Here is a 55,510-nt window from a genome sequence, read left to right as displayed (position 1 = left end):
TACACGTTTATTACTCCATCAAACAAGTTATTATCCACAATATTACGAACCATGTTTGAATATCTGTTAAAATATTGGGTAGCAAGTGTAAATTTGAAGATCCACATTGTTTGAAAAAGTGAAGGTTAAATAATATGTTTGTCAAATGATTCATAAATTTAATATCTTAAACATTAAGGTTTTAAATAAATATAAGATGTCCAATCTCACTTGTGTAGTTGCTCTTAACACAACTTTGCATCAGAGCTAATGATTATTAAAGAGAGCGATTCTTTGAACCTTTGATCCTCTTTTGTACAAAAAAATAAGAGAGTGGTTCCTTGACCCTTGTGTGTCCCGTTGATACAACAAACATGTAAAAAAAAATGAAATCAAGAGAAATATATTTTAAAAAAAGTATTATCTTACCATTTCATATTATTATTTTAATATTTAGTTACAAAAATGGCTTTGACATATCATAACATATGGTAATTCTTATTTAATGAATTAGTACATCTCACGAATTCATTATATATGATCATTTCCTATGAAGTCACAGATACATTATGATAATATTATCTGACTCGAAAGATTAATCTTTAGAGTTGCGGAGAACTGTTCACACATAAGAAAACAATATAAGAATATGAGAATAAATTATGTCAACAAATTTAACCGACCAATAATTAAAAAGAGAAGTCATATTAGACTACTAGTAATATACCAAACCCTTGGGCCAATATTGCCAAGAAACAAAATAGATTAACTGAAAATCTTCTTACTTAGATTCTTTTACGACAACTGTATGTTGGCGGTGCGTCATTATATGCTATTTTCAAAAGAAAGAGCAAATCCGGGTCTTGTTCTAATTGAAGTTTGATTGATTAAAATTGAATGGTCCCCAATCTTATTATAACAGACAAAAAGAAATTAAAGACCATTCATGAGTAGTCTCAAAAAAAAGTTTGCCTCTGACCATAACTTGAGTGGAACCAATGAAAAACTTCGTAAGATCATGGCTTCACCACAAGAAACCAAAGGAAATAAGAGAAAGTCAATATTACATCTGTTCTCTATGTAATCAATGTCTATTTTTCTTTCTTTCTTGATTTGCTCCACTTCTTAGAAGCTAAGTACATTCAAAGCCTCATTTATTGAGGAGAAGTAGCTTGAGGTGAATGAGAAAAAGACTAAATGGTCATACAATAAATCGATCTATGTACCAGTTGGCTACCAAACTGTGTTAGCTGCAACAAAGTTGAAAGTACTCCCTCCGTCCCTACATGTAAACCTCCTTTGTCTTTTTCACATTTCTTAAGAAAAATTGTTAGTGTAATTAATGTGTCTATTTTGTGTGTTAATATTACCATATTGTCCTTTGTTTGTATGTGTATTAAATTTGACTTTACATATTTCAAGACAAGTTAATAGTATTAATTAGGGGCATGTTTAGAAAAAAATAATAAATGCATCTAGTAATTTGAAAAGGAGTTTACATTTAAGGACAAATATAAAATCAAATGGGTGGTTACATATAAGGACGGAGGGAGTATGTTTGAAGAGATGGTGAATTTAATAACATATGAGGAAGGAAATGTGCCAAAGGTAGGAGCACCAATAAAATTATGTGGTTTTTCCATGGTAAGGGTCTCGATCATGTTTAGAGATCCGATTGAGTTTATGTTTAGTACCATTGTAAATATATCAGAATCACAATGATCTACTGTGATATTCTAAAAACTACATTTTTGTAGTTTCTACAAAATTACGGTGGATCGGCATGATTCTGACATACTCACCGTGACACCAAATATATATAAATTCATATGGAGATGTGTAAAGGAGATAAAAATATGAACTATTCATTAGTGGTGACAGTGTAATCATTACTCATTAGCCTATACTTAGGTTTTTTAAATCAAAAAACACTTTATAAATGCGGAACTTTCATGTGAAAGAAAAGAATGTAACAAGACCCATATTCCACTTTACTCTCTCCACAGCCGTGACTTCTATAATTAAAGGGCACTAAAAATTAAGGTTTAATTGCATGTTTGATCCCTTATGTTTATTTTAGTTTTTAAGTTGGTCCCTTATGTTTTAAAAGTTTGAAGTTGGTCGCAATTCTACTTTTGAAAGCTGTCATTGTAATTAAAATTCATAATTAATCAGATTCAGGGCAGTTAAGTCAAGGCTTACCTCCTCCCATGTAAGACTAGTAAGTAAAAATTCAACTTATAATATGTTTTTCTGGACACGGTCAATTTAATATTTTATTACCATAGGGACAAACCATATAGTATATGCAAAAGAGCTGATTCTGCTATAGCTTTGGGATAAAAAACTGCATAAAGTTTGGATTGAAAGATTTTCTACTTTAGTTGTTACCAGTTGCTAATTACATAATGACTGAGTCACCCTATGAGTTGTGTGATTTACCTTAATCTTTCTTTGTAGAATTATAATTTAGTGGGATTTTTTCACTCTTCTTTGTAACAACAAAAGATAGAATTTTAGATCAAATTCTTACTTCAAGTTAAAATGGAAATAATGCAAAAGAGCACTGTATTCTAGCAGTGTCCAAATCAAGTTGGAAAATTTCATATTTTAACTAGTAAAAATACCCGTGCTGACGCACGGGTGCAATTATAGTTTTATCAATTAAAATTAAATGCATATGTGAATTACCATTATCACATTGATTATTTACTAAAGTTTTTTGGATATATCTTTCACAAATATTGGCTCCGTTTACTTTATATTTATCATTCACATAAATTGGTCATGTATTTTTATATTTATCATTCACAAATCTTAGTCCCATGTTTTTTATATTTATTATTCACAAATATTGGTTCCATGTTTTTTATATTTATCATTAGCAAATCTTGGTCCCGTGTTTTTTTTTAATTTATGAGTCACAAATTATAGTCTCATGCTTTTTGTAAATTTATCATTCAGAAGTTTTGGTTCCTTTTTTTTTTTTATATTTATCATTCAAAAATTATGGTCAGTATTTTTTATATTTATCATTCACAAATCTTGGTTTTGCATTTTTTATATTTATCATTCACAAATATTTGTCCCGTGTTTTTTATATTTACCATTCACAAATCTTGATCCCGTGTGTTTTATATATTTATAAGCATGTGTTTGGTTTCAATTCTAGTGGGTCAAAAGTGATTCTAGAGGTTGTATAATTGATTTTATGATGTTTGGATGATTTAAAGTATAATTGATTTTGCTTGTACAAATTATTCAACTTGAAGCTACAATTTGTAGTTTTTGTCTTCTACAATTGATTTTACCCTTAAATTATTCAAAAATTTATATCAATAACGGTTTTGGCCCGTGTATTATAATTATTATAAATTTTGTATCAACGATAACATGTCCCGTGTATCAGTATTAGTTTAGTTAATGAAAACTTAACCCGTGCATTTAAGTTAATTCTGAAATAGGATAACTGCAAACTTTTCAAGTGCATGGTAACTTAGTTTAATCAATGTCAACGTTTTAGTGCATTTTATTAATGACAGTTTGTGTCATGCATGATAGTTCTATTTATATTTATCATTCACAAATCTTTGTCCCGTATTTTATATATTTATCATTCAGAAATCTTGATTCCCCGTGTGTTTTTTATAGTTATAGATAACAATATGTAGTTTTTGACTTCTACACTTGATTTTACCCTTAAATTATTCTAAAATTTGTAGATAAAACATGACCCGTGCATTATAATTATTATAAACTTTGTATCAACGATAACATGTCCTGTGTATCATTTTCAAAAAAAAAAAACATGTCTCGTGTATCAGCATTAGTTTAGTCAGTGACAACTTAACCCGTGCATTTGAGTTAATTCTGAAATAGGATCACTAAAAACTTTTCAAGTACATGATAATTTAGCTTAATCAATGTCAACATTTTAGTGCATTTTATTAATGACAGCTTGTCTCATGTATAATAGTTCTATTTAATTGATGCCAACTTCTCTCATTCATTTTAGTAATTTCTGAAACTTTAGTATATACCCACCTTATCCCTTTCTTACATTGTGTAGACTTTTTTATATTGTATAGATTTTTAGCAACGACAATTTTTCAAGTGTATAATAATTATCGACTTATATAATTTTATAACATGTTTGCTAAATTATCATGTTCATAATAATTATTTTAAAATTTATCAATGACAAAATATTCTATGTATAAGTGTTATTTTTAATTATTTATGATCTATAACTATTTAAGTTAATGCATTTTAATTATTTACAAAATTTAGTCAATGTCCACTTCAGTTCATTTTAGTTGATGATGATTTAATATAATTTTTGAAATACATCTCCCTTTTTAATTTTGACTAAGTGATCACAACCATTGATTAAGAGTACCAATAATATTTAGAGTTTAATGGTGGTGATTTGATAATCCAAAATAATTTTGCACATACAACCAATTAAAGTATTTTTTGTTTTGTTAAGATAACCTGTTAAAACATTTAGAATTGACATATGAATTAATGTTTTTAATTTACGTGGCAATTCAAAATGTTTTAATTGATTGTGTGTGCAAAATTAATTAACTCTAATTGTAAATACTCATATCATCAGTTTGTTAAAAATTAGTTTAGTTAAAATACTCTATCATTCTTGATATTGGTAAAAGTTAGTTTAGTCATTGACAACTTATCTCATGCGTTTGTTAAAAATTAGTTTAGTGAAAATACTCTATCATTCTTGATATTGGTAAAAGTTAGTTTATTCATTGACAACTTATCTCATGCATTTGAGTTAATTCTGAAATTTTAAGAGCTAAACCCCGGGGCAAAAAGACAACACAAAGTAAAAAAAACTTAATTTAAGAGTTAATGACTTATTTATTTTATTGTAAAAATTAGTAGCCACACACATTCCTCTTTTCTTTCAATTGTCACGTGATTCACTTTTACAGATTCCTCTTTCCTTCTCTTCTTGCTTCTTCCAAAACACTAATTTTCATTTATAATTTTTTTTATTTCTCTTCTCTTAACACAACAAACCAGAAGCTCTCTTCTCTCTCCCACCATCACTATTGTAGCTTTGCATGCCAACAGTTCTACCTTTATTTTCCAACGCCATCTCAACCATTGCTCTTCTCTCATCAAGATTTACCTTACTCACTTAATAGATTGTCATACCATAATTTCTATGCTGGAGATCCGCATCTTTCCGATTTGGTTAAGCAATTTATTCATCTTCTTTTGTATTTATCTTTAGATTTGGTTAAGTTTCTTATTTTTTTCCCTAAGTGTGTTATATGTGGTTTGATTTTTCTTTATCTTTTCTCTTTGAGTTTTTTTTTCTTTTCAAATCTGTCCTTTCTTACATGCTTCTCTACATTTTTGTTGAATTTCTGTGTGAAATTTATTCTTTGTACACGGGCAAATAATACCATTGAGAGCTTAAGCATAAAATCCTCTTACAATATGTGGGCTTGCTTAGTACGCTAATGTGAAGTTTTTTTTCTTTTCATGCTGAACATTTAAAAAATAATTGATATTTAAAAGAAAAATAATAATGAACTACAATACTTGAAATAAGCTGTCATATATCTATGCACCTAAGGCACCTAACTCTACTTTCATAGATCTCTTAATACTAAAACCAAAGGCGTTACTAATATCTATGGCTTTTTCTCTCCATTCGTTCATCCAACATTTCCTCCAAACAAAAGCTCAACTATTCAATTATTTTTGTTCAGTATTCAATTGATTAAGGAACGAAGCATTGAATTAACTCTCTTCCCCGTCATTTATTTATACATGTACTCTAGTTTGTTATTTTTGTAGATCAATTCATCTGTTTTAGCTATTTTCAGATCTGCAAAATTCCTTTTTGTTCTGCAAATAAAAAACAGACCTTTTTAGCTATTAGTATCAGATATGAAAACATCCCAAATCCCTTTTTTGTAGAACCTTTTTTACTGCAAATTCCTTGAAGACCTTTTTAAAGGTTATTATTTGTACATGCAAAAATCATACCAGAATTTTTTTTTACCACATAAGTTCTTCATTTTTTGTCGAATTTTAATTTTTTTAGTAAAAATGGAGAATTTTCTGTGTAACTAAGAAGGTTTTTTTTTTTTTTTAATGGGGTGGTGTCTGGCAATACTCAATAGACTTCAGACGGGTCTTTATCGGTAATGTGTGAGTGGTTACTGGTAGTATGTAAAAAGCATTGAGTGGGAGAGGATGAATGCATGAAACTAAACAACTATATTTTTTATTCAATCTGAAGGAGGCTATGGGATCCGTATTTGTTCTATTAGTTAGTCATAGATCTATGAGATTTCTAGCTTAAGAACATCAAGTTCCAAAATTGGATTGGTTACATGATTTTTTTGTTTGTAGTTTGCTGATGAGACAAGAACTCCATTCAACTTTCCTGCAATAACATTTGTAGATCAAAAAAGATAAGGATGCTGAGGTATTTATTTATAAAATAAAATAACTTTAGATAATCTCACTTGTATCTTTATACACACCACCATTAAACTCCTTTTTTGTTTTTGAAACAATTAAACTCGTTTCTTATGTAGTTATTTTCTTTATTTCTTCATAACAGTATATAATCACATAAGAAAACATATACTAATCAAACTCTTCCCTTTGTTTCTAAGGATGTCTTTCTTTGTAGTTTGTTGAAGTGACAAGAACATCAATTGACTTTCTTGCAACATATCATATTTTCAATTTTATTAGCAACATACAAATACAAGACACTAATTCATCATTTCCAGCAAAAAATTAATACTTAAATGTGTCATTTATTTTGTTGAGGATTTATGTACTAAACTTATTAGTAATTCTCATCATTTACTTACTGATGTTTCCTTTGTTTGTTTGTAGTTTGCTGATGAGACAAGAACTCCATTCAACTTTCCTGCAATAACATTTGTAGATCAAAAAATTGCCGTTGAAGATAAATACAAATAATGAAGATTAGAAAAAGGAGGAGAGGTACATGTTAGATAATAAAAAGTTCTTCTCCACAAATAATTTCTGATAAATTCATAAGTTGGTTCTTCTCCATCTTCTTTATTGTTTTCCCCTTTTATATTCAATGATTCTTCCATAAAAACATAACAGACAAGATTGCTACTTCTTTTGATCTTTATTTTCTCGTGCTTTTTTCCTTCTTACTCTTCCATGGTGATATTCATCATCTTCATTTCTTGTCTATTTATCTGTCCAACAAACAAAGGAAATATTGTTGTGCAAGAACATCAATATATTTGAAGAAGATTGAGTATAGTGTAAAATTTTATTATAGATCTGTATTAATCTACTTATTATAGTTTGGATGTGAATGATTTTTGGTATTTGCCATGTTACGCAGCTGAAGAAAAAAGTAAACTTAGTTTAATATGATGATATGAAGGACATAAAAAAAATGAAGACAATTTTACAAAGGAAAAAGAGTTCACCTTACCCATGTTCTTCTTTTATGGGTCTTCGTCAAAGAAAAAAGTGAACATTTCCTGCAAAATAAGAAAAGAAAATGAAGATTAGAAAAATGGAGAAGATGATGAAATATAGATAAGAAAGGGTGAGAGAAAGAAGAAGAAAGTTGTGAGAGTATTGAATCTTATATAAAAGTGTGTTAGATAATTGATTTAGTTTGAATTTGAATTTCAAATTTTAGAGCCCAAAGTTTGGAAGTGTGAAGATTTTAATTGTACTTTCTCTTACATTAAATTTTTCACTTCTTTGTTTACCGAAAAAATGTTTGTATGTAGTTGGCATGTGATGAATGCAAGCTGTACACCAAAATTGTACTTTGTAAGTCCCCACCAAAAAGAAATGAGCTGAATTTAGTGATGTCACTTTAGTTACTAAAGACTCATTTTACCCCTAAATCTGAGACTTTTGCATTGAAAGGGATAAGGGCATTAATTGGTTTTCCACAAGATGTAAAAGAATTGGCCAAATTTACCCCTAAATCTGGAACATTTACATTAAAAAGGATAAGGGCATAATTTGGTTTTCCACAACATACTCTTTTCTTATATTAAAGGAGATGAATTGACTAAACTTCAAAGCATGTATCCAATATTGCTAGGGCTGTCCCATATTACCATTGCACTAATTTTTAATTACTCCCTCCGTCCCGGAATAACTGACCCATTTTATAAAAAAAAGTGTCTCAAAATAATTGACTCATTTCAATTTTCAATACAACTTTCATCATTCCCAATACAATATAACACTAAATAATACTACTTTTATCATTCCCAATATAATATATTCCATTTTCCCCTTTATTTATACATTTTTCTTAATAAGTGTGAAATGAGCCAAGGGGTCAATTAATTCGGGACGGAGGGAGTAATGTTGAAGAGTCAAATGATCATACTTACTCTAAAAGCCAATTAGGTCAAGCAATTGGCTTAGCCCTAATTCTATGCTAATTTCCCTCCCAAATACTTAATGAAATCGTGCTTTGCAAGCTGACAAGCTGATGGTTACTCATTAAATGCTGTTTCATGATTTGAAATTTGAATTTCAAATCATAATAGCTTTGGTGTTTTCCCTCCTTAGGTGGCTTACCAAGCTTTCACAACAAGCTATGCGGCTCCCTTAAATGCAGAGTCTGAGATGGCGGGTTCCTCCAATTTATTGTGACTTTTCATGTGCAAAATTTGAATTGCCAACTAACAGTCATAAATGCTGATTTCAAATTGCAAATTCTCTCCATTTGTATCTGTCATTTAATGTTGGGCCCCTCTTTTCCACCAATTAATTACTCTATATATTTTCCCCTTCATCTTATTCTTCCCAACCAGCCTTCTCTCTTATTCTTCTCTTTCTCACTGATGCACTTTTTCTCTTCTAATCACAACCTTTTTTCGTTGATTTTTTCTTCCCACATCCCTCAATTTTTTCCTCTCTTCACCACTCCAATCAATTTTATGGCTCCCTCACATTTTCTTTTCGTTTTTTTTCTCATTCATTCAACAAAACTTCCCCTACATTGTTCTATCCTTCTGGATGTTGTGTTATGTGGTCGCTACAGACTCAATCAGAAGGGATAGTAGTTTAAGGCTTTTGTGTTTTGATAGTAATTGGGGTTCTACAGTCTACTCATAGAGGGAATCTTAAACCTATCAAAGGTATGTGTAGTTAGTTTCAGCATGATTTTGAAGGATATTATTTCTGATTTCTGTTCACATTTTCAATTTTGTTTGTCTCTGTATCATATTTTTATTGTTAATTATCAAGATTTAGGCGTGCACATTAATTTCTTTGATTTTCTTTTGCAGATACATGGTATATGTAATGGGCTCTTTACTGTGTTCATTTTCGTTACCTTTTTGTGAAGATTAGCATATCGTATATTATGAAAATTTGATTGAAATCATTGATACATTTTCAACATACAAAAATGAGTATAGGACAAAAATCATAGAAAATTAAGCATTTTTCTTCTTGAAGTTTTCTGTTAATCAAGTGTCAGAATCGTCAACATATTAGTGCTTTATTATTTGAGATTTTAATGTCGAGAGATTGTAGTTTCGTTCGAGCTTTATATCAGGAAAATGATAGATATAAAAGCAACATAAACTCAAAGATTGGTTTATTTGAATTAATAATCCAATTGTTGAACATTTTTACAGATCATTGCAACAGCGTGCATGTTCCTTGCTAGCAAGGTCAAAGAAAGTCGTTGTCATTTAAGGGATATAATTTTTGTTTCCAATTAGATGATTCATGAGAAGGATCCTGCAGCTGCACAGAAGATAAAACAGAAGGTGTTTTATTACTTATTGTGCCATTCTGATTTCTCAGTTTATCTGTTGGCTTATATTTCTGCTTTGTTTCCAATTAGATGATTCATGTCCCTTTCTCTTTCTTACTGATCCCCTCTACCTCTCTCATCTGCTTCGGCAATTGCTCAGCAAGGAGCAACTCAACAATTCAAATTTGAACTTGAGTTTTTTCCTATCACGGCCCACTGATGACAATGCTCAGCGCAAGGCAGTTTGGCAGTCACACCTAAAGCTTTACTCAATTTTGTTTTGGGTTGTGAGTTTCTGTTGTATAGAATTTCTAATATGAGATGATGTTTTTTTGTATGTTTTCTCATGATGTTAGCAGTATATCAATATATGATCAGTATATGTTTAGAGAAGAGGTTTCATAGTTGGAGTTTGTCAAATTTAAAATATAATAACTACTGTAATTAAGGGATGAAAGAAATATTGGCAAGGCTAATGTCCATTCCAAATGAAAGGAGAAAATCAAACTCAATATGTATGGTGTACAACATGAAACAAATATAAGAGGGCTATAATTGTTATAATAGAATTCTTGCATTTCATACTTACATCATTTGCGGTATATACAATGATTCATACAACAAATAGGGAAGGAATTGTTTTGGTATTTGGTTTTGTTATATGGTCTTGGTGGTTGTATCCATTTCCCTCACTCTTGCTTTATTCTGCTACCAATTTAGAATACAAATATTCTTTGTAATGCTAGCAATGACAATAAGAAATGTGTGTGATGCTTTGAAATTTGAATGGGAAAGTTGATTTATCTTTCATGATACTAAATGTGTGTGCCTCCCCATATTTTTGCCCCTAATGACTTGCTTATTCTGCATTTTGTATCATCTGATGGTAGTTGTTGTGCCATGACAGACAAATGCTTTATCATGGATGGTTTTGAAGGAAACTAAAATTCAACAATGTTGTTGAGGAGTCCCTATTTGCTAATGGAATAAGTTGTCATACTTTTTCAATTATTGCTTCTCTTTAGCATGACATAAGCAATATGTTTAATCTAGAGTTGAGTTAATTGCAGACCACGTCTGCAATTTGTGTAAGTTGCTACATAATATTTACCACTTGACTCAAGGGACCGAATGACCAAACGTGGATCAGCCAAGTATCGTGTAAAGAAATTGTTTAGGCATCAAAGGAGATAAAATTCATAGAACCAAGTTTGTATCAGGTTATATATCTTCTCTAAGCAAAATTGTATTATTAATCACTACTCATTGTGTAAGAAACTCTACATGCGAAAAGGTAGTATATAAATGAACTTATATATACAAATAAGGACCTCGATAACCGATAACATTGCTTTGATGTTTTCCTCACTTGAATAGCCGATGATCTGGCTTAAGGACCAACACTTACAGGAATTAATGTCGATATATCTTCTTTTTAAAAAAATAAAAAATAAATAGATTATCATGCTAGCTTCATATCTATTTTCCTCAAAACTGAAAGATATCTATTGAAAGCCTTCATGAAAGATATTCTGTTGAAAGTCTTCACGAAAGATATTTTTCTCTTCGAATAAAAAGAAAGAAATTCATGCTAGCTTTTAATCCTCACTACATGCCTACTTTGTATGCTTTGATCATCCAACTAATAGCAACTGTTGGATAATCCTTTTACTTTGTATCTTTGCTTACTGCCACATATAGATCATAGTACTCAATCGTTCTTATAAAATGTTTTTAATAATATTTCCAAATCAGTGATGTGTGTACTAATAAAACACTTATATGCGTAAATAGATTGGAGAGCCATCAAATGAAAGTCTACAGAAATATTTTATAATTTATGATAATTAATATTGTCTGCAACTCATTTCAATGGTAATACGCTTTTTCCTGACTTATTTAATATCAATGAAAATATAAAATATAACTTATTGATTTCTATTAAAGTGGATAAGACCCGTGCGGAGCACGGGTCGATGGTCTAGTAATAATAAATAAGCTAGTTTATTCCAAACCTATAGTGTGCCTTTTCCCCCCATTTTATTAAAACTTGGTACTTTATATCTTTGGTTGTACCGTCTAGACAGTGACCTTTTTTCCTGAAGGGATGCGTTGGTAGCATCAAACTTTGTCTTCCTTCTTTTTCTTTAGCTCACCTTTCATACTAATCATATCATTAAGAGAATCAACTATTGTGCATCGGTGCTAATATGAGTTGGTTAAACCATACATACAAATGCACTTTGTGCTCAAGAATATTAATACTTGAATGCAATGCTCTATTTTCATACTCCTATGTGAAATGATAAAAGAATGTGAAAGTAATGTATTAAAAAATAATCAATCTATTTTCAATCGACCAGAACCACAAACATATTTTATCTGAACTTACGTCCATGCAAAAGCTACTATTTCTACGGTGATTAAGTACAATATTCGATTTTTATGTTCAAATAACACTGTTCAACGATAACGAGCATAAGTGTAAAATGGTCCTATAAATTCCACTCCCACCTATTTTGAAGTCGGCTAGCTATTAGAAAACAAAATGACACACTTTCCCTCCATCTCCATGTCATGAAATGATTAAAGTTCAAACCAGCTATATATAAGAATCTAGAGACATATACTACACTTCACCACCATGCTGTGACTGTCTCATTGGGACAATCCAACACACAAAGAAACATAGCTCCCCCTTCTCTCTCCCTTTTTATTTTCCATTGAAATTTAAAACCAAACCATACCAAATCAAAACAACTCCAATGAACACACCCTCCTCTCCCCATGTTCTCCTTCTTGTTCCTCCTATAACAATTATCCTTTTCATTTTCATGATGTTTCTTCAAATCCAAACAAGTATTACTTCTTCTCTCTCATCTCCACTACAAAAACCTTTCATATTGCCTTTAAAAGTTCAAACACTACCACATGGCACAATTTCACTTCCAAAACCTTCTTCAAAGCTCTCTTTTCAACACAATGTAACCTTAACAGTTTCACTAACACTAGGCTCACCCCCACAGAATGTTACCATGGTCCTCGACACAGGGAGTGAACTCTCATGGCTTCATTGCAAAAAACTTCCAAATTTAAACTCCATTTTCAACCCCCTCCTTTCTTCTTCTTACACCCCCACCCCATGCACCTCACCCATTTGCACAACCCGAACCCGAGACTTCCCTGTACCCGTTTCATGTGACCCGAAGAAACTCTGCCACGCTACAATCACCTATGCTGACTCCACCTACATTGAAGGAAACCTCGCCACTGAGACTTTCTTCGCCGGTGGGTCAGCACAACCCGGAACCATATTCGGGTGTATGGATTCCGGGTTCAGCTCAAATTCAAATGAAGACTCCAAAACAACCGGGTTAATGGGTATGAACCGTGGGTCTCTCTCATTTGTGACCCAAATGGGATTACCCAAATTCTCATATTGCATCTCCGGCAAAGACTCCACCGGCGTGTTGCTTTTCGGCGACGCGAATATCAAGTGGGTCGGGCCATTGAAATACACACCAATGGTAAAAATCACAACCCCATTACCCTATTTCGATCGAGTCGCATACACTGTGCAACTGGAGGGAATACGGGTCGGGAAGAAGATGCTCCAATTACCAAAAACAATTTTTGCACCGGATCATACCGGTGCGGGTCAGACAATGGTGGATTCGGGTACACAGTTCACGTTTCTTTTGGGACCAGTTTACACTGCTTTAAGACAAGAATTTGTAGAACAAACAAAAGGAGTGTTGACCCTTTTGGAAGACACGAATTTTGTCTTCCAAGGTGCAATGGATTTGTGTTACCGTATCGGGTCGGGTTCGGTTCTTCCACCGTTACCGGCGGTGACACTTGTGTTTGAAGGGGCGGAGATGAGTGTTTCAGGGGAGAGACTATTATATAGAGTAGCTGACGTGGCATTAAAAGGGAATAATAATAATCATAGTAATGATTTGGTATATTGTTTCACGTTTGGAAATTCAGATTTGTTGGGAATTGAGGCATATATTATTGGACATTATCATCAAATGAATGTGTGGATGGAGTTTGATTTGGTCAACTCTAGAGTTGGATTTGCTGATACAAAATGTGAACTTGCAAGTCAACGACTAGGTATGTAGGTTTTTTGTGTTTGGTAAGTTAAGTCATTGGCCTTTTTTGGATTCTTTGGAACAATCTTCAAACACATGTGGCCTACAATTGTGGAGATTAATTTTATGGGTAGGTCATGGATCTGTGTGTGTGTTGCAGATAGGTTAGGTAAATACTTCATACCAGTTGTCCTAGTTTTGTTGTTTTATTATTGATTTCTTTGTTAGTTAGTGTCAAAGACAATTTCAAATTTCTTTTGTTCTAATGTTATTGATGATGATGATGATATTTATCTAGAGGTTCTTATTCTATGATGGGCAATTGTACAGTTTGCTCAAGTTGAGTTGCGGGTGCTATAGTATTGGTAAATTCTAGTGATAATAATTTTAAGAATTAGTGTAACCACAATAATTGTATTGTATCAAGCTGTCATTGAAAGGGATTTTTATATGGACTTTCTTGGTAAAGGGTTGATATTAGAAAAAAATTAACATGTTAAATTTCATTTTCAATTTTTACTATTTCTAACAAAATATTTCTTTTGAGGAAGGAAAATTTTAATAAGTGATATTGTGTTGAAAAATTGTGTATATTCAATATTTTTTTTTATGGATACAAACTTATGTCATGTCATTGGCAATAGGTTATTCAATATAATTATGGATAACATCAAAATTATATATTTTTAGAGGAATAACATCAAAATCATGAACATATACATATGTAGCATCTCTAGTTAGCTAAAGAGCTACTACATTAGATCGTCTCTTGATGAATTCTATCAAAGATTTCGAACTCAAAGTAAACAAACAACCAATACAATCATAAATAATAAATAAAATTAGATTTTTTTATTCATATAAAAATCAGAATCAAACTCGAAATTATGTTATTGAAGCCAAAACTACCAATTTATTGAATAGATAACGACTATTTTAAACTTTTGTAAAGCTTCACTTAGCTCTACATAAAATTTTAAAAGAAGTTTTAAGCGAAGATAAGCAAACAATGTTGCTCAAATGTTAGCCAGAACACCCCAAATTTATGACCATATATCATCTTGTAATATAACCATAGTTAGAAATACAATGAATTAGTTGTGTTTTTGCTAAAAAAGAAAATACAATTTGTTGTTTATGATTTCATTAATCTTAGGTAAGATCTTAGCATGACTTTAAAGTGTGTTATAGAGATGTAGAGAAAATTTGTAAAAAAAGCTATTCAAATCACTCGTTTTTTCTTATTTATTTATTAATCCTCTAAATTTTAAGCAAAGAGACTTTGTTAATCCGAAGTTAAGCAAAATCAAACCCTATTTTTTTGTTTTTTGTACAAAAAATAGGGCAGAACCCAAAATCAAACTCTAATTCTTTCAAACGATTCATCACTTTAATAAAGTTCATTAACCATTTAAACGATTAATCATCCCCTTGTTCAATGCACCATCTTCTAATCTTGAAGATTCACTTGTCTCCCTTACCACCCCTCGTTGCACACACCGAACCAAACCTTTTCCTTACCACAATTCCTTTACCCCACATTCTTTCACCTCGATCCCCGACCTTTATTATGCAAATCAAAGTATGATTGTTGCAAAAGCAACTTGTAAATATTTATATAATCACGCTTTCAAATATAAATTATTTAAGCATATACTCATAAAAACACGTAATTATTAAATACATATTTCATTTCTTTTTTCTTTCACACTTTTTTTTATTTATGTGTGCGCTTAAATGAATATTGTTTAGGTATCTGATCAAACAAATATATCTCATTTCTGCCTTACTCATGCTGTACGGATGCACAATCACTCAATTTGACCATCCTATTAGCTTGTAATGATTTCATAGGACCCAATAGGATGAGTTATCTAATCTAATCTTTATAAAACGCATACTAAGGGGGTGTATTGGATTAGGATTTTAAAGGACAATTTTTGCTTAAAAAAGTCTCAAAGATTTTAAAAGATTTTGTAGGATTTTAATGACTTTCATGATTTTAAAAAACTATCAGGATTTTCAATTTGGATTTCAATGGATTTACATCATAAGATTTTAAATGATTTTAAAGGATTTTATGGATTTATAAGATTCCAAAAGATTTTATAAATTTTAAGGACTCATTGAAAAGAAATGATTACAACACACTCTCTATCATAATATTTTCAATTCATACTCTTATTTTTTTATTTTATTTTTATGAGAGATAGAGAGAGAGGGGGGAAGAGAGGAGGGAGAGAAGGGAGAAAAGAGAGGGAGAAGAGAGAGAGGAAGAGCGAAGGGAGAGAGAGAGAGAGAGAGAGAGAGAGAGAGAGAGAGAGAGAGAGAGAGAGAGAGAGGGAGAGGGAGAAAAGAGAGGAGAGAGAGAGACAAATAGAGAAGGGAGAAGAGAGAAGGAAGAAGAGATAAGAAAGAGATAGTAAACTTTTAAAGAAAAACAATCCCAAGAAATCTTATGTCTTCATGAAAGACTTTTTCTTGTTAAAATATCACAAGAAAATCCCACAAAATCCATCAAAATCTAATTTATTAAACAATCCTTTGAAATTTGAATGATTTTGCATACCATGAGACTTTTTTTAAGTGATGAAAAGTCTTGATTGAATACCTCAAGACTTTTTTAAAATGACAAAGAATCTTGATTGAATACCACAAGACTTTTTTTAAATTGCAAAAAGTCTTGATTGAATACCACAAGACTTTTTCATAATTAAAAAGTCTTTTAAAATCTCTTAGAATCCTAATCCAATACATCCCCCTAAGTTAACTATTATTATTTTTCTGAAATATACTAAGTTAAGTATTATTTAAAGATAAAATTATTTGAAATAATTACAATATAGAGTATCTAGTATTATTTAAATATTAATATAAACAAAAAATTATAGTTTTTTTTTTTGACAAAAAAATACAGATTGACATCAAAATTTGTAAAAGTTTTTGTTGAGGAGCAGTAATAATTTGTAAACGTTAGTTTTTTTTTGACAAAAAAAATACTAATTGACATCAAAATTTGTAAAAGTTTTTGTTGAGGAGTAGTAATAATTTGTAAAAGTTAGTTTGTTCCTTTTTTTTTAACAAATTTTTTTTATTTTTTTTAAAGATTTTTTAACAACATTTAAAAATCCTTCAAAAAAAACAACATTTAAAAATATTTTTATTAAATTTAATTTCATGCGGACAATATTGATAGCCATGCATTTTACCGAACCAAGACACATACGAAAAATACGTGGCTGTTGAACAATAAAAGAAGCGAAAACTTCACCGATTCTCGTGATCTTCAACCTCGAATCGAATCGAATCGAATCCAGAGAGCGAAGAAGATCAGATTCATTTCTCAATTGTAATCCAAACTCCGTTTCCGATCAGATTCAGCTTTTGTTCCTCGTCAATTTCCGTAAGTCTCCATTCCCAAATGCTTTCTCTCACACGCCACCAATTCCATTTTCAATTTCATCTCCTCAAAATGTTCCTGCTATGTTTTCACATTTTTCTTTGTTGATTGATTCGTTTATTTCTTGTTGTTATTCGCTTGAACGCGATTTTAAGATTTAATTAGGGTTTTTAATTAAGTTTATTATGAATAATCTGCGGTTTGTTGATGTTGTGATACGATTGTTTGTTATTTTCTTGAATTTTGTAAATTTTGCAATCGTTTATCATGCTTGAAGTGGTTTGGCTCCTAGGTTTTGATTTTTGCTGCATTTTGAGGAAAATGGTTTAAGGATCACTAAATGGAAGCTTAGTGTTTTTGTTTGATTAGAGGATCCGCGATTTGTTAATGTTGTATGATACTTGCATAATGAATGGGTGCAGGGAGTTTTTGATCGATGTTATTTTCTTGAACCTTGCAATTGTGTAATCTTCGATAATGCTTGAAGCGTTTTGGTGTGTTTGTAAGGAAAATGGTTTAAGGACCACTAAATGGAATTGAAGTGTTTGATTATGTTAGTTTATGGCCATATGGTAGTTGTTAGGGATTAAAATTAGAGTAGGTGAATCTTGTTCTGTTACTCATGCCTAAAATAAGGGGAAGATTTTTATTTGTTTTCTAACTGTTGTGCAAAAGATAGTAACCGTGAATTTTCATCAATGCTGAGCAGAATAACAGAAATGTGTTTTGGATATTAGGACCAACGTTTTCTTAACTATTCTTCTCAAATGATGTGTGTTTTTATTTTATTTTGATGACAAAGATTTCAGATAAGTGATGATAGGTTTAGTATGTGTGGTATGTCGTATACTCTATATAATTATTTGGCATTTTTGTTTTGTTTTTTTTTTCTTCCCGATTATATCCGCTCTGTGATTCCTGTTGAATTTCATCCTCAAGCATGTGTTTAGTGTTGCTTTCTTGTTTATTGACTACCATCTTATTTGATATTTCAGAATATCGGAAGGTTTTAGTTATTGATTCTGGCTTGATTTATAGTCAACCTATGAAGTTTTAATTCAAGTTTAGAGCCATGAGTTTTGTTTTTCGAGGAGCAAGAGCTGATATAGAAAATGGGTTTCCAGGATTTATACCTGAGAGGCGTGCATTGGTATGTTATACTGTGTGTATCATTTATTGTTTCTGTGTTATCACAGCTGACCAATGTATTATTTTGTACTGATTACAATCTTTTCTTCAGCGTGTTCATGCAGCACGTCCTAGTAATTCCAACTCACTCACTTTTCTCGTAACAGGTATGTTCTTGAATTAAGTTTCTTATATAATTTGTTGTATAGATAATATCCTTTTCTGTGTTTTCTTCGATGTTTCCATTGACAACTTACTCTGTATATATTTCAGTTCTCCTGTTATTCATGATACTGAACTCTCACCAGATGTCACCAAATTTTCTGGTAAGGTCTTCTGTATCTAAACAAATGATACACATTTTATCAAGGAAAAAAAATGAAATTGTTAATGTCATCTATGATTTATGAGCTGTTCATTCTGTTTGCAGCTCTGGCTGGTGCTTGGTGTTTTCTTGATGGCTACAATGCTAAGGATGTATGCAACATGTCAACAGCTTCAAGCACAAGCCCAAGCTCATGCAGCAGCAGCCAGTGGCCTTCTTGGCCACACAGAACTACGATTGCATATGCCTCCATCGATAGCACTTGCAAGCCGAGGGCGTCTGCAGGGTCTCAGACTTCAGCTGGCACTTCTTGATCGGGAGTTTGATGATCTAGGTTTGTATGTTCTTTTCATAATATAAATTATTACTTCGTTTCACATTTGAAGTTTTACAACTTTCTGAAATTCAAATTTGTTGAAGTTAATTTGTGTTCACTACTCTTCAAGTGTGTTATATAATATTCCTTATTCAGTTTTTTTCTTCTTTTTCAAATTTCAGATTATGAAACTTTAAGAGCTCTGGATTCGGATAATGTTTCTACTGCACCTTCTATGACTGAGGAAGAGATAAATGCTCTTCCTGTCCACAAATACAAGGTTTCTGGTCCCCAAAAGTAAGTAATCTGTCAGATCAATTGTTATTACCTCCCTTTAAATGGATTTTGACATTCTAAAACAAAAATTAACTCTATTTTGTAGATATTTTCTTACCCCATCCCCGAAAAGTGAAACTCACTATTGCCATGTCATAAATCAAATTGAAAATTCATATGTGAGGGTAAACAAGTAAAGGCATATAAAGAAACTATGTTATTTGATCATGACTGATAATGATATATTGATCGATGACATGGAAATGCTGATTTTCACTGGCATGTTATTTCGATTAAGAACTTTGGTACCTTTAGTGATGCCTATTATTACTCTATGTCGTGTAGTCATTTTATCTGGCAATATGAAGAGGTTCTTAAGCTGTACTTTCAATATTAGTGAGTAGTGACTGACAGGACATGTGAAAGCTTTATATATATATTTTGGATAATTAACTCGGTTATTTCTATATTGAAAGAGAAACATGGTTAAGCTGTTTAAATAATTTTTAAGCTGTTTTAAAAAGTTAGTTATCTTGAAGAGCATGTTGGAATAAGCTAAAAACAACTTATAGTCATAATCATAAGCTCTCCTAAACAGTCAAACAAGTGCTTATATTAGTAGATTAGCCAAAATAGGCGTTCATAAGCCAATCCAAACACAATCTCGCTCTCTCTCTGTCTCTCTCTCTCTCTGTGTGTGTGTGTGTGTGTGTGTGTATATATATATATACCAGCTGTTAAATTATAACTACCCATTATCTTTTATTATTAGCATCAAATATTGTATATATAGCATTAATCTTGACACACACAACCCACTTGGGTTGGCCTGGTGGTATTGGCTTGGGTCTTGGGAGTGTGCTCCTCCGCAAGGTCTCAGGTTCGATTCTCTCTGGTGCCAATTTGGGTGGGCTATTTAGCTTCTTCAAAAAAAAATCTTGACACACACACACACACACACACACACACACACACACACACATATATATATATATATATGGGAGGATTTGCTAGAACACACCCACTAGTTTTAATGCTATATATACAATATTTGATGCTAATAATAAAAGATAATGGGTAGTTATGATTTAACAGCTGGATAAATAAAATGCATGATATATTTTTTTATGGGTTTAGATTCAAGGTTATTAATAGTGTAGAATATTCAAGTATTACATAAACCAATCTGCCCTCACACAGACACACATAGATAATGTTACTATATTTACAAATTTATGGAATTTACATGCCCTAAAATAATGGGTAGTTATGATTTAACAGCTGGATAAATAAAATGCATGATATATTTTTTTATGGGTTTAGATTCAAGGTTATTAATAGTGTAGGATATTCAAGTATTACATAAACCAATCTGCCCTCACACAGACACACATAGATAATGTTACTATATTTACAAATTTATGGAATTTACATGCCCTAAAAAAAATTATATTACTGATTATTTGACAAGCTGTTTTTGCTTACAGAAGTAGTTCCTCAATGCAACAAGCAACGCCTTCCACTTCGGCTGAGGTATCATCTACATCTTTTTTTCTATTTTTTTTTTCTTTCTATGTTTCCCTTCCATTTTGTCTAGACAAGTGAATTAGATTGCATCTCAAGATAACTTTGCTGATTCTTTGAGGGTGTAGTTTTATGCATGTTATTACTTATTACTGTGGTCTCCCCGTGTAATATCCCTGGCGGTACAGGGAAGTGCTTATAATCTGTAAATGGTTTTTTTGTATGATGGTTTTAAAATAAATAGCACATTTATTCGTGTTGAGCTTGTAGACTTGGAAAATATGCCATTCTATTATTTTCTTGAATGTCATTTTATCATTTATATAGATTATTGTGGCTATGTTCATTGTATTAAGTCTTGGGGATTTTCGACCACTTGATGTTCCCATATGGGAGTTAAGTAACAAAATGATCAGACGAGTATACAACATTATTTATTTTCTTTACTGTCAAATTACAATCTTTTCATTTAGATTGGAGTGGCAGGTTTTCATGATTCATTTCTTTTCGTTTGTGGCAGAAGACACAGGATAATTCAAATGCGGTTGGAAACTCGAAAGCCTCTGATGATGAGCTCACTTGCAGTGTATGCTTGGAGCAAGTTAATGTTGGAGATGTACTTCGTAGCTTGCCCTGCCTGCATCAGGTCTGTTTCATTGCTTAGAGTTGTAACTTTTTAACAATTAATTTGTTTCTTATTTGTTCAATGATATACTGTGCCAGTTCAACTGAATCATCTCTGCTAATGTTCATCTAAATCACTAATATATACAAGAAGTTAAAGCGTGTATTCTTTGTGTATTAGCACACATTCTGATACTGATTATGTGATAAGAAAATCTGGAGCGTTGGCATCTAACATAGGGTTTACATAGGGTGGACGTATGCACATGCTCTCTCTCGCACACTCACTAAAAGCAATAGTCACTTAACTTAATGAGAATGAAAAGCAGATTTTTTAATATCAAATTTTTTGATCTTCATTTTTCGCTGCGAAAAACAAAAGTGTAGTTCAAATCCTATAAAATTTTACTTGTAGTTGAAATTGGTTGTGCAAACTTAGCTATTGACCTTTTTTGTAGCATTGCCCTTGTTTTGAAAAGCATTTTACTTTGGATGTTCCATTATGAGCTTGAGTTTACCTATTGAAAAGGCACCTGAACACTATTTTTTTTTGTTCCGAAGGAATGAATGATTTCTCCCGTTTAGAATCTAGAAACTGATTTTAGTAGTTTAGTATATTTAAAACATTTATGTTCATCAAAGTTGTGTAGATATCTGACTTTACATGGTGTGTGCCTCCCCTAATCTAGTTTTTTCCTTGCCCAAAAAAGTTGTGTAGATATTTTCAGCCACATTAAATCAACATTATTGACTGTTGCATTAAGCAGTCAAGCAATTCTAAGTATATAAAAACCTCATGGTTGATACTTTGTCGATAATTTTATCTCAATGTGCTACTGATGCCGTTTATTTGTTTTTATCTTGTAGTTTCACGCTAGTTGCATTGATCCCTGGCTGCGGCAACAAGGGACTTGCCCTGTCTGCAAATTTCGAGCAGGATCTGGGTGGAATGACAGTGGACATAATGATATTGCGGACATGGTTTGAGTACCTCGTCTAATTTTTAATTATGATTTTGTGATCATAATAATCTATTATGACTGAAACTCACTCGTCATGTATCAATGTTTGTAGCTTGTGACTTGTTTTCTTGTAATTACCCTGACGTAGGGATTTGAGGAATAGTTAATACCGTCTAACAACTATAGATGTTATACATTTTGTTTCCTATAGATTACCAAGTTTGTCAGGTCGCTATGTAAAACCAAACAGCAAGTACAAACTTAATTTTAATGCCTTGTACTGTTGTACATTTATACTCTGTTTGCGAGTCCTAAGTTTGCTTTACTTTTACCTTTTCCCTTCACCTTTCTTGGCTTCTAATTTTGCTTGCGCACGTGCCATAGCAATTTCTTCTCCTCTTTGGCAGCAGCTAACTCTGTTTTTCAACTCCCTATTTTTGTTCACAAGGCATCATATTCCTCATCAATAGAAAAGTTACATTACATCCAAAGCAAACAAAAGATCGTGGTTTACATTGCAGAAGAGCATACAATCTGTATCATCTAATTTATATTATTTCTCCGTCGCCACGAAGTTAATATTCCTAACTTTATATTTATGATTAGAAGTGGGAATAAGCTAGGTTACGTTTTGTAAAGTCTGCGCCTGATCTGTCTTTCAGATGTTAGACATGAGTTCGATTTATTAATTATCATAGGTCAATTTTTAAGGTAAGCATAGGTCTAAAAATTTGTTTATATGACATCATATTTAAATTTTAATTTATAATAACGCAATTAAATGTCAAAAAATTTTGCAGGTCAATATTTTTAAATTACTGAAAAGGTTAGTAACTCTGGATTAAAAACGAAGTACAAAATTTAATATTATAATAGTAATTGAACATATAATTTATATATTTACTAAAGTAGACCTAAAATGTTTTTTCAGTGGCTTATAGTTTAACCTTGTTCATTTTTTAATAAAAAAATACTGTTTATTTTCTCATCCTATGAGCTTCTTGTGTGTCTTATACAATCAGGATTATAGAATCTTAATGGCATTAACATCTCATAAAAATATCCAAAAACACGTTGAAACATTTCGGATTTTAGAACCTGAATAAGGCGCACGAGAAACTCATAGGGTGAGAAAAATAATGGCAAAAAAGATATGGTTTGGCATGGGTCTGACGTAGGCTAGGTCAGAGGCTCTCTCAGTCATCTTAGTCTATTCTCACTTTTAATATTATTTTCATCACTCTCAATTCAATATATTCCACTTTTCATTTATGATAATGGTGAATGCATCAATACTTGACAAGAACACTTAAAATAATTTTTCTCTTTACTTCACTTATACTACATTTTTCTTAATATATATGAAATGAACAAATAACTCACTTAATATGGGACGAAGGGAGTACTAATTTGCATTGAAATATAAAAATTCAAATTAAATACACATACAAACAAAAAACAGTTTAATAAAATTGATACACAAATTTGACATATTAACTATACTAACAACTTTTTTTAATTGATGAAATTAGCCTTATAATAAGGGATAGATAGAGTAGAAAGATTAATTTGGGTATTAGAATGAGAGAATGAGTAGTTGTAGCAACACTCTCTTTTCAACACTCTTTCAAACACTCACTTCATTATTGGTTTAAATCAAGGTGGGTCTCATACATTGGAAATGAGTTTCACTTAAAGTGATGAGACATACATTAGTTTCATCCAATAAAAGAGTGAGTGTTGAAAAGATAGTCTCCCTAACATTACTCATGAGAATAATTGGGTGGTGAAAAAAATGAGAGGACCCATTTTGGTCTTTACTCATACAAAAACAAGCAAGCTAAAGATCAATATCAATAATAGAACACAAAACTCTTCCCCCGCAGATTCAACTTCAAAACACACAAGATGTCGTCTTCTTGTCCAGCTAAGAAACCAAAACTTGAGAGCACAACAGTAAACCCTAACTGGCTTGAACTTCCCAGAGATGTTACATCAAACATTCTCCAAAGGCTCGGTGCTGTCGAAATTCTCACGAAGGCACGCTATGTGTGTCCTTATTGGTGGAACATTTGCAAAGATCCTTTCATGTGGCGCAAGATTAACATGGGAAGATTTCATCTTTGCTTTTCATCTTTTAACCTTGGTACTCGTAATCTTGATCGTTTGGTCAATCTTTGTCAATATGCTGTTGACCTAAGTTCTGGTCATTTAGAGGAAATTGATATTTATAGTTTTGGTACCGTTGATCTTCTTCAATACATTGCTGATAGGTAATACCCATTTTACTTTCCTATTTTATTTTGTGATTATCATTATTTAATAGGTCGTTTGTTTCTCGGCATCAGTGGAGTGGAAACCCTATGTTTTCAATGATGTTTGGTTTTTTTTTAGTTGTTAATAGCTTGACCACTACCTCTTCCATGAATGATATGTGTAGATCCTATGAATTGCATCATAAGCATGGTAGTCAAAATGTCAATTTGAAGCTTATAATCTTACATTTTTGCGATTATACTTGTTCTCAGTGATTATGAGTATACCCAAAATCTTATTTTGATGGAATCATGCATAATCCACTGATCCTCTCAAAAAGAAAAATGTATAAGCTATGGATCTTTGAAACGATTCTAAGATCATGGTCGCGGTGCTAGAACTACAGAAGACAACTTTATTTGTTGTTTTGTTTGAGATTTACGAGTTTGATTTAACGTCTGAATTACATAAGTATTTCATGTTTTAACTAGGTAGGTGTTATGCAACTATGTTGTTATGTGAGCCATGCTTATGAATTTAAATTTACATAAGTATTTCAAGTGTGATTTAAGGTTTATTTTTTGTCTTACATATGCTATTTTCTATGCATATATTTGAAGTTTATGAATTTTGTATAATCTTACGATCGTACAATTTATGATTTAACTTCCTCTTTTCGATTTTGCTTAAAATCTCGATTTTAACTACCTTGTTCCACAACCTAGATCTTAATCAAATATTGGGGGTCCTTTGATTTTGTTTGATTCTTCATAATTATAATCGCCGTGTTGTATATGTATTGAGTATTCTTTGTACTCTTATTTTGAATTGGAACTCTTCTCTGCTGTTTCAAAAAAAAAACTTGGCCAGGCAAGACAATTCAACAATTTTTTTGCACATGTTTGAAATGTAGAGTTGGGTGTATTTGTATTATATGTACTTAGTGCCATATATTTTATGAACGTATCAGGTATTTTTATGTATTTGGTGCTGTGTAATTTATGAATGTATCATATTTTTAAAGTTGTCATTTCATCATATAAATTTTACAGGGCAAGTAACTTAAGATGCATACGACTTGCTTCATGCCTTGGAGTTTCTGATGAAGGTTTGTGCAAAGTTGCAAAGAAATTTCCCCTGTTAGAGGAAATTGACATTTCACATGGCTTCCAATCTGGGAAATCTCTTGAAGTTATTGGCCAAAGTTGTCCTCTTTTGAGATCGCTAACATTTAACGGGGCGTCATATGGAGGCCGCTTCAAGTGTGATGATGAGGCATTTATTATTGCAAAAACCATGCCTGGGCTACGCCATCTTGATATTCATGGAAACCCTCTCAGTGATGTTGGGTTGCTTGCTATTCTTGATGGATGCCCTCTTCTTGAATCTCTCGACATTGTAGGATGTGATAATCTAGATTTCGATGGAAACTTGGGGGAAAGGTTGCGTAATCAGATCAAAGATTTGCATATTATGGAGTACTATTCAGACCCTTATTATAATAATGTTGAACTGGAGTTTGTATTTTTCGATTCAAGTGGTACTCCTTGTTTTGAAATTGTTGAGAAATTTGCTGATGAGGATGAAGATGAGGATGAGGATGAGGATGAAGATGAAGATGAAGACGAAGACGAAGACGAGGATAAGGATGAGGATGAGGATGAGGACGAAGATGAGGATGAGGATGAGGATGATGATGAGGATTCTGATGCTTAATTTGCAAGTTAAATCAAAGTCTTAAGTAATGAGGATGTTCAATGATCCATTTTTTGGCAAGTCTTTCATTTCCAGTGGAATTTTGAATGGCTTTTATCCTTGAAGAGGGATGTTAATGTTGTTTTCAAGGATTTTTTTGTGGAAGACATTGGAAAGCTTGATCTTTTGTTTCTATGCAATGTAAATGTGTTTAAATTTCTTAGGAACCTTGTATGCATGTGTGGTTGGCATGCTTTATTTTGGTCAATGGTTTATTGACATGCTTTATTAATCTTGTATTTTGTTTTTTTTTATTTGCTTAATGATTCTAGAAGTGGTGTTTTATTTTACTTCTCTTTGAAAACGTCCAAAGAGAGGAACTAAGAATGCAGTATGTCTTCAAACCTTGGTGGTGTTGACAAATGGACTATATAGTGTTGCTTTCATCTACATCTATAAACAATGGATTCATAATGTAAGTACTTTGGTCCTTTTATTTTTTCATGATCCAAACACCCTTAAGATGTCAAGAACTCATTCAGTTTGTGTGTACAAATCTCATGCTGACATGGTTTAGTGCTTTTAGCAGTCAGCACCCATGTACAGTTTCTATGGTCATAAACAGGGAAAACATTCCCCATGTCATATATAATTAGTTAAATCTAATGAAAAATATTATAAATAAGCATTATTATGTTTATAATTGATATTAAAACATATTGGCTAGAATGAACTAACCAATGAGTTCATTACTTGGGAAGATAGTTTAGTTATTTACATGAAAGGAACAATAAAAACGAAGAAATAGAAAACTAATTAATTAACTTATGTCAGATGTACATACAACAACCAATTAACATAATTAGAGAATACCTAAATTTACTGCGAAACAAATTTATCTACTGTCTAACATCCTATGCAATAGCTGTTCGTGGTTCGGTTCAGGAAAAAAACCAAACCGAACTAAACCTTTACAACATTGTGCAAGCGGGAGAGTAGATATCAATGACTTAATATATACCTGTGAGTTGATGAACACTCAAAATAGGTCGTAGATGAACATGATTGGATTTGGATTGACAGTGAGTTCAACAAAGTCGTGGTGTGATTGTGTAAATTCGGCAAACCCACTGTGTATCCAAATATGCACGAAAGAGGCGTGCAAGGGGTTTCTCACACACCAAATGACAATCAATCTCGTTGTGTTTAGTGCATTCATGGAGCTGGAATTTGCAGCAACTACGCATCTGTTTTTATGTACAATAGCAACAACTCCAAGGATGTTTGCCTGTTGATTTTCTCTACATCAAGCTTCTCTTGGTTGGTTTGCTTGTTTTTCTTTCTCATGCACTCACTAGTGATCCTTTGTTCTTCTATTCTTTTTTTTTTTTTTTATTAAGGTTTACTTTTTTCAGTCATTGTAATATTGTCCAATCTCTCATTCTCATGACCTGTTCATTGTGATTTTCTGATTCTGATCAATTTATTAGTCCTTTTAGATTTTATACCATGAAATTAGTATATGTGATTTGATTTTATGTCATGAATCTCGTGATTTTTTCGACCTTGTTCTTCTTAGCAGTTTAAAATTTCTCTATGATCGAGTAACTAGATATGGTTTAAAGTACTCTTAACTAGAACCCTAAAACATAATTTACCGAAGCTTTTATTTTATATAGCATAATATAATTTACCTAAGTTTAATCCACTAAATTCAATTAAATTATTTAAACTTATGCATGCAATGTATTTTTAGAGAATTCAATGAAGCCATGTTGGCTCCTCAATGCAACAAGCATCGCCTTCCACTTCTTCTGAGGTATCACCTACATCATTGTTTATTTTTTTCTATGTCTCCCCTCCATTTGGCCTAAACAAGTGATTTCCATTGCTTCTCGTGATAACTTTGCTGATACTTTGAGGGTATGGTTCTAATCTGTAAATGGTTTTTTTTGGTGTTGGGCTTGTAGACTTCGAGTATACAACATTGTATATTTTCTTTACTGTCAAATTACAATCTTTTCATTTAGTGTTGAGTGGCAGAACACTAAATGCGGTTGTGGCAGAACACACAAGATAATTCAAATGCGGTTGGGAACTCAAAAGTCTCGGATAGTGAGCTCACTTGCAGTGTATGCTTGGAGCAAGTTAATGTTGGAGATTTACTTCGTAGCTTGCCCTGCCTGCATCAGGTCTGTTTCATTGCTTAGAGTTGTAACTTTTTAACAACTAGTTTGTTTCTTATTTGTTTAATGATATATTGTGCTAGTTCAACTGAATCATCTCTGCTAATGTTCATCTAAGTAACTAATATATAGAAGAAGTCAAAGTGTGTATTGGCACACATTCTGAGACTGATTATGTGAGAATAAATCTGGAGTGTTGGCATCTAATGTAGGGTTTACAAAGGGTGGACGTATGCACGTGCTCTCGTGTGCCACACCACACACTAAAAACAATAGTCACTTTGAACTTAATGAGAAAGTAAAGTAGGCTTTCTAGTATCAAGTTTTAATCTTCATTTCCTGCTGCCAAGAATAAAAGTTAGTTCAAATCCTATAAAATTTTGTCTATAGTTGACACTTGAAATTGGATATGAAGCTAAGTGTTAACTTTTTTTTATAGCACGGCCCTTGTTTTGAGTAGTATTTTTCTTTGGATGTTCCATCATGAGCTTGAGTTTATCTATTGAAAAGACACTGAACACTATTTTTTTCATATGGAAAGAATATTTTCTGCCCATTTAAATTCTAGATACTGATTTTAGTAGTTAAAGTATGTTTGAAACATTCATGTTCTTCAAATTTGTGTTCAACATTTTAGTTTTAGGTGAAGTAAATATTGTTACATTAAGAAGTCAAGCAATTCTAAGAAGTATATAAAAACCATACTTGATACTGTGTTTATAATCTTATCTCAATGTGCTACTGATGCCGTTTATTTGTTTTTATCTTGTAGTTTCACGCTAGCTGCATTGATCCCTGGCTGCGGCAACAAGAGACTTGCCCTGTCTGCAAATTTCGAGCAGGATCTGGGTGGAATGACAGTGGACATAATGATATTGCGGACATGGTTTGAGTACCTCGTCTAATTTTTAGTTATGATTTTGTGATCATAATAATCTATTATGACTGAAACTCAACGTTTGTAGCTTATGACTTGTTTTCTTGTAATTATCCTGACGTAGGGATCTGAGGAATATTAGAATACCGTCTAACAACTATAGATGTTATACATTTTTGTTTCCTATAGATTACCGTGTTTGTTGGGTCGCTATGTAAAACCAAACAGCATGTACAAACTAATTTTAATGCCAGAGTCTTTTTTTTTTTTTTTTTTATGGTGGCTGGGGTTCGAACACCGGACCTTTGCATATTTTATACATTGTCCATATTTTAATGTCCGAGACTAATGCAACGTAGGCCATCCTGAGAATACACAATTAACGATTAATAAAGTTATTTTGGTAAAATATTATTTCCTTAAAATATGTGATAAATTATTCCTTAAACTATTTATAAAGAGTAAGTTGTGGGTTGAAACGGATATTCTCCTTGCAATTATGTCCTTTGGCAACTTTTACATGACCTAAAATGAAGTGTTCACAAAAAGAAGAAAAATATAGATTTAAATTGGTTTCTCACAAATTTCTCGATGTCCAATTCATCCGTAAAAAAATCTTACCAAAATTAGTCAATGACATTTTCATGCGAGAAAAAATTAGTACCCCTATTGTAATGGTAGGAGATCACTTTCAGTTATACTAGAGATCTTGAGTTCGAATCAATACAAGGGAATGCAACAGTGTTAAATCTTTTTAGGAGAACTTTGTCATTCATTGTGGTCCTATCCGACTCGAGGAATTAACATCTGCAGTTGCACACAGAGAATATCATGTTCACATACATAACTCAAAATTGTGAGGACCAATTTTGGTCTCATACAAGAAGAAGCTAAAGTGCAAAGCATGTGTCTGACAAAGATTCTTCCCCCGTTGTTTCAACTTCTAGACAAACAAGATGTCTTTTTCTAGACAAGCATGTGTGTGGCAACCGCTCAATTGATAAAAATTTGATAGAAAATAAGAAACACAAATATTAGTTTTCCATTTTCTACTTAACTTTTTTTTAATTTTTATGCAAATTTTCTACTTAAATTAGTATCATCAGATTTGTGAATTTTATTAGAGTAATAATAAGTTTTTTTAATAGGAAAAGGTAGCTGACAAAATTCCAGGAATACCCTTTCTTATGTGTAGGTTTCAAACATATGGTTTGATCAGACTTCAGAGAGCTCCAAGCTTTCAATTGCAGGACAAGAGGATTACCTAGAAATAGTGCAGGCCTGCAGGGCTAACAACAGAGCATCGATATGGACATGGTTTAATCATGATATGATACACTACCGTTTGGAAGATATGCTAGAAACGGTATAATTTTTGCAAATAAGGAAGTTTCGATAGAAGATTTAGTTAATAATATTAAAGTCCTCGTGAACTTAGCTCAGTTGATATGGACAATGCATAAAATATGCAAGATCTGAGGTTCAAACCCCGACCACCACAAAAAAAAGTTAATAATTAAAGTCACTTCTTAGAAATAAACTTCTTGTTAGGAGAAAGGGGGATCTATGCATGTAATGTTTTACAACTTAAAAGTTTACCTCAATTTGTTTTACCTATGTAAACTCGACTCATAAATTCGTACGAGTTTACTTAAAATTAAAATTATATAAAATTTATTATTTACATTGACATATGTAAGCTAATATAATATTGCAAATAGATCAATTTGCAAAATATGACTTAATCTTTTTTTTTTGAGAGGAAATATGACTTAATCATAAAAACAAAATATTATACCGTTTCTAGCAGATCTATTTGCAAATTTATTATATACATTGACCATAATAAAGAGTTATGTTTAACTTAGCATCAAAATATAAATTAACTTGCAAAATCTTAAGTTTCATAAGTCTTTAAACCATCCAAAAAATCATCGAAAAAAACAAGTTTCACAAGTTTCTAAAATTGTTAATAAAACTATCAAAAAATTAACTAGTTAATTTCTTCAAAAGTTCAATCCTTTTAAAGTTTCACAAGCACTTCAGTATTCAGTAAATCACACATCAATGACAGAAAACCACATGTTTCAGTAGCCTGCACTTGAAAAAAGAATTGGGTTTTGAAAGAAAATCAGCAAAAAAGAAAAAAAGGCCCAAAATAAAAAATTTAGGTGTTTTTTTAAATGTAAACTTGGAGGAGTTTACACGAGTTTAGCACGTGTTAACTTGGTCAAACTCGTCAAACTTTCCGATTTTACCAAAAATCGAGTTTACCTCCGAGTTAACACGTTTTTGACACCTAAAAACGTAAACTCGGACTAGTTTACGAGTTAACACTCAATTTATAGAACAATACTTGCATGTATTACGAATGATTTCCAAACCATCTCATTTGTCTTCTTTTTTAGGAGGTAGCTTTGGTTTCTTGGTGAATCGAATATATACCTTTGTATTTCGTCCTGTTTAGTGAGTCGATTATTATTATTGTACTTTTCTCATTCCTTTCTAATAAATCTATTTTTGTTGTTTTAAAAAAAAATACAACTAATAATAATTTAATTGATATACACCATCAATAATTTTTTTATACATATTAATTTTCAATCACACCTTTACCGTACATAAATTTGAGGAATTATTACATAGACCAACCCAACCCACTTGGATTGACCTAGTGGTATTGACTTGATCCCCAATTTCTGTTTACCCCGGATGATCGTGTTGGGTGAATTGTGACCTCGTACGATCGTGTCGGGTGAGCAACAGCCGCTTCGTCGGGATCTGAGAGTGTGCTCCTCCTCGAGGTTTCAGGTTGGATTCTCTTTGGTGTCAATTTGGGTGGGTTAGTTTAGCTTCTTCAAAAAAAAAATTACATAGACCAACGCAAAAAAGTGTATGTTCATGAATATTGATTCGCCATATAAGGAGTTGACTCATACTCATAGTAAGAGTGTGAGTTCAAATGTTACTCACAACTCTTTAAACTTTGAAATATACTCTTACTCATCAAACCCTTAAAATTCAATTCACATAAACTTTATTTTAAAAAATAAATATAAAAGAGTGAATAATTGTGCGATGTATTTAGATGTAAATGTAAAACATTTTTATACTGAGATGTATAGTGATTAAATCCTAGTTTTAAAATCTGAATATATTTCTACTGAAATATAATTATAATTTTTCTCTTTGACTTTTTTATTAAAACTATAATTTATTATTTTGGAATGAGTTTTACTTCTAAAATGTCAAATTGAATATTTGTGTAAAAAGAATCTTTTTTTCTTGAGAGGTTGTGTATAAATATTCTTATTGATAATTTATAAAATTGTATTGATAGTTGCTTCTTTTTTTTTATTGTCAAAAAGAAGTTGCTTCTTTTTGCACACGCTTTTGCTTCACTCTTAAATAATATACCTGCTACAAGAAAGATTGTTTCTCCACTAACAAAAAAAGTTTGTTTCTTCCTTAAAAAAAAAAAAGTTTGTTTCTCGTTATACGGAAGTTAAATTAGTTTAAAGTTCATCAAAAAGTCAAATTATTTTTTAATGGAAAAACTAAAGAAAAAAATTTATTTTCATTAATATATTTATTTGGCTTATTAAAAAAACGATTTATTTTCGGTTGGTTTTGGACTTTTGGTTTCTTAATTTATATTTTAAAAATTTAACCTACATTCCATAATCCATATTGATTAGCCTTAAATATGTTTTAGTCTCTGCATTTTATTTGAAATAAAATTTTAGTTTTCCATTATAAAATTCAGGTTTTTGTTCCGTTAATTGCCAACTTTTTTTTTATAAATTTGGTCATAACCCAGATTTTAAACCTAATAATTGACGATTTTTAGCCTAAAAAATGGTGATTTCTGATAGCAAATTGATAATGTTTGTATATTCTTTTCAAATTTAAAATTGGGGAAAAAATTATCACTGTTGGACAAAAATATTGCCAATGTTGAAATCAAAACTTGCTTAGGATTAAAATTGCAATAATGCGTGAAACTCAAACACAAAAAAAAAAAACCCGAATTTCAAAACAGAGGATAAAATTGATTCAAGTATATTTATTATTAGAGTTTGATCTATAATTTATTTTAATTACATTTTAAACCTTAATTTTAAGGATATTCTTCACACTTTTAGTCCTTTTAGGGAACCAAAAGTATTTCAAATCCACAAATTCAAGGGACCAAAAGTGTCCTAGAAAAAGTATGGAGACCAAATTCTTTTTTTTTTTTTGTGGTGGCCGAGGTTTGAACCCTGGACCTTGCATATATTATACATTATCCATACCAACTGAGCTAAGCTCACAAGGACTATGGAGACCAAATTCACAACAACAAAAGAGGCACGAGGAATAAATAAATTAGTGAAAAATAAAATAGGAAGATCAATATTGTGAAATAAGAAAATGAGAGGACCAAAACTATATTAGTTTCCTAAAATATTAATTTATAGGGAAATGTTAACTTGTGCCCTTAAGGCACAAGTTTAGAAGCCAATTGTAGAAACTAATTCTTGGAAATTGCGCATTCAATGCTTTGAAAGTTTAAACATTTATTTTTTCAATACAAAACTTATGTTTTATTTCTTTTTTTAGATCCTTAACTTGTGCCCTTAGGGCACAAGTTAACATGACCCTAATTTATATTAACAAACCCACGACATGAAATGATTGTAATTTTAATCATTAATCATTTGTAAGTTGGCAACTAACATACTACAATTTATTTTCTAAAAAAATACCTAAACAAATCTCCCACTTTTTCACGAAATAAAAAATGTTATCCTTGTAGTTAGCACCAAAGTGCATTACTTTGACGAAGACAAGGGCATCTTTGTTGCTTGCCCCTTTGGTCGTTCCAAAGATGTTTATTTTATTATTATCTTTCCTTTCTCTCTCTTTCACTAAACTATAAACAATTAATCAAGCTTCAATTTCCATGATTAAATAAACAAAGTAAAATATTATATGTTCTTGCGTCAGCCTAAGCACATTTAGATCTTTAATTCACATACCCTAGCTTACCTCACCTCACCACCTTCATCTCCAATGGTTGAATTTCAATGGAATCTCTCTCAAATTTCAGATCTCAACTCAAACACACCCATCACTTCTTCTAATTTAATTTCACCAATCTCAAAGTCACATAAAATTAAATTCAAACAAAATTAATATGAATAAATTTCATTTTGTAGTATAACAAAAAAAAAATGCAAGACAATTTAATTAGTGTTCAAACTATATAGTAACATTTATATTGTCCAATTCTAACATAGTACAAACAAAATTATAACACTAACATAAACATGAACCTCCTTCAATGGAAATTCAAACACCCTAATAAAAAAAAAAAATAAGAGAAGAGAAAGAAGAAATTTCTATTTACATTTGTTGCCAACAAAAAGGATCTTTAAGCAAATTAAGAGAAAATAGAGAGAATTTTTAGGTTTGAATTGAAGAACCCTTTCTTTAAGAATCAGAGTAGTGATCATTCCAACAAATGAGCATTACAACACAGCGTCTCATGATGTAGAAACGAGCTCTTTGTTCTTTAACAAGCCTAGCACACTTTCTAGCAAAAGTACACTTTTTGTGATGAGTGGAAGAATTCTTGTTGTTCACGAATGAAGAATTTGAGGAAAGGCTTCTTGATGATTCTTTCTTTGATAACTTCCACTTCTCATCTAAGTAGAATGGTGGGGCAGTTTCAGTGCTGCAACTGCATGTGGATGCTGCAGAAGAAGTAGAAGAAGACATGTTGGAGAGAGAGAGAAATTAGGGAACACTTGAGTTGCAAGTTGAAGTGTGTGTGTGTTTTGGAAAAAGAGAGAGATTGAAAACCACTAAAATTTAGTGGTTAGAGTTTTGAGTTTAACTGAGACTGAATCACTGTGTGATGGAGAGAATTAATAAAGGATGAAAAGCAGAGGTCAATATTTATAAGGACGGTTTAGATTGGGAAGAATGGGGGTGGGGGTCTGTGTACCACTGGGTATCACCTGGGCCTAACTTGGTCTCTAAAGGCCCACCATTAATATATTTTAGAATCTTAAATATCTAGTCTCTATCTAACGCGGACAAGTGGAAAATGGATCATTTGAAACTCACACACAACTGCGGATTCTTGATTCAAATTCGAGTGAAGTGTTCAACAGTGCAATATTAACATTGTCAGTCGAGTTTAGATCTTATATACAAATATCCAGTTTTTTTGCTCTAAAAAGTCTAGCGGCAAATTCACACACATATGTTGTGAATTCGGACTCAAATCTCACACAAATAAACTTTTACGTGTAGAACAAGTATCAGTGACAACCAATAATAAAATTGTTTCAAGCATGATTCTTGAGACGATAAGATGAAGAGTTAATGTAAACTCTTAATGAGATATGTACACACTCTATGTGGAGTGGGGTATTTAGCTACATGAGTATTCTTAATAGATTCACCTTTGTAAAGGTTGAAGTGGGGGTAGTTCCTTTCGAATTTTAGGTAAAATTCCTAGAGAATTCACTAAACCAAAAGTGACGTGTAGGACCTTTTAACACATGAGCTTTTTGAGAATACACCTAAGAAAGTGTTGTGTGTGTTTTGATGATAAACATAGAGTTGAAGACTACGAGTCACTCTAATTAAATTTGTATTTTACTCACTAAGGTTCAAGTCAGAAGACAACTTTGTTTATGCAAAATTCTTACGGAAGCATCTTACGCTATTTTTTATATATATTTTTTAAAAATTCTAATGGGGGACTGTTGGACCCTAAAGTGTGTGAATTAAAAATAAAAACTCTAGAGTCTCACATTGGATAGTAGAGTATACTAATGAGTGTATTTTGAAAAACATTAAAGTCCTACAATTCTTAGCTTACACACACCAGTTAATTTCCAGTATTTTATAAGGAGTGTTCATGTCTCTTTCCAAAGCACACCAAAACTGCACAAACATTTCAGTTCTATATATTCTCCCACTCGACGCATTTCGAGCCAACTTCTCCATATTTCTTTTTGTCCCTTCAATAATTTTGTCTCATTAGGTAAACATTATCTCTTCAGAGAGATATTTGTCCCTTCGATATTTAGAGTGGTCATAGTATCATAGTAGAGTTTTCTCCAAGAGTGCTCATAATACCACATTTGATTGATCTTAGTGGCATCATTGAGTGGTCTTAAATCTTAATATCATATTAAGGGCATATTTTTATAACGGATTCTACTGTACAATAGGATTTCATTACAACTGAACTGTTTTATCCTAGAAACATCGTGGTTAATATGATGCTTCCACAATTTTGACTAGTGCCACAAAATGTCTTAAACAGAACGACATAGTTTGCGACTCATCCCAATTGTAACGGCTCCATTTTATTTTCTGCAGTAAAACTAACATATAATAAAAATAATATTATAATGAAGTAGGTTCCCAAAGAACATGTAAGTGGGGTAAGATGCTAAATGCATTGTTTGTCTTGGGAGGAAAGGGGGTTTGGGTATTGAAGGAAAAATAAAACTAGACACGTAGGAAAGTTGTGGCATTATGAGTTGTATTATGAGTGGGGATGGAATGGAAGTAACTTCAAAATTGTGACAATTTGATGTGGAAATTTGTGATGATTTGGGAAAAGATTACATGGAATTAAAATGGAGAAGAAAAAGCAAAGTGAATAAATTTGTGTCAATTCAAACCTTGGTGGTGTTGACAAAGGAATTTTCATGTTTTGTTTTTCTTCTTTGGAGGCAAAAAATGAGGGGTAACCTGTGTGATTTTGTCGCCATTACTTAATTTACTGTGTGTGATGTGGAAGCCACTTTTATTCACTGTTGTGGATGCTAAAGCTCTCGTGGCTGTGACTATGTAACCAAACTTTGTTTTTTCCTCAAGAAACTAGTTACAAACCCGTGCTTCGCACGGGGGTTGAATAACGTATCTGTTAAAAAATTTGTTCCAAAGAAAAAAATTATTATTCAAAAAAAAAATTATGATATAAAAAAAAGGGAAAATTTTGTATGGAGTCGCTCAGATATAAGGAATACTTAATTTTGATTAAATTGAAAATGAAATTTTGATCAAATATTGTCTTAAATATTGTCCTATAAATCAACATGGGCTTGAGATATCCACACAAAGTATCAGATAGCCAAATAAATCTACATTCGATACGCACACCAGGAAAAAAAAGGGTTCAACACATCAATGAGAAAATAGCAAGTGTTGAAGGGGACTTCTATGTTCAACTTCTTTTTCAGCTTTTATATACATCTTCCAGTCTATTCAATAATTTCACACATACAAAGCCAGAAGGAAGAAGCAGATTTCTCCACATCAGTCATTAGGTACAAATTACAATATGTCATGGAAGACACTTATCGTCACGGATAACAAAACCAGCGAAATTCTGGCTTAAGCTAAGCCAGCCATTGCAAAACCAAATAGAACAACAATCTAAAATATTTCTGGCTTAGAAAAAACATGTAAATTTGACATCAATGTATCATTTAACGGACATACAAATGCAACATCAGTTCAGATGAAAGAAACTAATGCATAGATAAATAACACTAATCTGTCGGTTGTGTCACGGGCAAGAAAAGTTATCCGCTCAAAGTGCCATCTCAGCCTGCAGAGCTGCCAATTCATCTTCCTCAGGAGTCGGCTTTGCAGGAACAGGACGTGCAGGTTGCCTCCCAGCTGAGACATGCACTGTGGAAGCGTGAGCTGTAAATGTTGGCTGAAGAAGTTGTTCTTCCAACTCAGCATTCTCCAATTCTTCAAGTTTTGCTTCCAGTTCGTGCTGAAAAGAACAATAAATTCAGAATGCCACATGGACATGCATTAAAACCAATGTAGCACCAACATTTCAGATTGAACACATGTTTGGTGTCTACGTATTAGTGCTTCGTATATCAGCACTACCCTGGACTCAATATAGACAAAATCGAACCAACTTCACCCTGTTTAATGTTATTATTTCAAAATAACCTTGGATGAAATATGTTCCAAAACAAAATTTAATGAAAAGAGAAAGAGTATTTACAAAATGCAATTGTTTTTTTGATTACGTCAAAAAAGCATAATGTGGTTAATCGCTTTTCTTAATCTATGTGAAATTAGTTATTTTTGCTTATAATTAAGTCTGGAGAGAATCAAAAGGTACACATAATCAAATATCCTGTTTTCAACGGACATAACAAATAAATGAACATTTGATAGAATAACCTCGTCAAAATAAGCAGCTGCACCAATTGGAGCTGACAATGCTTCTGGAATCTGCTTCATATTCTCAGTCTGTTCATTTATCTCGTCCATGGTCTTGTCGACATCATCAATATTCCTGTAAAAAGAAACAGAACCAAACTCAATTAAATATATCACATATCATAATCAACAACTCGATCGTTAAAGACTTGGAATCATATATAATAGCAATACATACGTTGCTTTCTGCATAGCCTTCATAGTAGTTGCTCCTGTTCTTAACTCATCTACTGTTTCCGTGGTGGCTTTAGCACCTTCTAACATTATCATCTATTACAAAAATCACCTCCATAAGGGGAAAAAGAAGATTAAAGTTCCAAACCATTGTCTAAAGTAAGTAATACTAAATACAAATGATAATTTTTCCTTAATACCCAACTTGGCAGCAGAAAGTACATAAGGCAACTAATAAGAGTACATCTCACAATTTGTTGATTACTTAATCATCAAATCACTAAAGTGCTAAAAAGTACACACAACCAAAAGAGTACATTTCTCAACTCAGAATAGAACCACTCTGATTAATAGGGCAGTCTCACCTGGTATATTCTTTCTTTCTTGTGTTTTAATAGAATTTTATTTATTATAGTAACCAACTGCAGCTTATGTTATAAAGAAACTTCTGCATTGTGTAGGAGAATTTGGTTGCTGAAAATTATTTTTTGAACAAAATGGCTAAAGAAGCTTATAGATCATACATATTAGCGTGTACAATTCACATTCTTCGAAATATTCAGTGTTCAACATCTTGATATGCAGGTACAACTCTTAAGAGTATATTGTATTTTATAATTATTTCATGAATATGCATGTTAATGATATATATAGTCTAAATATGCAGTTAAGCACTTACTTCACTACTTGATAATTTAAATCACCTGTTATTGGGAACTTTTATGCATTCTTTTCATTTTGATTAAAAGCTGAAAGGATAGCGGCAAAATGAATGGTTGATTGGTAAGAATAAATTACTCAACACAATTAATCAGAGTGGCAACATATAGAGAGCCTAATCAATTGGTACATCCAAAATCATCAAGTAAAAAAATATCAAAAAGAGAGTTTAAGTTGCTCTAAATGTGGTCCTGTTTTGTTCCATTGCCCTATTTCTCCTTCAAGTCCGCCTCATTAATTAAGGGAATAGATGCACTTAAATTGCCGTTACTTTTGAAGCCTTCTCCCCACATATTAATCTGGTGAATACACTCATACACTCATCCTTCTTGAGGAAACAAACTGCGCGGACGGCGAATTCATGCTCAATGTACTTATCCACGCCTCAATTAAATCAGCCATGGACAATTCTTTTCACAAAAAAATTGTTAACTCCTAATCTATGAATTGTTTCACAAATTAAAAACAGGCATCTTCCACATTTGGGTTTATACATAGTATCACAACATGAGTATTCATTATACTACTCTAAATCAAAACAGAAGTGATAAGGAAATGATTCAAAGACATGAAAACTTTATAACCAACAACATTGTATCAATTTTAAAAAACAAAATCACTATAAGTCTATAAGTATAAAGACAAAGAGCACTTTACTCTTTAGGATAAATTTTAAAGATGTGACTGCATCTTGATCTCCTAAATTTGAAGACACGTAAAAAATAACACACTCTTATTTTCATGAAATATCAATTAAATAACACAATCTTACTAACTCTTATTTTTGAACCCTAAAATCAAATTACCATAACCAACAATATTATTTCCCTCAAAAAATAACCAACGATATTATTGGTTTTCTTATTTGAGACATTTCCTCAAACACCAAGTATTCACTCTTAATATCATTGGTTTTCTTATTGTGAGTTCTCAATTTCACAATAATAAAAATCAAGTCAAATAAAAAAAAAAATCAAATGAAATGCAAACAATTTTGTTGATCCAAACACAAAAATAAGACAAATTCAACACGAATACAAAACCAAATGACCAAAACAACACAATTTGCATTTCATCAAAATTTGATAAAATCAACAAAGTGAATTGATAACACAAATTCACCTGAGTTATAGACGATCCATTCACTACCAATTTCATTGTCCTAGAAGAAAATTGTATTGGCTACCCAGATAGAGGATGCAATGGTGTTTTGGAAGGTGCTAGCATCTCAAATATCCTTGAATAGATAACTGCATAAAAGCAGATAGCAGGACATTAAACCTGCAAACAGTAATATTTACATCATTTAGTTGATTAATATTCCAAACCTGATTAAATGATGGTATAGAGAATAAAAATTGTACAAAATTAGCAATAAAGTCCCACATAAAGTTCAACATATATGCAGAAAATTCATTCGAAGAATGCATTTTACGTTGACCTTCAAATCAAACTGCAACTGCATTTTCTTGAAGCACAAAACTGGGAATATAAACCCAAACAATGCATAATGCTAGAGAGCAAGACAAAACCTTTCCGGAAGAACAAAAATATAGATCATATGGTTATTCACAGAACTAAGATACTATCCATCATCGCATGGTCAACGAACAAATCGCAGATAGATCATATTATGATCCCTCTCCTCAGTAACAGCAAGAATTAGACATTGGCATTCGACTAACCTGCGTGCTTTGCAAAGCATTCCCCACTCACCTCCAATCTTACATTCCAGAGACTTGTCTACTTGCACAAATTCAAATTCACACTTCCAGACAAAGACACAATAATCAATGAAAGTGATCTCAGTTAGCTGATGAGGCAGTGTTTTTTAACAGAAGCCTGACCATGGCAGGAGCTGCGTTGAAAACAATAAAAGAACCATTAACAGTTTTGATGATGATTGTCAAGCATGTACTAACACAAAAAACATAGACAAAGAGATTAGCAATGTAAATAAATGATATATAGTCCATATTTATTTTTCACTGCTAGTAGCTTGACTTTTTGCACAATTCTACACTCATCTACCCTATTCATAGTCCAAGTAATGAAGATATAAAAGAAAAGAGAAATGTAAATGCACATGCACACGCACATATTATGAGAATGATAAGAGAAATAGCAAACAAACAAAGAGTTGCAACCAATGTGAATATATAAATGAAAGAGAGGATTAAATTGTAGATAACAGTAACAAATGGAGTATAATTAAATTAAGCAATGTACCTTACTTGGCTGATGCAGCAATCTGATTCTTCTAGCCTCTTGAACCTCTTCCACCAGTCCATCCACATCCTGACAGTAAGAAAACACAAAAAATGTATATTTAACAGTTAACGTAACATAATAGCTGGAAATAGCAAAAACTGCAATTCTTTCATATTAACTCATGCCTGTCACTTTCTAATGCACATAAGAGATTATTTTAGTGCTTAGTGTTTGATTATGAAATCATTAACGCAAAATTGTACATGTACAATCATAATTGTGCAATCAAAGAGCATGGTAAAACCTGTGGTTTAGAAGCTTGTGTAACTTTTTCTTGTTCTTCAAGTGCCTCCCCAATTCCCAGCACCACTGCTCTAGCACTCTCGATTTCGGCACAAGCAAAAGACTTCTCTTGATTAACCAACCTTTTAGCATCTTCAGAAGCCTATAGAACAAAAATGGAATCACATTTCTCTTCCATCAAAAGTGCTACAACAATAACTAATTACAGTATACCTTAACCACTAACCTTTGGTTCAGATTGTTTAGACACTTTATCAAGTTCAACACCACTAACTTGATCAGTACCATCATCATTCCCTTTGTACCTATACCACCTAAAACACAATACAAAGTAACCCAAATTAACAACTTAAGCTTGCCATATCAAGTTGCAAAAATTAATCTCAAATTGTAATCTGCAGCTATAAACTTAAAAATCAGGAGGGATATCCGCAAGCTTGTTGCTGATAGCAGGCACCTTAATGGATCTATTCACTCTATGCTTCCTGTCAAGAACACGTCAAGTTATAAATATCATATTATAACGGTTTCTTAAACCTTTTAAAGTAACAGAAAATAACTATTAATGTAGCAACCATAAGAATTACCTCTTCAAATTTCTCCTCATTTTGCACATGATTTGAGGTTCCACTCCCCTCCCTCAAATTCTGAAAAAAGAAATACCTACCAAAAAAGATAACTATAGAAACCATAGTCACAAACCAAGAAATGAAATCCACCAAATCAAAGGACATAATTGAATTCACACAAGGGAGACAAAGAAAGGTAATATCATAGAAAGACTTTCTTTATTGGTCATGTGTTGGAGATAATATTGGGAATTTATTTTAAGGCGAGCAATTGGTTAAATTTCTGGAAAATATTAGACATTTAAGAACCTCAATTCTGCTATCAATTGCCAATTCTTCAAAAACCATTTTAAAAAAATGATACATCATAAAAGCTAAAATATAGGAAAGAATAAACCAAATATGAAATTAACATATTTGTTGTCAAGCCTATTTTTGTTACGGCAATATGAGTAGTAGACATATAGATGACAAATATGTTTTCACAGAATGTAGAACCCTATAAATTTTGCTACTTGCATAATCATAACCTTTATAGAAAATACCTATTTGATGTAGAGCATGAACTTCGGCAACATACCTGAGGAGTTCCCGTTCAAAGTTTCATATCCTACCCTCAAGTTTTTATTTTTTATTTTTACAATTGAATAAAAACTCATTTGTGTAAAATAAATCACAATTTCAACTTAATGAATTTAGTGGTACACATCATATTCATTGCTTTAGGTCTCTAAAATTGCAACATAGTAGCTTCAAAAATCTTAATATACATCATGCTAGGATTAACAAATGAAGATATTCGACAGATAAAAATGCAACAAATGATGCTTGTTAAGTGATACCAAACTTCAAAACAACTTATATTCATAGTTGTTCCTTAGCAACTTAAAAATACCTATTGTTAAGTGATACCAAACTTTAGCACATCAAAACAACTTATATTCATGGTTCAACACAAAATCCTACTTCTGCCCCCAACTTCAAAATCGTCTACAGACTTCAAATCTGGACCAAAATCAATGAAACTGGTACCAAAACGTCCGGAATTTTGTTAGCTAACCATAGCATCAAAAAACACTTGATTCCAAGTTACAGGGAGTGAGTTCTTACCGTTTTAGTGGAGCCCTGTCCCAAATACGGGTTTCACCAAACTTCTTCCAAAAACAGCTTATTCCTAGCTTGTATCTCAATCAGCAACCTAATTACATTTTATCCACTTCTGCCCTTGCCCTAATCCTCCATAATCACTTTCTGTCAACTTCTAAAACAACTCAATTATGATTTAAGCAATTCTGTCAACTCCCAAAATAGTTTATCAGTTCACCAACTACTCATATGGTAACTTAAATATAGCATTGGTAATATAAAGAACACATAACCATACCTGCAACAACTTGTATTCCAACTTAAGCTTCCGCAAAACAACTTAATTGACAGCTTATTGCTTCTAAAGACTTCAATTTAAACCCAAACACTAAAACATCAATTCAAACATACCCCACAACAACTTAATTGCTACTTTCTAAACAATCTGATGGCAATAGTTCAAAACTATACAAATTGAGAAATTTTATTTCACATATTGAGACATTACCTCAAACACTTGGTGAGCGCCACTCCCAACCCATTTATTTTTTACATCAATTCACTTTTTACATCAAACAAAAGTCATAACTGATAACTTATAAAGCAAAAATCTGAAATAAATCATTTGTTTAAATAAAATCACATGATTGAGAATAGAACAATTACCAGCTTTGAACAATGCATTCCCTTCTTCCTTCTTCTTTCCATCTACATCAATCTTCTCTTCCGTATTAAGATCCCATGATTACACTTACACTAATGAATATCATCTCTAGCCCTCTTCATACCTACACAATCAAAATCACAAAATTAAATCAAAAAATTAACAATTCAATTGATCAATTATATCAACAACAACATTAACAACATAATTAACAATTTGATTAACAATAACATATGTTAAACCTAATATTTGTTGTGATGAACACAATCTACCAGAATCAAAATTCCAACCCCAAACATAAATCACAAGCAAGTTCGAATTTTGATAATAACCCAGAAAATAATTCAACATCAAGAACATAAATTCAATACAAAAAAACTAACCTGAAAAGCATGACATTAGCTCTTAACCCTTGTTCCTCATTACCATATTGAACCAAAATCAACACCAGAAAACAACATGCATGAGATTCTAGATCCAATTTCTGAAATAAACCCCAAGAGCAGAATAGAGAAAAGCTGCGCCCTAGAGGGAAGAAATGAGCAAAATGGAGCTTGCTGGAAGTATGAGATAGAAATTAAGTCATGACTGTAGCCTTGCATGTTAGTAATTTCCCTTCTTCCTCCATCGGCTTCTTTTCTTCTTCTCCTCTCCCTCCCTTCTCTCGTTCTGTTTTTCTCTCTTTTTTCTCCTCTCCCTCCCTTCTCTCGTTCTGTTTTTCTTTCTTCTTTCTTTTCTCTATCAACACAACACCTATATATAGTAGAAGGCACTTCCAATTACCAATTTACCATAATACCCCCAATAAGGGTAAAATGGTAATTTCCACGGACTATTATTTTCCTACCTAGTTTAGTAGAAGATTGTCATTTTCTTAATGGAACTTAAGTATCTCTTGTCACATAATCTCTTCTAAGGAAAATGGATTTTATGCTCATTAATTTATTATATTTATACTGCTAACATATTTTCGAATAAAAATGGTATATCAAACCTAATGCAATGTTTTAATTATTAGTTGTATGTATAAAGAAAGAAAGTAAGAAAGAAAATGAAAGTTAATTCCAATTGTTTTGTGCTTTGTTATTTCCTAACCAGAAGAAAGGAATGATCTTTGTGGCCATGAAAATAATGAAAGTTATCTTCACTATAAACATAATGCTATTTGCTACAATTAATTAGCAGAGAATTAGTTATCATGTCTTGTCTCATAAGATTTTGGAGATAAGATACGATTGTTGTATCATATCTTGTCTTAATCCAGAGTTTGATGACAAAACATGATATGATAAGTTAATCTTGAAACTTATCGTATCATGTTTCACTAGTTAAATTCATATTCTAAATATAAGCTAGGTTATTATCCAGTAGATAAGATAAGAAAATAATTGACTAATTTACCCCTATAAAATCTAATTTAAAATAAAAATTAAATATTATAAAAAATAAAAACCTATTAAAATAGGAATATTTAAGAATAAAATAATTATAATATTTTTAAAAAATATGAATATGAATTTTTTTTTATCAAACTAATTATATTTTATTGCAAGGTTAGTTTTATCATTTACATATAATTTATATCATACCTTCATTTAGCTTATCAAACACATAATAGAATTATTTAGTTACCCATGAGTGTTTTATTTAACCCACTAACTTCAAACATTTTTTGATTTTCTAAATTCCAAGAGTTATATTGTGATGGTTTCAACGGTAAGTATTGCGAATATGGGCAGATTGACATTGATTTTCCACTTGTGATTCATTGAAAAAATATTCCATTAAGTCCATTTGATTTATTGGCAATGAAGCTTTCATCAATTGTATTTCTACCACGAATTCTTTATCATTTACTCAATTTACTCAATTTCTCTTAATATTAGCTATTTATTGGTAAATAATGAAAGTAAATTAAATAGTTCTAAAAATATAATAAAAGTAAATATCTATTTAAATAAAACAGGGATATAAAATACGTATAAAAATACGTTATATATTAAATCTCAAAAGGATGGCATAGTAAATGGTAGAAGAGATATATCATATGAGAAATATATTAGAGATTTTGTATTGAATCCGGAGTATGTAAAATTTCTTCATACAAAATTGACAAGAAAAGTAGAGAAATGTGAATGTCTTAGAAAGAAAAGAGTGGGAGAAAATATGAATAACTTCGAAAAGAAAGATGAAACATATATCAGAGACAAAGAGAGGAAAAACATAATGAAATCATTTTTTTACAAAGTATATGAGCTCTTTCTTTTACTTTTTAACTTTAACCCTTTGTCTTCCTTAATAAAAAGTTAGCCATTTGTCTAATTTTGATAATTTTCTTGAGGGAAAACTTGAAGTATTATCAAAAGAAGAATGCCTCCAATCTATTGAAGTTGATAATTTTCTTGAGCAAAAACTTGAAGAAGTATCATCAAACGAAGAATGTCTACAATCTATTGGAGTTTAGGAAAAAGATAAAAATGATCTCAAATTGAAAAATATTTAAAACAAGGGAGTGAAATAATTTTGGTAGTGTTTGAATGTGATTGGCTAAAGATTTCTCAAAAGATGTTTGCGAGAAAATTCTTTGTTTAAACTCTAGCATAGGGGTGTTCGCGGTGCGGTTTAGTTCAGTTTTGAGGTTAAAAGTCATCCGAACCGCAAGATGAAAAAACATGCGGTTTGGTTTGGTTCGGTTGACTTTTAAAATAAAATCTGAACCAAACCAAACAAAACAAATGCGGTTTGGGTTGGATCGGTTGATGCAGTTTTTTTTAGATAATTTAATTTTTTGTTTTCAACATTAATTAAAATCAAGTTAAAAAAGTAAAATATAACATATTTTCAACAATGTCTCCGACAATGTGTTTAATTTCATTCCACGTTACAATTTCATTTTCAGCAAACATCATAAACCAAATAAAAAATATGAACATAAAGTAATTCTATTATGTAAGAAAAGTAAAAGACTAATATTTTATCATTCTTTCAAAGTTCAAAAAGCACATAAATACATTTTTGAAATAAAAAACAAAAAAGAAACTTAACGATAGAAAAAATATGTCATTTTATAAAAGTTTTCATTAAGTTTATATGAGTATTGGTCTAGGTGACATAGATTTAATTAAAGTTTTTCTTATGTTGCGGTTTGGTTTGGTTTGGTTCGGTTGGTAAAATGAAAACCGTAAACCAAAACAAACCATGCGGTTGAGTAAAAAAGTGATCCGAATACATCCAAACCAAATGCGGTTTTTTGCGGTTTCGGTTTATGTTGGTTTGGTTTGTGGTTTTTCTATTGTATTGGTATTGGTTCGGTTTTGAACACCCCTACTCTAGCATATTTGATGATTCTACTAATTCAATTGATATCTCTCTTATCAACTTATTTGAAAAATCCCTCCTCCTATATTTGTTAGATTTGCCAATTTGAGTGTAAAATCCCTAATTTATGCTACCTTTCTAAGTTAGTTCAAGTTTTTTGTAAAAAAAAAAAAGTTAGTTCAAGTTTTGAACCCAAGAGGTAAGATGTGTTTAATCCACATTATTGCCCTAAACTTAATATGAGAATTATGAGGGATATGGATCATCTCCGGTCCTTTTGGTCCAGTCATCTTTCCTTTTCCAATTCAACAACAACAACAACAACAACAACGCCTTATCCCACTAAGTGGGGTCGGCTACATGGATCAAATGCCGCCATAATGTTCTATCAAAGACCATATTTGGATCCAACTCATTGACCTCTAAATCTTTTCTAATGGTTTCTCTAATAGTTTTCTTAGGTCTTCCTCTACCTCTTTTAACCTGACTCTCCTCCATTTGATCTACTCTTCTTACCACGGCGTCTACGGGTCTTCTCTCTACATGTCCAAACCATCTAAGCCTATTTTCTACCAACTTTTCTACTATAGGTGCTACCCCCACTCTCTCTCTAATGATGTCATTCCTAATCCTATCATGTCTAGTCTTACCACTCATCCAACGCAACATCCTCATCTCCGCTACGCTTACTTTACTCTCGTGTTGGCTCTTAACCGCCCAACACTCCGTACCATACAACATTGCCGGTCTGACTGCTGTCCGATAGAACTTTCCTTTCAGCTTAAGTGGTACTTTCTTATCGCACAAAACACCTGAGGCTCTTCTCCATTTCAACCACCCAGCTTGAATACGATGATGTACATCAGCTTCTATTTCTCCGTCATTTTGTACTATGGACCCAAGATATCTAAACCGTGTAACTTGGGGTATGATATGATCTCCAACTTTCACCTCTAAGGTAGACCCACTTCTCCTTTTACTGAAGTTACATTCCATATATTCCGTCTTGTTTCTACTCAGGCGGAAACCGTACGCTTCTAAGGCTTGCCTCCAAGTCTCTAGCCTCCCGTTTAACTCCTCCCTCGACTCACCAAGCAAGACTACATCATCTGCAAAAAGCATACATCTCGGTGCTAACTCTTGGATGTGTTCCGTCAGTACATCCAAAACTAAAGTAAAAAGATAAGGACTTAAGGTTGACCCTTGGTGCATTCCTATTGTTATGGGAAAATCTTCGGTATCCCCATCCTGCGTCCTCACACTAGTCGAAGCCCCCTCATACATATCCTGGATAGCTCTAATATAGGCAATCCTCACCCCTTTCTTCTCCAGGGCTTTCCACAAAATCTCTCTAGGTACTCTATCATACGCCTTCTCCAAATCAATGAAAACTAAGTGCAAGTCTTTTTTATCCGTCCGATATCGCTCCATCACGCGTCGAAGTAAGTAGATCGCTTCCATAGTCGACCTCCCAGGCATAAAACCAAATTGGTTATCCGTAACGTGAGTCTCTTTTCTTAGTCTTCGCTCAATTACCCTTTCCCATAACTTCATGGTATGACTCATTAGCTTAATTCCCCTATAATTCGCGCAATCTTGTATATCCCCCTTGTTCTTATAGATTGGAATTAAGGTGCTTCTTCTCCACTCGTCCGGCATTTTCTTCGTCCTCATAATCTCGTTGAAAAGTTTTGTGAGCCACCCAATTCCTCTATCGCCAAGACTTTTCCACACTTCGATAGGTATGTTGTCCGGCCCAACTGCCTTGCCATTACTCATCCTTTTCAACGCTTCTTTCACCTCGTGCTCCTGAATCCGACGATAATAGTTATAGTTTCGGTCCTCCTCTCTGATGTCTAACCTGTTAGAGTCTGGTAAGATCTCATATCCTTCGTTAAATAAGTTGTGGAAATACTTCTTCCATCTATCCTTAATATCTCTCTCTTGCACCAAAACTATACCCTCTTCATCCTTAATACACTTCACTTGGTCCAGGTCTCTTGTCTTTCGTTCTCGTCCCTTCGCAAGCTTGTATATAGATTTCTCCCCCTCCTTGGTACCTAAAGATTGGTATAATCCTTCAAATGCTTGAGTTCTCGCTTCGCTCACCGCCTTCTTAGCCTCTTTCCTAGCTATCTTATATTTATCCCAAGTTTCGGCATTTTTACACTTAGACCAATCTCTAAAACAATCTCTCTTGATCCGAACTTTACTCTGAACACTGTCATTCCACCACCAAGATTCTTTACCCCTAGGTCCAAAACCTCTAGATTCTCCCAATGTCTCTTTTGCCACCTTCTTAATCTCATGAGCCATCCTCTCCCACATATCATTAGCGCTTCCATGTGGTTGCCTGAAACCTCCCTCTAATATCTTGTGTTGGAATATCCTTTGTGTGTCACCCTTTAAATGCCACCACTTGATTCGCGGAGCCCCGCTACGGTCTCTTCTCTTTGCCCTCCTCTTAACCCTTACATCCATCACCATTACTCTATGTTGGGTAGTTAAGCCCTCTCCCGGTATGACTTTACAGTCTAAACAGATCTTCATGTCTGTTTTCCTAATGAGAAAGAAATCGATCTGAGAACAAGAGGCCCCACTCTTGTAAGTGATGAGATGCTCCTCTCTTTTCCTAAAACACGTATTTGCTATTGTAAGATCAAAAGCCGATGAAAAATCTAAGATGGAATTTCCCTCCGCATTTACCTCCCCGAGACCATACCCCCCATGCACGCCCTCGAAACCTCTCGAAACCCTCCCTACATGCCCATTCAAATCCCCTCCTAGAGAGAAAAAATAATAATAAAAAAGAGAATGAATTACTGAGATTAAAGTGGAATAGATAACATAAGAGAATGAATATGAGATGATCTAAATTCAATTATGAGCCAAAATATCCATGAATTTTTGATAAATGTGTTTTTTCTAATGCTAATTTTGTTCATAACAACAATCTTGAAAATACATCATGCTATTGCTAATCCATTACTTTGGAGATTAAATTAATGGTTTGTTCATCTTTCTTCTAATATTGTCTCCTCTTCTCCTAGACATATTTTAAGTAAACTTTATTCCTTTGACAATATCCCAAAAGGATTTACTACCCTACTTTTACCTATAAGTTATTATTTTCCTTTTGTATACTCCATATTCTCTGTATTGCAATACAATAAAGATATCTGGTTGCCTTGATTTCATCATAGTCATAACCACAATGCTAGTCATAACCACAATGCTAATATGTGTCAAATAATTAGCATATGAGTAGAATAGATGTCCATTACCGGTCCAAGAGTAAGGTTTCTTTTACCTTTTTTATAGTCTTGGAAGTCCCTTATTTGTTGTATCTACCTCTAAATTCACACCCTGCTGTGTGTTCAGTGCATGGGGCATTCCACCGACCACCACACTCTAAGCATTAATCTATAGTCAAAACAAAAAAAATATCACTTACAAATTTGATGTATATTTTGCATATCACTAACATTTTTTTTTTGAAAGAATATATCACAAAACATTGTATGTGACACCAGGGCCGTTCCAACGAATTTGGAGGCTCGGTGCCGGAAGTAAAATGAGGCTCATTCATACAATGTGTTTTGGAAAGGGGAAAACGCTAATTTTTTTTTGAAACTGCATATATTTCAAGTGCCAAGCACCAGGAGTGCACTAAATGGCAAACTGTTACAACAGATAAAATAAGGTGCCCAGCCTACTATACCAAAGCAAACAGCGGCAAAGGACACAGCAGAAAAAAAGGCCAGCAACAGGAAAGAAACCAAAAAGCCATACACCAAAAGAAAAATAAACAAAACCCCTCCCAAAATACCGAAACAGCAACAGCAAAGCATGCTACAACAGCATGGGAACTGGTATGTTAGTGGGGGGTACTAGGCTGTAAATATTTTTTGGAGGCCCATACCTTGGGGAGGCCTGGTGCTATAGCGCTGCTTGCACCCCCCAGGGTCCGGCCCTGTGTGACACCATGCTTATCATTTTTTATTTACATTTTTCAAAAAATACATAGAAAAACAAAAGAAATTCCATCCTATTTGATTTTTAATGTCGATGAAAAGATCATTTCTCAAAGATTAAGGAAGCCAAAAAGTACATTTCAAAAGAAAGAGAAAAGGGTGCCAAAAAGAAAAAAGTGATATTGTGGATGTGACCCTACTTGGACTTACGTCAATAGTGTAATGCTATAGGCTTTCTCTTTTCATGGAATTTGAGTGGAGACCCACAGTGATATATCAGAAGCTGCATGTGTGTAGTGTGTACATCAAGTGTAGCATAGTAGCATTGTTCATGTACTTAAACTAGGATTATTAGGTCATGTGGAACAAAATGGTGGACCCTTATATTAGTTTTGATATGGCTTTTATCATCGTGCTCGTGCCTTGGTTAATTTGCTTGCGCCAAATTGTCGAGGTTGAGATGGGAAATTACATCATGGAATTTTCTCCATCAATGTTTGTATTTTCTTTTCAATTTACAAACACATGACAATTCCTTTTCAAACAAAGCATAACCCTTTGTAACAAAAAAACAAAAGCATAACCTTCGAGTTCTAATTTAAACGTGTTCAAGTGTGTGTTACAATTAAATTAATGTTGAAGAACTTAAGTTCTATTTTTAGAATCTTTGATACTCAAATAATTAAATTGGTAAGGGTACCATCTTAAGTGGCGTAGTTAATATAAATGATTCATATGTCTCAAATATCTTACTTCGTTTTTTTTTAAGGAAACAAATATCTTATGAAACACAATTTTATTTAAAAGTTTAACAAATATATTTATGAATAATTATGACAATGTCCTATAAGTATAAAATATTTTAAAATTTTTGTTAAAATGTTGATCTTTCTCTTTTTTCTTTGATATTTTATTACAGTGATTGTTATTTTGATTGCAACATTTTTCTTACCGATAAGAATTTTTTATTTTTTTACAAGAATTCAAATCAATTGTGGATTTTTTTTTTACCAAGTAACCTAGTGGCTCAAACTCACACATTTTAAATGTGGAGTGTTCGAGTTTCGAACCCAACCCTACATATATTATATCCCTATCAACTGAGTTAAGTTCATGGAGACTGATTGTAGATTCCTATTAATTGATATCAGAGCTATATATTACCCTAGTTTAATTTCTTGACTTTTCATTGTTATTTTCGATCTTAGTTTTAGACCATTTTGATATTAAACATGCTTGAAAATCAATTTAGGAGATTGAATAAAAACCAACAATTGCTCATAATTTTAATTCTATTTATTTAATATGGTATTTTTTCTTCTTATTGTAACTCTATTATTTTTGCCAACCCTTCGTAATTAGAATCTTTACTTACTTTGTAGTGTGTTTTTCAATGATAAAATTTTCTTTGCTTCTTCAAAAAAATAAATTAGAATCTTTGATTTTGATCGGTGCACGTCCAAAAGTATTCCACAATTTAGATTAATTGAGAGCTTTGAGACAATTAACAAAAGATTATTTTAACTATGTTATATATTTTCTATAACTCAATTTCGTGAAGCCTTATGAATACTTTATTACACGTCTATAAGTCGTAGTTCAACTAATAAAAATGTTGATGTTGTTAGACCGGATACCGTGATCGGAGTTCGAACATCGACCCCTCCAATTATGTATGTAAGTTTTAATGGTTATTTGTCAAATTTTTTTATCTAAAAAAAAAAACTTTAGTGCACTTGTGCTTGATTTAATATATTTTGAGGATTTGATTTAAGATATATATGATTTTGCTTTTGAAACGTTTTTGAAAAATCTTTATTATGCAAAATATCTTATGTTTTTTCCTTTTGATACGGCAAACTATCTTACTTTTTTTCTAAAGAGCAAAATATCTTACTTATACCTTTTTTTGCCAATAAATATTTTAGCCTTTTTTTGCCAATAAATATTGTAGCCTTTTTTTAGGAGGAACAAATATCTTCCCTAAAAAAATATCTTACTTATATCTGGTACTTTTTATATAATAATTTAATAAATAAACGTTTGTTAGAGTAAAATGTACGCAATACCAACGTGGATCATTCTACTGATTTTGTTAATACAAAAAAAATCAAGTTTTATCGTACTAAGTGAGGACAACTAACTAAATTGAATTTCTCTCAAAAAAAAAAAAAAAACTAACCAACTGAATCAAATTATATCATAATGTTTATCATATATCATATTTTAAACCTCAAATATTGATGCAACGATCCTTACTCACTAACACGGCATTCGAGTTATACAATGCATTGATTCCAAACAATGACCAATCATTTACACTATTACGTAACTGATTCATGTTATTGAGATTCAACAAAATATATTGTGCTTGTTAATCTCTAACACAACTCCCTTGTTTATTTACAATGGTCCATGCCATAGAAATTCTATTTTCATTAACCAAAATAAATTATTGGAGTACAAAGTGTTAACAATATTTATATTTATTAAACTTATTACAAGTAAAAATTGTGATTGGTAAGCAAAACATAAGTGTTAACAATTGTTATTTTTCTAGTTAACTTTTATTATTTATTTTTCTATCAAAAGTAATTAATTAACCATAAAAAAAATTGGACAAACTATTAATAGTGATTTTGTTAAATCAAAATTGGATATATAATACTTTTGTTAAACTTAGTCGTTTGTTTTTCAAAATAGCAATGAATTTCGAAAAGAGTATACAAAAATAAAAAAGAAAATAACTAAAATTGGATATTGAAGGTATTTTATTTTCTAAAAGAGGAAACTGATTTATCAAATGGGAGGGGGGCCTAACTAAGAGACTCTAAAATATCTCCATTTGTCCACATATACTCTTATGTCATATCAAACAACAACAGTTCAAAGAGAAATTCGACACAACCTACTTGGCAAATTTAAGAGTCTAGTTTGACTCTTGCATTAGTTGTTATGTCTTCTTACATCTCAGCAAAATAATTATGAGATAAGTTTTACGATTGAGATATTACAATTTCTCTTCAACATTATCATTTTTGGATGATCTATTATCATCAATATGAAGATATATTTTTGCACTTTTGCACTTTTGCACTTTTGATACCAAAGCTGGATCGACATACAAGTTTGATATTGGAAATAGCTTTCTATCCGTACATAAAGTTTATCTTGATTATTATCCTTCAACCAGGTTGGGTCACTATGTATCACGCTTTATGTCTCTCAAATTTCAACACTTTCCTTCATAAATAATTCTTACATTTATCATGGAATAAGTTCAAAGCCAACTTATACGTGTTTTAAAAATTGAACCGGCATGTTGAACCAATTTAGTTGAGATTCAATCTATTCAATGATTACTATAATCTCATTTGAGTTAGTCGAACATGAAAATCGAATCGGGATTGAATAAACCAATTATCTTTTTTGAACATTTTATTTATTTGACTTTTTAAATACTTATTTTATTTATTTAAATACACCTAATTTGTTTTCACTATTTTATTTATGATCGATTTTGGTTCCCCGTTTATAAATTCATGATTTTAATCTTCCAACTTTTAAATTGTTTGACTAATTTTTTTTCCACCTATCGTTTTGTTGATGTGGTAAATAGGTTACTTATATGACAAGCAATCGACGATGAAGTATTGTCAAGGTGGATTATAATTTTACAAGTAATAATCATTTCAATAAAAATAAAACACATTAATCTATATTGCAAATGCAATAAAGGGGTGCGTTTGATTCAGCTTTAAAAATAAATAGATTTTGAATTAAAAGAATTTAGAGATTTTT

At 32.0% G+C, this 55,510-nt stretch overlaps 6 protein-coding genes, 2 long non-coding RNA genes and 1 pseudogene across 17 annotated transcripts; 6 read left to right on the top strand and 3 right to left on the bottom strand.

Annotated features, from left to right (window-relative positions):
* Positions 1 to 4,976: 4,976 nt before the first annotated feature.
* On the top strand, positions 4,977 to 7,864 carry LOC146939756 (uncharacterized). Of its 2 annotated transcripts, XR_015033036.1 has the most exons (4): positions 4,977 to 5,207; positions 6,376 to 6,451; positions 6,874 to 6,984; positions 7,364 to 7,864. It is a non-coding gene; the product is annotated as an uncharacterized LOC146939756 (long non-coding RNA). The 2 variants fall into 2 exon arrangements; XR_015033035.1 differs by lacking the exon at positions 4,977 to 5,207 and having other exon boundaries at positions 6,307 to 6,451.
* Positions 7,865 to 8,841: 977 nt separating this feature from the next.
* LOC146939755 (uncharacterized) lies at positions 8,842 to 10,968 on the top strand. Its single transcript, XR_015031762.1, has 2 exons — positions 8,842 to 9,137; positions 9,642 to 10,968. It is a non-coding gene; the product is annotated as an uncharacterized LOC146939755 (long non-coding RNA).
* Positions 10,969 to 12,281: 1,313 nt separating this feature from the next.
* Positions 12,282 to 14,272, top strand: LOC146939754 (aspartic proteinase PCS1 pseudogene; annotated as a pseudogene). Its single transcript, XR_015033034.1, has one exon. The product of XR_015033034.1 is annotated as an aspartic proteinase PCS1 pseudogene (transcript).
* Positions 14,273 to 17,080: 2,808 nt separating this feature from the next.
* On the top strand, positions 17,081 to 22,711 carry SDIR1 (RING/U-box superfamily protein). Of its 5 annotated transcripts, none has more exons than XM_085757491.1 (9): positions 17,081 to 17,263; positions 18,256 to 18,410; positions 18,501 to 18,555; positions 18,662 to 18,714; positions 18,819 to 19,047; positions 19,212 to 19,326; positions 20,796 to 20,838; positions 21,353 to 21,475; positions 22,321 to 22,711. In XM_085757491.1, exons 2-9 carry the CDS (start codon positions 18,333 to 18,335, stop codon positions 22,438 to 22,440), a joined length of 816 nt encoding a protein of 271 aa, XP_085613617.1. In that variant the 5' UTR covers positions 17,081 to 17,263; positions 18,256 to 18,332; the 3' UTR covers positions 22,441 to 22,711. The 5 variants fall into 5 exon arrangements, with proteins under 5 accessions (XP_085613617.1, XP_085613616.1, XP_085613615.1 ...); XM_085757490.1 differs by having other exon boundaries at positions 21,350 to 21,475; XM_085757489.1 differs by having other exon boundaries at positions 20,793 to 20,838.
* A 1,493-nt stretch (positions 22,712 to 24,204) lies between these two features.
* On the top strand, positions 24,205 to 26,862 carry LOC146939752 (putative F-box/LRR-repeat protein 9). Its single transcript, XM_085757487.1, has 2 exons — positions 24,205 to 24,688; positions 25,724 to 26,862. The coding sequence occupies exons 1-2, from the start codon at positions 24,324 to 24,326 to the stop codon at positions 26,385 to 26,387; spliced, it is 1,029 nt and encodes a 342-aa protein (XP_085613613.1). The 5' UTR covers positions 24,205 to 24,323; the 3' UTR covers positions 26,388 to 26,862.
* A 1,416-nt stretch (positions 26,863 to 28,278) lies between these two features.
* On the top strand, positions 28,279 to 29,600 carry LOC146939751 (E3 ubiquitin-protein ligase SDIR1-like). The gene is made up of 2 exons (XM_085757493.1): positions 28,279 to 28,558; positions 29,325 to 29,600. Exons 1-2 carry the CDS (start codon positions 28,418 to 28,420, stop codon positions 29,442 to 29,444), a joined length of 261 nt encoding a protein of 86 aa, XP_085613619.1. The 5' UTR covers positions 28,279 to 28,417; the 3' UTR covers positions 29,445 to 29,600.
* Positions 29,601 to 34,656: 5,056 nt separating this feature from the next.
* Positions 34,657 to 35,361, bottom strand: LOC146939750 (small polypeptide DEVIL 11-like). The gene has a single exon (XM_085753268.1). The coding sequence runs from the start codon at positions 35,190 to 35,192 to the stop codon at positions 34,905 to 34,907; it is 288 nt and encodes a 95-aa protein (XP_085609394.1). The 5' UTR covers positions 35,193 to 35,361; the 3' UTR covers positions 34,657 to 34,904.
* Positions 35,362 to 37,657: 2,296 nt separating this feature from the next.
* Positions 37,658 to 41,410, bottom strand: LOC146939749 (vacuolar protein sorting-associated protein 32 homolog 1-like). Of its 3 annotated transcripts, none has more exons than XM_085757483.1 (5): positions 41,270 to 41,410; positions 40,707 to 40,834; positions 38,869 to 38,960; positions 38,652 to 38,766; positions 37,658 to 38,226 (listed from the first exon to the last, which is right to left on the bottom strand). In XM_085757483.1, exons 2-5 carry the CDS (start codon positions 40,740 to 40,742, stop codon positions 38,035 to 38,037), a joined length of 435 nt encoding a protein of 144 aa, XP_085613609.1. In that variant the 5' UTR covers positions 40,743 to 40,834; positions 41,270 to 41,410; the 3' UTR covers positions 37,658 to 38,034. The 3 variants fall into 3 exon arrangements, with proteins under 3 accessions (XP_085613609.1, XP_085613608.1, XP_085613610.1); XM_085757482.1 differs by having other exon boundaries at positions 40,707 to 40,865; positions 41,270 to 41,408; XM_085757484.1 differs by lacking the exon at positions 41,270 to 41,410 and adding an exon at positions 39,569 to 39,613 and having other exon boundaries at positions 40,707 to 40,865.
* Positions 41,291 to 45,274, bottom strand: LOC146939748 (stomatal closure-related actin-binding protein 3-like). Of its 2 annotated transcripts, none has more exons than XM_085757486.1 (8): positions 44,801 to 45,267; positions 43,778 to 44,541; positions 43,563 to 43,692; positions 42,686 to 42,777; positions 42,325 to 42,412; positions 42,100 to 42,240; positions 41,814 to 41,882; positions 41,291 to 41,442 (listed from the first exon to the last, which is right to left on the bottom strand). In XM_085757486.1, exons 4-8 carry the CDS (start codon positions 42,712 to 42,714, stop codon positions 41,416 to 41,418), a joined length of 354 nt encoding a protein of 117 aa, XP_085613612.1. In that variant the 5' UTR covers positions 42,715 to 42,777; positions 43,563 to 43,692; positions 43,778 to 44,541; positions 44,801 to 45,267; the 3' UTR covers positions 41,291 to 41,415. The 2 variants fall into 2 exon arrangements, with proteins under 2 accessions (XP_085613612.1, XP_085613611.1); XM_085757485.1 differs by having other exon boundaries at positions 41,301 to 41,442; positions 41,819 to 41,882; positions 44,801 to 45,274.
* Between the last annotated feature and the right edge of the window lie 10,236 nt (positions 45,275 to 55,510).

Source organism: Medicago sativa, chromosome 3 (assembly GCF_051527215.1).
Source record: "Medicago sativa cultivar Bolivia chromosome 3, Bolivia_mono, whole genome shotgun sequence".
NCBI lineage: Eukaryota > Viridiplantae > Streptophyta > Magnoliopsida > Fabales > Fabaceae > Medicago > Medicago sativa.
Note: the sequence above shows the minus strand (reverse complement) of the source record. Positions and strands in the feature narration are given on the sequence as shown.

Coding starts and splice junctions, on each gene's coding strand:
- LOC146939752 (XM_085757487.1), top strand. CDS start 24,324: ATGTCGTCTTCTTGTCCAGCTAAGAAACCAAAACTTGAGAGCACAACA. Junction 24,689..25,723: donor CTTCAATACATTGCTGATAG/GTAATACCCATT, acceptor TAAATTTTACAG/GGCAAGTAACTTAAGATGCA.
- LOC146939750 (XM_085753268.1), bottom strand. CDS start 35,192: ATGTCTTCTTCTACTTCTTCTGCAGCATCCACATGCAGTTGCAGCACT.
- LOC146939748 (XM_085757485.1), bottom strand. CDS start 42,714: ATGTGCAAAATGAGGAGAAATTTGAAGAG. Junction 42,413..42,685: donor ATGAGGAGAAATTTGAAGAG/GTAATTCTTATG, acceptor ATTGTGTTTTAG/GTGGTATAGGTACAAAGGGA. Junction 41,443..41,818: donor CAGATTGCTGCATCAGCCAA/GTAAGGTACATT, acceptor TTTTCAACGCAG/CTCCTGCCATGGTCAGGCTT.
- LOC146939749 (XM_085757483.1), bottom strand. CDS start 40,742: ATGAAATTGGTAGTGAATGGATCGTCTATAACTCAG. Junction 38,767..38,868: donor AAGGCTATGCAGAAAGCAAC/GTATGTATTGCT, acceptor TTCTTTTTACAG/GAATATTGATGATGTCGACA. Junction 38,227..38,651: donor CAGCTGCTTATTTTGACGAG/GTTATTCTATCA, acceptor TGTTCTTTTCAG/CACGAACTGGAAGCAAAACT.
- LOC146939751 (XM_085757493.1), top strand. CDS start 28,418: ATGCGGTTGTGGCAGAACACACAAGATAATTCAAATGCGGTTGGGAAC. Junction 28,559..29,324: donor GCTTGCCCTGCCTGCATCAG/GTCTGTTTCATT, acceptor TTTATCTTGTAG/TTTCACGCTAGCTGCATTGA.
- SDIR1 (XM_085757488.1), top strand. CDS start 18,333: ATGAGTTTTGTTTTTCGAGGAGCAAGAGCTGATATAGAAAATGGGTTT. Junction 19,327..20,792: donor AAGGTTTCTGGTCCCCAAAA/GTAAGTAATCTG, acceptor TTTTGCTTACAG/AAGTAGTTCCTCAATGCAAC. Junction 20,839..21,349: donor CGCCTTCCACTTCGGCTGAG/GTATCATCTACA, acceptor CGTTTGTGGCAG/AAGACACAGGATAATTCAAA.